A 72,089-nucleotide genomic window follows, 5' to 3' on the forward strand; every position below is an offset into this window, starting at 1 on the left:
GGATTCCCCTGCAGAAATACTGTGCCAGGCTGTCTCTATAGCCGTCCATCATTGGGAAAGTGTTGCCATTGTAGGATTTTGTCCACAAATTCAGCTCTAGATTATATCCCATAAATGTTCGATGGGATTCATGTCTGGCGATTTGGGTGGTCAAATCATTGACTCGAATTGTTCAGAACGTTCTTCAAACCAGTCGGGAACAATTGTGGTCCAGTGACGTGGCGCATTAACATCCATAAAAAAATCCATAGTTGTTTCCGAACTTGAAATCCCCGGATGGTTGCAAGTAGTCTCCAAGTAGCCAAACCCAATGGAGAACCCAACCTATTCCATGTAAACACAGCCCACAGCATTATAGAGCCAGCACCAGCTTGCACAGTGAGCTGTTGACAACCTGAGTCCATGGCTTAGTAGGATCTGCGCACAGTCGAACCATACCATCACCACTTACCAACTGAAATCGGGACTCATCTGACCAGGCCACAGTTTTCTAGTCACGAGCCCAGGAGAGGCGCTGCAGGCGATGTCGCGCTATTAGCGAAGGCACTCGCGTCGGTCGTCTGCTGCCGTCGACCATTAACACCACATTTCGTCTTACGTCCCACATTGATTTCTGCGGTTATTTCGCACAGTGTTGCTTGCATGTTAGCACTGACAACTCTACGTAAAGACCGCTGCCATTGGCCGTCGGCCACTGTCGTCTCCGTGATGAGGGATAATGCCTGAAATTCCGTATTATCGTCACAGTCTTGACACTGTGCAACTCGGAATATTGAATTTCGTAACAATCTCCGAAATGGAATGTCCGATGCATCTAGCTCCAACTACCATTCCGCTTTCAAAGTCTGTTCATTCACGTCGTGCGGTCATAACCAGGTCGGAAAGTCTTTCACGTGAGTCACTTGAGTAGAAACGACAGTTTCCGCTAATGCATTGCTCTTTTATACCTCGTGTGCGCGTTGCTACTGCCATTTGTATGTATGCATACCGCTATCTCGTGACTTATGTCACCTCAGTGTAATTATGCTACACATCGCTATATGACACGTTACAATTCGGAGTCCTCTAGAGGCAGGGGTTATAAATATGTATACATGAAGAGTAAATATGTAGAATGTTAATGGCGTTTGTTTTATTTAAAAAGATTTAAGATTTTTCATTAAAAAAAATTTGGAGGCATTACTTTTCAGCACCCCTATGTTTGATGCCAGTTTCTTCATTATCAAATTTCATCCAGTGCTGCACATCACTGATCTAAATTACATTGTCCTCATGCACGTTCTTCACGGATGAGAGTAACACAGCTTTAGAATCAAGTGTCAAGAAAGAAAACCATGAATTTTTCCAAACTGGATTTTATGCTTGGGTTCAACTATGAGGCAAATGCTGACTACGTTTAATAGTAGTGCTGTGCAGATGACAGTTCAGACTATGATCTGTACTAAATCCTCTGTTATACGTCCATTATTAAGTTTTAAATGCCGCAGTTGGCATTACTTTTCGATCCACCCTCTTATAATTGTGACCATGGCAGTGTGAATTCTGTACGCTATTCAGTCTGTCAATACGCCTGGCAGGGCAATTTCAACTCTGATCGCAGTCACATTTGAGGAGTATCAGCACAGGAAGATGTCCACCGAATTGAGGTACACCATAGCGAACAGTGGAACATTCAGCTCGTACCGTGACGCAAAAAACAAGGAAGACATGTGTCATAGTGGTTTCTCGCTGTCACCAACAGCTGGTGATGATTGCTATTTACAAATTATAGCTCTTAGGTAGTCCGAGGAGAACGCAACACAACTGCTTACTGCCTTTTAGAGACACCTGGGGCTGTTTCGAGGCAAATAGTACGCAACCGTGTCCATACGATAAATATGTCCCCAAGATGCGGACTACAAACAACAGTACAATCCCTGCAGAATATTTTGGCAAGAGAACAATGGAACGTTACCTGCGCAAAGGCGTCGGATTATATTTATTGACGAGTGCAGGATTTGTCTGACGTCTGATGATCGTTGTAGAAAAGTATCAAGATGTGCACATCTTCGTGTTTTTTAAAGGAGATGAGTCAGTCATGTTTTAGGCCAGTATCATGCACGGTGGCTGGTTGTTTCTTATTTCTATCGGGGGTATTTTGAGGACTGCAGTATCAGGACAGAACATTCAAACTATCGTCTACATTACAGTCATTATTATGGCACTTGGTTCGTCTTTGATGGTACTAATATACAAGCACACTGCGGTCATCTTGTGGACGCCTTCCTCCAGGATTCGGGAAAGTGGATGTGCATACTTGGGAGCAGCTTAAACTCGTAGTGCATCGTCGCAGAAACGCTCTTTACACGCTGGATGACTTACGGAGGGCTACTGTCGAAGAAACTTCTCTACCACTTTGTGGACTGCATGACAAGGAGGATGCAAGCATATTACAATGCATGGGTTTGGGCAACACGTTACTGTATCAAACCCAGCAGTAATTTTGATTTTGAAGATGTGCAAACGTGAGCACTTTCGAACAGGAAGTCTTTAGTTTTGTTGTTCTTATTATTGTCTTCAGCATTAAGACTGAAGCCGCTCTCCACGGTAGTCCATCTGGTGCAGACTCTTCATTACTACAAATCGACTGCAACCTACATCCATTTGACACCGCTTACTGTACACTAGCCATGATATTCTTCTACAACTTTTTATCCCACCGTTCACACTTCCTTCCATTGTCAAATAGACTATTCCACGACACTTCTTAGCCTGTCCTATCAACTGAACTCTACTTCTAGTCAAGTTGTGCCACAATATTTTTCCCCAAAGCGATTCAGTACTCCTTCAGTAGTTATCCGATCTACAAAAGTCATCTTCAGCGGTCTTCTGCAACACTGCATTATACAATCTTCTACTTTTTCCTTGTCTGTACCGTTTATTGTCCACATTTCACTCCGTACAAGGCTACAATATGGTCAAAAACTTTCATAAAAAGTATCTTAACGCATAAAAAGGCATTAAATGTTAAAAATTTTCTCTTTTTCAGGAAAGTTTTTCTTGGTACCGTTTGTCGGCATTTTAAACCCCTATTTAGTCATCGTTAGTTATTTTGCTGGGAAAATAGCAAAACATATCTTCCGCTATTAGTGTCTCATTTCCTAGTCTCATTCCGCCAGCATCGTCTGATTGGAATTAGCTACAGTCCATTACTTTGTTTTACTTTTGTGAAGTTCATCTTAAAACCTCGTTTCAAGACACTGCAATTCCGTTCAGCTGATCGTCAAGAACCTTTACCATCACTGACAAAATGGCAGTCCCATCGGCAAAGTTCATAGATTGTATTAATCCTCCGTAAACTTTAATTCTTTTTCCAAATTTCTTCGCGGTTTCCTACACTACTTTTTCGATTCGATATACAGACTGAACATCAGCGATAGGCTACAACCCTGTTTTACTCACTTCTCAACAATTACGTACCTTTCATGTCCTTCGACTGTTATAACTGAACTCTGATTTCGGTACAATTACAGGTTGAACATTAGTAAAACCGACAAACTGCAGGGATGTATTCCTGACAGGAAGTGAAGGAAAAAAGGTACTACGAGCACGTGTTTGGAATTGGACGGTGTGCGTGCAACGACAACAAATCGCCCGGGAACATTGTACAGAGCCGCATCGCATCCACGTCACAACAGATGTTCAAAGTGGACTCCATGGGGTTGCAGATGTTAGGGACAGTAGCGGTTGTCATGCAGGATACACATAATCGTGCTTTTGTTTACACCATGTTGGCGGGCCACTTGCCTGGAGATTTTTCTAAGGTTTGTCTCAATGTCCTGTAGAAACTTTACCTCCAAGTGTACCCACAATCAGCCGCCTCCCTGCACGTTCGTCTATCTAAAAGGACCCATGCTCACACTGACGCTCAAAACGGACTTGAAATGGTGTGTGATGTGTTTGGTGTCTGTGAGAGTGCAAATACCGTCTCGGCTTGTTCCCGACATGACTACCACACCAGTCTGCTATTTATAGTACATTACGTTACACAGCCTGCAACACATAAGAAACACACGGAACGTGGTCAGAGGAACTGTCATTGGTCAGCGCCATGTACCGTGGCAACGATGCACTTCCATACACATGTTCATAGTACCTTTCTTCCTTCATTTCCAGTCAGTAATCTGTCCCAGTAGGTTGTCGGTTTTATTAATGTTCACCTTGTATTTGTTCTCTGCTACTTTCAGAATTTCAAAAATTGTGTTCGTGTCAACATTGCCAAAAGCTATCTCTAAAACTACGAATGCTGAATAGGTAAGTGTGCCTTTCTCCAGTCGACCTTATTAAGTAAGTCTAGCATCAATACTGAGACTGTTTATCTCGGTAATGGTGACGAGAAACAAATAAGACTATCTCTAGTAAAGCCAAAACCCAACTCGTGACAGAGGAGCGAGCAACATAGTTTGAAAGACCAAATTAAGACAAGCACATGGGTGAGATTATTCCTTTTTAAATACTTTCTTTATGTAATGAACGTTAAAAGTTAATGTCTCGACAACGCCTGAAACCATTTTTGTAAACAAAGTTTCTACAGATAGGTATCAATGAGACTGTTTCCTACTTAGCTGAGAAACAAAAGCTGAACGAAGCGAAAATGAGCATAAGGAGAGCAATGAGAGAAGCGTCCAATGACTTTGAAAGTAAAACTTTGTCAACTGATCTGAGTAAAAATCCTAAGAGACTTTGGTCGTATGTAAAATCAGTAAGTCGGTTAAAATCATCTACTGATTCACACAGTGACCATACTGCCACCGAAACGGAAGATAACAGAGAGAACGCCGAAATATTAAATTCCGTCTTCCGAAATTGTTTCACCGCGGAAGATCGTAGCATTGTTCCTCTTTTCAATTGTCGTACGAACGTCGAAATATTGAAATAACCGAACGCGGAACTCATAATTAAAGTTAAACTTCCAAACCGCTGTAGAAATAACACCACTGGTCAGAATGACGTCAAATTGCAACGTAATATTATCGGAGAAGTGGGAAAACGTATGGCAGAAGAAAAATAAATAGTTACAAAATGTAACAATAGACGGCGCTGTAAGCATAATAATTTAATAGTAGTCGATTGCAAATGACAAATTAATCATACAATAATGCCTAAGGTGTACGTTTGACGTTAAACAAACTGTACTACTAAGTGTGCATGGGTGTACAAGTGTGATACTGTTAGTTACCACGGCCAGCTCATATCATATCGGATGGCAAAAATCGGTTCTTAATTGCCCTGAGACCAGAAACCGGATAATAAGCTTCAATCAAAATCAAATCGGATTATTAATTTCCGTGTGACTGGCGCAAAACATGTTCAATATGCTGTCCGCCGTTTTCTGCAACAAGTTTAAATCGAGAAACAGCATGTTCCACAGTTGATCTAAGTGTTGCCTGGGTCACGTTCAGAACGTGTTGCGCAATGCATGCCTTATATGCAGCTAAGTTTGCAATCGGAACACTGAACACAACACCTTTCAGATAGCCCCACAGCCAGAAGTCACACGGATTAAGATCAGGACCGGAAGCACCTGTCTCTTCGAAAAAATATGCCCCTATGATAAACGATGCTGTAAACCCGCACCACACAGTGACCTTTCTAGAATGAAGTGGTACTGGCTGATTTGCGTGTGGATTTTCCGTTGCCCATATTCGACAAATCTGTGTATTGACATATCCAATCAGATGGAGTTGGGCTTCGTCTGTCCACAAAATCTTCCACTGTCAATCATTGTCCACTTCCATGCGAGCAAGAAATTATAAAGCAAAAGTCTTTCTTGCTAGCATGTCAACAGGAAGCAACACGTGCACATGGGTAATTTTGAATGGATAGCAAAGAAGAATGTTTCGTAGGATGTTACGCACCGTGCTCACGGGTATGTCCAATGTTCGGGCAATTCTCCGTGCACTACACGTTTGCACACCACCACACGTCTCCTCCTGCATTGAATCAATTCGTTTCCTCCCTCTACCAGGTTACACACCAAAAGAACCCGTCTTTTCGAATTTCCGAATCATTTTCTCCAGATCCGCGGCAACTATCGGACCAACGCCTTTTTTCAAACCCTTCAGTATCCGGAACTTCAGCAGAGCGACGTGTGCACAGTCATCATTGTTGTAATACAATTTTACAAGCAGAGCGCTATCCTGCATTGAGACAGTCATGGTGAATGTCGCAGACGTGAAAGGAGGAAAATCCGTGTACCCGGCGTGTTCATACCAACTTCAATGGGTCGTTCGCATGACAGGTGCTTTCATTTGCACACACAGTGCCTTCTATTGATCAATTTTTACACTATTTTTTTTTCTTCTGCCATACGTTTTCCCCCTTCTCCGATAATATTCCGTTGCAATTTGACGTCATTCTGACGAGTGGTGTTATTTCTACAGCGTTTTGAAAGTTAAATTTAATTATAATCACCCCGTATATGAAAGATCTAGTAGAAAGCGTCGGATGCCCTTTAAGGCTGTTCACAGATGATAGCGTTGTCTGTAACAAATTAGCAACGTCAGAAGATAGCAACGATTTGCTGACTGATGAATGGTGCAGGCTCTGGGAGTTGGTCCTGAGCGTCGATGAATGTAACATATCGCGCATACATAGGAAAAGAAAACTACTACTGTAAAACCACACAACTGATAATGAATTTCTGGTAAAAGTATCTACCGTAAAATATCTAGGAGTAACAATCCAAGGCGATCTTAAGTGGAATGATCACATAAAGCAAACACAGGAATAAGCAGATGCCGGACTCGGATTCATAGGAAGACGTTAAAGGCAATGTAACTCAGTCACGATGGAAGTGGCTTATAAGGCGCTTGTTCGACCGATTCTTGAATATTGTTCATCTATCTGGGACCATTACCAGGTAGGACTGATAGAAGAGACAGAGAAGATGCAATGACGAGCGGCGCGTTTCGTCACGGGATCGTTTAGCGGGCGCGAGAGTTACGGAGATGCTCAAAACACTCAATTGGCAGACGTTACAAGACACGTTGTGCGTCACGGAGATTTACTATCGGAATTTCGAGAGAGCCCTTTCCGGGAATAGTCGGTCAACATATTACTTCCCCCCACATACGTCTCTTGTAATGACCACAAGAGAAAATTCGAGAAATTAGAGCCAGTACAGAGATGGCTCTGAGCACTATGGGACTTAACATCTGTGGTCATCAGTCCCCTAGAACTTAAAACTAGTTAAACCTAACTAACCTAAGGACATCACACACATCCATGCCCGAGGCAGGATTCGAACCTGCGACCGTAGCGGTCACGCGGTTCCAGACTGAAGCGCCTAGAACCGCACGGCCGCCAATACAGAGACTTGCCGACAATCATTCTTCCCACGCGCTATTAGTACTTGGTGTGCTAAGGTAGTAGTATAAAAGAAACCTCAGCCAACACCATTAGGTGACTTTCGGAGTATGATGTAGATGTAGATGCATTTGGTACTGGAGGTGGTAATCTACATTTCGCGCATAAACACCGGAATTTTCATATAAATGTGAAATATTGAAAGTAGCGGCAACATTACTAAGTAGACATAGTTAAGGGTGGATGAGTGTACTTAGCTTTAATTGTTTATATTTGTTAGTGGCAGAACAACGCAAAGTAGTGTTTACCTGGACAAAAACATTACTTGCGAACGAACTATTTAAGTTAGAGAAAAACTAACTACTACACTAGAAAGCCGATAAAATTTGTGTGGAAACTCATATATAAAACACGTATTTAACATTAAATTTATAGTTTTTAGGTACATTTCGGAAGTCGATAATTAATGTGCTTGACTCATGTCAATGCAAGGGTTTAGCGGTGATCATCTTTGTGCAAGGCTTTTTGGCTCTAGGACTCTTTACGTTTGGTTCGTGTGGCAGTCAGGTTTGAGATCTGAGGCAGACAGTTCGTATGAGCGGCAGTAGGTCGCATTCCGAATGAACTGAAATATATCTAAGTATTGCGTCGTGAACTTGTGACAGTCATGTGTGTCAATAGGGAACACTCAACATGTGGACTTTAAATATTTCGTGTTAGGTGATCTAGTTTGAACTTTGAAATTTTACTGCGGTTATTTTTTAGAGCGGAATTTAGTTAGTTCGCAGTTGTGGAACATCAACTTTAGAACTGCACTTTTTTTTTTTTTTTTGGTCATCAGTCTACTGACTGGTTTGATGCGGCCCGCCACGAATTCCTTTCCTGTGCTAACCTCTTCATCTCAGAGTAGCACTTGCAACCTACGTCCTCAATTATTTGCTTGACGTATTCCAATCTCTGTCTTCCTCTACAGTTTTTGCCCTCTACAGCTCCCTCTAGTACCATGGAAGTCATTCCCTCATGTCTTAGCAGATGTCCTATCATCCTGTCCCTCCTTCTTATCAGTGTTTTCCACATATTCCTTTCCTCTCCGATTCTGCGTAGAACCTCCTCATTCCTTACCTTATCAGTCCACCTAATTTTCAACATTCGTCTATAGCACCACATCTCAAATGCTCCGATTCTCTTCTGTTCCGGTTTTCCCACAGTCCATGTTTCAGTACCATACAATGCTGTACTCCAGACGTACATCCTCAGAAATTTCTTCCTCAAATTAAGGCCGGTATTTGATATTAGCATACTTCTCTTGGCCAGAATGCCTTTTTTGCCATAGCGAGTATGCTTTTGATGTCCTACTTGCTCCGTCCGTCATTGGTTATTTTACTGCCTAGGTAGCAGAATTCCTTAACTTCATTGACTTCGTGACCATCAATCCTGATTTTAAGTTTCTCGCTGTTCTCATTTCTACTACTTCTCATTACCTTCGTCTTTCTCCGATTTACTCTCAAACCATACTGTGTACTCATTAGACTGTTCATTCCGTTCAGCAGATCATTTAATTCTTCTTCACTTTCACTCAGGATAGCAATGTCATCAGCGAATCGTATCATTGATATCCTTTCACCTTGTATTTTAATTCCACTCCTGAACCTTTCTTTTATTTCCATCATTGCTTCCTCGATGTACAGATTGAAGAGAAGGGGCGAAAGGCTACAGCCTTGTCTTACACCCTTCTTAATACGAGCACTTCGTTCTTGATCGTCCACTCTTATTATTCCCTCTTGGTTGTTGTACATATTGTATAAGACCCGTCCCTCCCTATAGCTTACCCCTACTTTTTTCAGAATCTCGATCAGCTTGCACCATTTTATTTTGTCGAACGCCTTTTCCAGGTCGACAAATCCTATGAAAGTGTCTTGATTTTTCTTTAGCCTTGCTTCCATTATTAGCCGTAACGTCAGAATTGCCTCTCTCGTCCCTTTACTTTTCCTAAAGCCAAACTGATCGTCACCTAGCGCATTCTCAATTTTCTTTTCCATTCTTCTGTATATTATTCTTGTAAGCAGCTTCGATGCATGAGCTGTTAAGCTGACTGTGCGATAATTCTCGCACTTGTCAGCTCTTGCCGTCTTCGGAATTGTGTGGATGATGCTTTTCCGAAAGTCAGATGGTATATCGCCAGATTCATATATTCTACACACCAACGTGAATAGTCATTTTGTTGCCACTTCCCCCAATGATTTTAGAAATTCTGATGGAATGTTGTCTATCCCTTCTGCCTTATTTGACCGTAAGTCCTCCAAAGCTCTTTCAAATTCTGATTCTAATACTGGATCCCCTATCTCTTCTAAATCGACTCCTGTTTCTTCTTCTATCACATCAGACAAATCTTCACCCTCATAGAGGCTCCTGCATTTAACAGTGGAATTCCCGTTGCACTCTTAATGTTACCACCGTTGCTTTTAATGTCACCAAAGGTTGTTTTGACTTTCCTGTATGCTGAGTCTGTCCTTCCGACAATCATATCTTTTTCGATGTCTTCACATTTTTCCTGCAGCCATTTCGTCTTAGCTTCCCTACACTTCCTATTTATTTCATTCCTCAGCGACTTGTATTTCTGTATTCCTGATTTTCCCGGAACATGTTTGTACTTCCTCCTTTCATCAATCAACTGAAGTATTTCTTCTGTTACCCATGGTTTCTTCGCAGCTACCTTCTTTGTACCTATGTTTTCCATCCCAACTTCTGTGATGGCCCTTTTTAGAGATGTCCATTCCTCTTCAACTGTACTGCCTACTGCGCTATTCCTTATTGCTGTATCTATAGCGTTAGAGAACTTCAAACGTATCTCGTCATTCCTTAGTACTTCCGTATCCCACTTCTTTGCGTATTGATTCTTCCTGACTAATGTCTTGAACTTCAGCCTACTCTTCATCACTACTATATTGTGATCTGAGTCTATATCTGCTCCTGGGTACGCCTTACAATCCAGTATGTGATTTCGGAATCTCTGTCTGACCATGATGTAATCTAATTGAAATCTTCCCGTATCTCCCGGCCTTTTCCAAGTATACCTCCTCCTCTTGTGATTCTTGAACAGGGTATTCGCTATTACTAGCTGAAACTTGTTACAGAACTCAATTAGTCTTTCTCCTCTTTCATTCGTTGTTCCAAGTCCATATTCTCCTGTAACCTTTTCTTCTACTCTTTCCCCTACAACTGCATTCCAGTCGCCCATGACTATTAGATTTTCGTCCCCCTTTACGTACTGCATTACCCTTTCAACATCCTCATACACTTTCTCTATCTGTTCATCTTCAGCTTGCGACGTCGGCATGTATACCTGAACAATCGTTGTCGGTGTTGGTCTGCTGTCGATTCTGATTAGAACAACCCGGTCACTGAACTGTTCACAGTAACACACCCTCTGCCCTACCTTCCTATTCATAACGAATCCTACACCTGTTATACCATTTTCTGCTGCTGTTGATATCACACGATACTGATCTGACCAGAAATCCTTGTCTTCTTTCCACTTCACTGACCCCTACTATATCTAGATTGAGCCTTTGCATTTCCCTTTTCAGATTTTCTAGTTTCCCTACCACGTTCAAGCTTCTGACATTCCACGCCCCGACTCGTAGAACGTTATCCTTTCGTAGATTATTCAATCTTTTTCTCATGGTAACCTCCCCCTTGGCAGTACCCTCCCGGAGATCCGAATGGGGGACTATTCCGAATTCTTTTGCCAGTGGAGAAATCATCATGACACTTCTTCAATTACAGGCCACATGTCCTGTGGATACACGTTACGCAGTGGTTTCCATTGCCTTCTGCATCCTCATGTCGTTGATCATTGCTGATTCTTCCGCCTTTAGGGGCAATTTCCCACCCCTAGGACAAGAGAGTGCCCTGAACCTCTATCCGCTCCTCCGCCCTCTTTGACAAGGCCGTTGGCAGAATGAGGCTGACATCTTATGCCGGAAGTCTTCGGCCGCCAGTGCCGATTATTTATCAAAATTTAGGCAGTGGCGGGGATCGAACCTGGGACCGAAGACATTTTTGATTATGAATCAAAGACGCTACCCCTAGACCACGGGTATTTTAACAATTTTTCGTGATTTTTTCCGGAAATTTACATGAACTTGAGGAACTGCTCTGTTTCATTTAAGTCCTCACTCAGACGATCATCACTCCAGTGACGAACGATTATTAACTCTGATAAGTGTTAATTTGTTTGAAATAAACTCAATTTTGTTAAAATTTTAAATGCAGTGAGTTGTGAACATTATTTTCTCTATAAATTCCTGTCCGCATTTATCTGAACTTGTGACTGAATCTTTAACGTGAAAGATGGATTGGCTGGCCCATAGACTATAGTGTAGCCTACATTTAAAATCACAACCTCACAACCACGCATTTCGGAGGCCCTATAAACAGTGACTTTCGGATTTACAATCTGTTATCCATGCAGTTCCACGTGAGGGCTAGCGAGCTATTGATTGTACAATTATTTTTTGTAAGCACCAAGTTTTGACTTCTCCATTCACCATTTACTATCTGTATCGTCGCAGATGGTTGGTCTCGTTCGGGAATATTTATCATTCTCATTCATAACTTTTCATCAAGTCACAGTACAGCCTTGTGTATTCCGACGTTTATCCGGGACCCAAAGCTATGCTACCCAGGCCAACTTTCATATGCCTTAAGATTCTGCTGTAAATAATTCGTATTGGTACTTAGCAATCTTTGCTTGTTGAACTGTTGGTTTGGTAATATTTACATCTGTTAGCGACTACCGTCTTTGTTATGACATTACTATACTCCTCTCTAAGTTCGTAGACATCTTGTCTGTCTCACATATCTTACATACCAGGTGGAGTAGTGTTGTCAAGGCTGACTCTCACAAGGATCTCAATAATTCTGAGGGAATGTCGTTTACGCCGGGTGCCTTGTTTCGACTTATGATATTTAGTGTGCTGTCAAATTCATCTCGCAGTATCATATTCCCCATTTCATCTTCACCTACTTCTTCTTTCCTTTCAGTTCTCACTTTTAAGCTTTGTCCTCTTCGTTTCGAACTGGCTTGCGATCTGAGATCTTAACTTTCATAGAACTGCTTCTATTTTATCCAAAAGTTCTCCGTTTTCCTACACATGGCATCTATCTTTCCCATAGTTACATGTGATTCTACAGCATTGCATTTCTCCTCTAGCAATTTCTGCTGTACCTTTTGTTCCCCTAACTTTTATGTTTTCTCTTTTCGTCAGTTCTGTTTAATATTTCGTGTGCTATCCAAGGATTTCTACTGAGCGTTGTCCTTTAGTCTGTTTGATCCTCTTCCGTCAGCTACCCATTCGTTCGCTATTGCACAGCTTACCTCTGTTTACGTCAGTTGTTAGTTGTTGCTTCATCTGAAACTCTCAACAACCTCTGATGCTTACAGTTTGTCGACATCCATATCCTCAGTTTCCTTCCTTTATCCGTTTCTTCAGTTTTGGTCTGTTTTTATAACCGGTAAATAACGATCACAGTCCTCATCTGCTCCTGGAAATGATTTGCAGTTGAAAATCTGGTGTCTGTGCCTCTGTGCTACCATTATGCAATGTATGTGAAACCTTTCGGTGTTTCCAGGTCTCTTCCACGAATACAACGTTTTCTGAATGACTCTTAAAGCAAGTATTAGGAATGATTAAATCGAGCTCTCTTCAAAATTGTAACTAGCTTCCTGCCCCTCCATTCCTTCACCTGGTCCATATTGTTCTACAAATTTTCCTTCTCTTCCAGCTATCGAATTCCAACCCCAATCACTATTAAATTTTCGTCTTTGGTAACGAACTGATTTCTTTCATTTATGTCATCATATTAGTTTGGTTATTGGTTTGATGTTATTTCACAGTACAGTTATATCTTTTTAATTTTTATAAGGGTCATTTTTTCATTCCCCGCTCCCCACAATTCCAATCCTACACCTGTTTGCAGATTCTCATGTGCATCGTCTGTGAACAGCGTTACAAAGATTTTGACGTTATCCCTAGATCATACGGGGTGTACCATAACTAATGGCGGCAAAGGCATACAGCTGAATGTACATTATTCTAGAAGCAAAAGACCCTCAGTAAACATAGGTCTGCAAACGAAACGTTTGCGACATACACTACTGGCCACTAAAATTGCTACACCAAGAAGAAATGCAGATGATAAACGGGTATTCATTGGACAAATCTGTTATACTAGAACTGACATGTGATTACATTTTCATGCAATTTGGGTGCATAGATCCTGAGAAATCAGTACCCAGAACAACCACCAACCACATCTGGCCGTAATAACGGCCTTGATGCGCCTGGGCATTGACTCAAACAGAGCTTGGATGGCGTGTACAGGTACAGCTGCCTATGCAGCTTCAACACAATACCACAGTTCATCAAGAGTAGTGACTGGCGTATTGTGACGAGCCAGTTGCTCGGCCACCATTGACCAGGAGTTTTCAGTTGGTGAGAGATCTGGAGAATGTGCTGGCCAGGGCAGCATTCGAACATTTTCTGTATCCAGAAAGGCCCGTACAGGACCTGCAACATGCAGTCGTGTATTATCCTGCTGAAATGTAGGGTTTTGCAGGGATCGAATGAAGAGTAGAGCCATGGGTCGTAACACATCTGAAACGTAACGTCCACTATTCAAAGTGCCGTCAATGCGAACAAGAGGTGACCGAGATGTGTAACCAATGGCACCCCATACCATCGCGCTGGGTGATACGCCAGTATGGCGATGACGAATACACGCTTCCAAAGTGCGTTCACCGCGATGTCGCCAAACACGGATGCGACCATCATGATGCTGTAAACAGAACCTGGATTCATCCGAAAAAATGACGTTTTGCCATTCGTGCACCCAAGTTCGTCGTTGAGTACAACATCGCAGGCGCTCCTGTCTGTGTTGCAGCGCCAAGGGTAACCGAGCTGATAGACCATGCTGCTGCAAACGTCGTCTAACTGTTCGTGCTGATGGCTGTTGTCTTGAAAACGTCCTCATCTGTTGACTCAGGGATCGAGACGTGGCTGCACGATCCGTTACAGCCATGCGGAAAAGATGCCTGTCATCTCGACTACTAGTGATACGAGGCCGTTGGGATCCAGCACGGGGTTCCGTATTACCCTCCTGAACCCACTGATTCCATATTCTGCTAACAGTCATTGGATCTCGACCAACGCGAGCAGCAATGTCGTGATACGATAAACGGCAATCGCGATAGGCTACAATCCGACCTTTATCAAAGTCGGAAACGTGATGGTACGCATTCCTCCTCCTTACACGAGGCATCACAACAACGTTTCACCAGGCAACGCCCGTCAACTGCTGTTTGTGTATGAGAAATCGGTTGGAAACTTTCCTCATGTCAGCACGTTGTAGGTGTCGCCACCGGCGCCAACCTTGTGTGAATGCTCTGAAAAGCTTAATCATTTGCAAAATGGTTCAAATGGCTCTGAGCACTATGCGACTTAACTTCTGAGGTCATCAGTCGCCTAGAACTTAGAACTAATTAAACCTAACTAACCTAAGGACATCACACACATCCACGCCCGAGGCAGGATTCGAACCTGCGACCGTAGCGGTCGCTCGGTTCCAGACTGTAGCGCCTAGAACCGCACGGCCACTGCGGCCGGCATCATTTGCATATCGCAGCATCTTCTTCCTGTCGGTTAAGTTTCGCATCTGTAGCAAGTCATCTTCGTGGTGTAGCAGTTTTATTGGCCAGTAGTGTAATTGCAATTTCCGGTTACCAGTAACTACTGACGTGATTCTGTGTAAACACTACATGCCGTTCCCTGGTGTATGCCTTGCTTACACTTTGGAGACGTGGAGTTGTAAACAATGAATACGACACTACAGTACAAAGTCAGAATGCCACTCGTGTTAGTTGTTTGCGCAGTGTCAGCAGTGTTGTACGATTGTTTGTGCTAACATGGAACACTGGCGTAACGAGGAGTATGCAGATATGCATTTCATGTACGGTAGGGCTACCGGCAGTGCACGGGGGGCATCATACTTGTACCAAGAAGTATAAACTACTGGAAGTCACCCCTAGAGTCGAACGTTTATAGGGGTGTATCAACGCCTGCGTGAAACTGTAAGCTTTGCGTATACTGCGGGAACCGATAGGCATGCAAGAATTACACCCGAGCTTGAAGATGTGATGCTGGAAACAGTCGAACACCCTCCAGGAATGTCGACTAGAATACTTGCCACACAAATCCCTGGAATGTGCCGCAGTAGTGTTTGTAGAATAATGCATCGTAATGCAACGTACTCGTATCCCTTCCGACGAGTTCTATGTGTCAGTGAGGTGGATTTTTGTCCTAGACTAATGCTCTGTCAGTGGATGCAACAGCGAGCTGTAGGCAACCCTAAGTTTCACAATAACATTTTAGTCCTATTTACAGATGAAGTATCGTTCACTGGTAATGGTGCGTTTAATTATCCCAATTCTCACGCTTGCAGTCATCTAGGTTCCAACCCATATGCTGTGCATTAGTCTCCACATCAGTGACGTTACTCATTCAACGTGCGGTGATCGTCTTACTGGACCGTAGATGTTACCAAACAAATGCAGTGGACGGAACTACCTTCGGTTTCTGCGGCACCATCTTGAGGATGTTCCCTTAGAGCACATGCATGATGCACCGTGACATGTTGCTGCTATCGTAGGAGGACACCTAACGTGGCGATACGTCCAGAGATGGATTGGGGGAGGAGGACCTGTACCATGGCAACCAAGATCATCTGACCTGAACCGCTGGATTTCTGTGTTTTGAGCCACCTTAAAGGTGTAGTGTACCCCACTAAGGTTAAAATTACTGACGAATTGGGGCAGAGATTTGTCAATGCTTGTTTCGAAATCATCAAGGCATGTTTCCAAGGATTTGAAACTCATTACAGTGACGGGTAGGGCTTGCATCCGGGTGCGAGGACGACACTTGAACACCTGCTTTAAACACGAGTATAGTCATACAACTGTTGTGTTCATTCAGAATACCTGCACTTCTACCATAGTATCTCTAACAACTTCTCTTAATGCTGTGCAGCGTCGCTATCTTTTCCTAACTGGGATGTCGTTTACACAGAATCATGTCAATGATGGCTGGTAACCAAGTCGCAGTTATCTAACAAACGGTTCGTTTGCGTACCTATGTTTATTGATAGTTTCTTACTTCTAGTATCGTGTATATCCAACTGTATATGTTTACGCCATTAATTATAAAACAGGAGATCAAAATGTTTCCGTTCGAACGTCGCACAGAACGAATCGGTATGTCAATCAGGCGAAATGGCCTGGACATTTAGGCAATCATTCCACCGACGCACCAGGCTGAAGATACCCGTTTTGTTAAACACTGTGACCTGATGCATGAAGATGTCATTAACTGCCAGCTGCACGTTTTCGTCCTGTTGGAATCGTCGAGCCTTAAAGGAATTTCTTAAGGGACCGAAGGCGTGATAATCGCATGGGGAGAGATCCCGACTATAGGGCGAGTGCTCAAGGGTCTCCTTCTTGAGTTGGCATAATTTGTACTTTACGTCATTTTCGATATGGGGCGTCTTGTGTCAAATTGCGATCAGCACAGAAGTTGGCGTGGCATTCCACAGTGATGGTTTCTGGCAGACGTGCTGACCCATATATATTATTCAGTCTCCGATCGATGTCTACCGGTTTTGTCCTTCGGCAGCCAAGCAAATAATAACAATACGTTGGTCCTATTTGGCCGCATTTGGTAGTAACACCGCCATAGTTCACGTCCGCATTTACCGCATCCACATCAGAAAGACACGAATGCCACACTAATCGGTTCAAATGGCTCTGAGCACTACGGGACTTAACTTCTGAGGTCATCAGTCTCCGAGAACTTAGAACTGCTTAAACCTAACTAACCTAAGGACATCACACACATCCATGCCCGAGGCAGGATTCGAACCTGCGATCGTAGCGGTCTCGCGGTTCCAGACTGTGGCGCCTAGAACCGCCTGGCCACCCCGTCTGGAGCCACAGTAATCTCTTACCTACATGTCGGTGCTTATATACCCGCATCGAAGTCGCGCTACATTGCATATACACAGCAGCAGCGCCCTCAAACCTAAACTTATTGATCGTCCCTTATATGATACACGCTGTATATAAAATGAAGATTTACAAAGTGTTACACCCATAATAAATTTTAAGTAACGTAGTGTTTCATTTACATCTGTGTGAATGCTCGAAAGAATAGATGCGGTAAACCTAACACGTTGGTAACTGCCACTGGCTGGTCACGTTCGCAGTGATACTTCATTAGTTGCGAATGAACTGAAGGTACCAGTTAAGCTCCCAGCTGTGATAAAAATTGTTAGCTCAACGATTTTGTTGGGTGTGTACTATATTTGATCACTAGGTCACATTCAGGATTCACCTAGAACCTTCATAATAATATGTAATGTAATGTAAGAATATGTCACAAAATCTGCTTTTATTGCTTCTCCAGTCGGATAGGAACACTATCTTCGGCGAACATACTGGAGATATTCGAGAGGAATAGGCTATTCTTTCTTTCTTTTGCTTATGCCATAGTCCCGCAGCGATCGCAAGGTTGGCGCGGTTAGAACGGATTTGGCAAGATTAGTTTTTGGGGTGGCCAGATGCCTTTCCTGGCGCCACTCTGTACCCCCAGGGATGGAAACAGTGTACCCCAGCTCTCTGCATCTAGTGAAATACTGCGAAAGTGTTTCAAATGTCTGCGACGCGTGTAACTGAGGCGAAACGTGGGGACCAGCCCGGTATTCACCTAGCGGGATGTGGGAAACCGCCTAAAAACCACATCCAGGCTGGCCGGCACACTGGGCCTCTTCGTTGATCCGCCAGGCGGAGTCGATCCAGGGCCGCCACGCTACCCGAGTCCAGGAAGCAGCGCGTTAGCGCTCTTGGCTACCCTGGTGGGTCTCGAGAGGAATAGGCTATCTGATGCTGTAAAGATTAAAACTGTCAACTCGTCATCGACAATACTACACTCTTTCAGCACAATTATACACTCTACACCAATAGTTTTCATACTTAAGAATTACACTTCAGGGAAAAACTTACTAAAATCAAAAGACATGAGGAAAGTCTTGCAGTCAAGTGGAACACCTCTCAGTATCTCTCAGCAATCAGAGCTATGCGACTATGTCATTCTTGCCATTGGCTCACATTTACCTGCCTCGTGGAAAGTGGCCTTGCCATTAGAAAAGCGGTGGCATGTACGCTACTTCCTAGCATTGCAGGAGGTATCGCTGAGAGCCACCGGATCAAAGGTGAGCTGAGTCTCCAGTAATACGATCTAACCCTCTTTACAGATGCCTGAACCGTGGTTTTATTTGCACAGTGATTTACAACTAAGTGAATTCTTAATGGGTGCTCGTAGGAACATTAGTACAGCGAGATGCTGGCTTATTGTTATGAAGTCTTTATGAGATGATAATAGCCTGAGCCTTCTAAGAGCGTCTAATTTACCAGTTTCTGATGTATTTGGTTGGACTGGCTGGAGGACGTGCTGCCCATAAACAATGACCGCCTGAGGAAGGGACCTGGTCGCACCCTATGAAAGACATGCGCCTGACTCGAAGAGCCGTGCCAGGGCGTTTCCTCCAAACCCAATAACACATTGAGCTGGAGCTGTCAAATGTCTTAGGATACCTCATAATATCGTGTCGGACCTCCTTCTTATACTGCAGCAAATCGAAGTGCCATAGACTCAACAAATCGTTGGAAATCCCCTGCAGAAATATTGAGTCATGCTGTCTCTATAGTCGTCCATAATTACCAAAGTGTTGACGGTGCAGGATTTTGTACACGAACTGACCACAATATTATGGCCCATAAATGTTCGATGGTATTCGTATCGAGCAATCTGGGTGGTCAAATCATTCGCTCGACATGTCCAGAATGTTCTTCAAATCAATCGCGAACAATGGCCCTGTGACATGGCGCAGTGTCATTGACAAAAATTCCATCGTTGTCTGGGAACATTAAGTCCATGAATGGCTGCAAATGGTCTCCAAATAGCCGAAGCATAACCGAGGACCCAGTCTATTCTACACCACAAGGGTGCCACCACCAGCTTCCGCAGTGTCTTGTGGACAACCTGGGTAAATGGCTTCGTGGGCTCTTGAACCATCAGCTCTTACCCAGTGAAATCGGGAATCATCTGAGCAGGCCACAGTGTTCCAGTCGTCTAGGGTTCATCATCGCGCTGTTAGGAAAGGCACTCATGTCGGTCGCCTGCTGCCATCGCCCATTAACGCCAAATTTCGCTGCACTGCCCTACCGGATATGTTCGTCCTACGTCCCACATTTATTTCTGCTGCTATTTAACCCACTGTTCCTTGTCTGTTAGCACTGACAACTCTACGCAAACGCCGCTGCTCTCGACCGTTAAGTGAAACCCGGCGGCCACTGTGTTGTCCGTGGAGAGACGTAATGCCCGAAATTTTGTATTCTCGGCACACTCTTGACATTGTGGATCTCGGAATATTAAGTTCCCTAACAATTTACGAAATGGAATGTCCCATCCATCTAGCTCCAACAACCATTCCGCGATTAAAAAAAAAAAAAAAAAAAAGTTCAAATGGCTCTAAGCACTATGGGACATTTTTAACATCTGACGTCATCAGTCCCCTAGACTTAGAACTACTTAAACCTAACCAACCTAAGGGCATTATACACATCCATGCCCGAGGGAGGATTCGAACCTGCGACCGTAGCAGCAGCGCGGTTCCGGACTGAAGTGCCTAGAACTGCTCGGCCACAGCGGCCGGCCGGGTTCAAAATCTGTTGATTCCCGTCGTGTGGCCATAATAACGTCGAAACTTTTTAATGTAAATCACCTGCGGGCAAACGACAGCTCCGCCAACGCACTGCCCTTTTATACCTTGTGTACCCAATACTACCGCAATATGTATACGTGCATATCGCTATCCCATGACTTCTGTCATCTCAGTATATATGCGCATCGGCGTCGCGTTACGCAGCACATTCGCTGCAGCAGTGCCTTCAAACTGAAACTTTTTGATCGCCTCTTATCTGATACACCCTGTATATAAAATGACGACTCACAAAATATTATACATATAATAACTTTTAGGTACCATAGGCTCTCATTACATCTGTGTGAATGCTCGAATGAATAGATGTGGCACACCAACGTATTCTATCCAGACGTTGTAACTGCCACTGGCTATTTACGTTCGCAGTGATTCTTCCTTGTTTGTGAATGATCTGAAGGTAACAGTTTTAAAGTCCAACTGTGAAAGGAACTACAGGCACAACGATTTTATCGAGTGTGTACAATACTTGATTACTAAGCTGTACACCCTTGTTCTGTATTCCCATGGGATTTTCAGATTGATATGTCATGTAATGTAAGAATATGTAATGTAAAGCTCTGTTTGTTGATCCTTCTGTCGGATGGAGACCCTATACTCAGCGGACACAGTGAAGACATTCCAGAGGAATAGGCTGTTTGTCTCTGTAAAGATTAACTCTATCACCCTGTTCTCGACAACACTACACACTTTCATCACAGTTATACTCTCTACACAAATAGTTTTCGTACGTAAGAATTACACTTCACGGAAAAACTTACTAAAATGTTGCATACTAGTAAGAAATTCTGTGCAGTCAGGTGAAACGCCCCTCAGTGTTTCTCACCTATCAAAACCATACGGCTGTGCGGTTCTTACTGTTGTCTAACATTTATGTGCCATCCGATGGCATCGACATTATGAAATCGGTGGTTTGTATCCTAATTTCTAACATAGCAGGAGGTATCTCTGGCAGACACTGGAATAAAAGTTAGCTAAGTCCCCAGAAGTATATCCAACCCTCTTCATAGATGTTTAAACCTTTGTTTTATAAGCATAGCGATTTACAATTAAATTAATTCTTGATGTGTGCTCGTAGACACATTAGTACTGCTAGATGCAGGCGTTTTTTTATCAAGTCTTCATGAAATGATTCTAGCAATATAAGTGGCGCAAAACATTCCGAAAGAGCACATATCCTGACAGTTCTACGCTCGTCTAATTTACCAGTTTGTAATGTATTTGGCCAGACTAGCTGAAGAACGTGTCGCCCATAGATAATGACCACCTGAGGGAGTGGGACCTGACTGTCTCCTATGAAAGATATGTGGCGGACACCAAGAGCTGCCCAGGCGTTTCCCGCAGTGACAGTTGTATATCAGGATAGTACAAAGTGTTGACGGCCTGCGAGACATCCTTCTGGCCTGGTTAAACTATACTGTGCATGGAAAAATAACGCTATCCAAAACCGGCGATGAGGAAAGTGTGGTGCTCAAATGGTTCAAATGGCTCCAAGTACTAAGGGACTTAACATTTGAGGTCATCAGTCCCCTAGACTGAGAACTATTTAAACCTAACTAACCTAAGGACATCACACACATCCATGCCCGAGGCAGGATTCGAGCCTGCGACCGTAGCAACAGCGAGGTTCCATGCTGAAGCGCCTAGAACCGCTCGGCCACAGCGGCCGGCGAAATTGTGGTGCATCACGGGCCATAAATAACGGGGGTGAACGACTGCTGCGGAGATGTGTACGAGAGAATAGTCGTGCAGCTATTGAGAAACTGACCGTCCAGGTGAACCAAGGGACTACTAACAATGTCTCTTCGACGACTGAAAACGAACGTTGCGGCTTATGCGCGTCCACAGCAAATGCCTGTTTCATGCATCCATACTGATCGCGGTTCATCGGGGAAGAATGCCGGAATTTGCACGCCGTTCTCTCTACTGGACGTTTTCTGCTCCATCGGACTAAAAGCAAACATCCCGCAACAATAGTCGGAAAGGTCCAGGTCGTAGGAGAGAGCGTTATGGTCTGAGGAATGTTTTCGTGGCATTCCCTGGATGATCTCGTCATTCTGGATGGCACAACGGATCAACACAAGTATACATCCATTCTTCTAGACCATGTCCATCCCTATATGCAGTATGTTTTTCCTCAGCACGATGGCATCTACCAGCAGGACAATGCAATGTGAGCCGCGCGCGATTCGCCGAGCGGTCGGAGGCGCTGCAGTCATGGACTGTGCGGCTGGTGCCGGCGGAGGTTCGAGTCCTCCCTCGGGCATGGGTGTGTGTGTTTTTCCTTAGGATAATTTAGGTTAAGTAGTGTGTAAGCTTAGGGACTGATGACCTTAGCAGTTAAGTCCCATAAGATTTCACACACAATACAATGTGTCGTGCAGCTTGCAGTGTACGTGTGTGGTTCGAAGAGCACCAGGATGATTTTACCGTACTTCGCTGGTGACCAAACTCCCCGAATTTAAACCCAATCGCGAACCTGTAGGACTACCTCGATCGTGATGATCGCGTCATGGATGCTCAGCCGAGAAACCTAGAAAAGGTGTCCACGGCACTGGAGTCGGCATCGCTCCACATCCTTCCACAAGCTCAGTGACTCTCTTCTTGCACGTCTCACAGCGGCCCGCGATACAAAAAGTTTTCATTCAGGCTCCTGACAGACGTTCACATTAATGTGACTGGACAGTGTCTTATTTCATTTCACATATAATGGTAATTTGTAAACTATATATGTAGAGACATGGTGCAATAGTCTTTTGTTTATAATAATATTCCCGACTAATCTCCTTACGTTCTTGTGGCTGATGCTCATTGTGGTGTCACCGCTAGACACCACACTTGCTAGGTGGTAGCCTTTAAATCGGCCGCGGTCCGTTAGTATACGTCGGACCCGCGCGTCGCCACTATCAGTGATTGCAGACCGAGCGCCGCCACACGGCAGGTCTAGTCTAGAGAGACTCCCTAGCACTTGCCCCAGTTGTACAACCGACTTTGCTAGCGATGGGTCACGGTCTACATACGCTCTCTTTTGCAGAGAGGACAGTTTAGCATAGCCTTCAGCTACGTCATTTGCTACGACCTAGCAAGGCGCCATATTCAGTTACTATATGTCTTCTGAACAGATAATACTGTGAATCATGTACCGTCAAGAGCGACGTTCCTCATTAATGGATTAAAGTTAAGTATCAAACTAATTATGTCCGCTTTCTGAATTCTCATTCCTTGTCATGTTCCAGACCTCACGTCAGTATAGTTCTTCCCTCCTCACGCCAGCCTGCGTGAGCTAAAACGCGTGCATTTCGGCCTCCAGCTGTAACACGGTGTTGGCTCTTCTGCCAACACAACACTCCTTTTATTTGATACTCAAATGCGGAATTCAAGTGTAATTCAAGATATTGTAAGTAGTAAATGCCGCAAGTCGAGCACTACAAGTTCAATAGTACATTGTTAAAGAAATGAAGAGCTTAGTATTTTCTTGAACCGAAATTACATCAGCTATGTGCCTGAATGGACTTAAATTGCTCTCCTCTCCTATTTCACAATTTCTATGTCTCAGAATACATTGGACACAAGTACTTGTAGAACGGGTTTTAAAGTCCATAAATTTTGTCACTGTGTGATCTGCATTGCTGTTACTGCGTGTTTGTTCTCTGCCCAAGAATTATACAAGAATGATAAGGTCCTCCGGAAATATCGGATGCAGGTATCAGTCCAAGCGGTTCAAGTTCTAAGATTAAAACGTCGGCACCGTTAGGTTTGTATTGACGTACAAGTGTATTTCCTGTTACAACTCGGATTAGTCCTTTTGTTATGTTTTTAATTAATGTGAAAGTATTACGTAATTTAGTCACTATCAACAATTTAAGTTCGTTTTTTATGTTATGGGGAACAATATAAACAAACTTTACTATTACACACAGCACAGTTTAATTCCTGTCGCGTGAATTAAATTACTTATTTTTTCATGTTTCTGAAAATATGTGTTAATAAAAATTACTTTCATCTCCTTTACAAACTGAATAGACCTTATTTATCATCAAATTTGTGTCCCTTCATAGTATTCTGTATTTGTATGCCAACGAAACTGTTCGGAGAACGGAGTACGGTAATTCATCAACCACTGGATTAGAATATGAATCTCACAGAGATACAGTCGGCTACTCTAATTAATAACAGATGGTTCGCCAGAGGTTTAGAACAGGAAAATGTTTCTGCAAGAATTATATTTAATTTAGGCGAATACTGGGCTTTTTTCCCGAATAGCATCGTCGGAAACGGGTCACACTACCACTCCACTGCCAACTAAACCATGATAAATTCGTCAAGAACAACGATCTCATGTGATAAATTCGAAAAACCTGCAAGTAGGAAGCGGTTTTGAAACCTTCAGAATTTTAAGCTATTTATGTATTTCACTAAAATTTAATTTGCCTGTTTTTGGCGTAACAGCGTTGTGTGTACTTTTTTATGATTTTCTCCTAGTGCATCCTCGCTGTATTGTTTTAGAACAACAATCCGCTTAACGTTTGTTACGCTGTCTGTCAGTCATCGTTTAATTCAAAGGTGATTACTGATACAGCTATTACAGGAACGCATTTCCTTATAATAAGTGCAAATAAAACTGAACTTTTCGAAGAAAATAACTTTATACCTGGAAAAATGACAAAAAAGGAAAAGAGCAGAAGAATACATAATTAAGACTAACATAGAACAGAAATACAAGAGGAAATCTTGAGGAAATTAAACGATTTTCGTTAAATGGTTCAAATGGCTCTGAGAACTATGGGACTCAACTTCTGAGGTCATCAGTCCCCTAGAACTTAACAACTACTTGAACCTAACTAACCTAAGGACATCACACACATCCATGCCCGAGGCAGGATTCGAACCTGCGACCGTAGCGGTCTCGCGGTTCCAGATGTAGCGCCTAGAACCGCACGGCCACTCCGGCCGGCCGATTTTCGTTAACGTTATCGCATACAGGTAAGTGACAACAGAAATACATGAGTGGAAAACCACTAAATACATTTGCAAATTTGAAGCATTGACGATTGTGCATCACGTGTTTATACTTTCTAGAAATGGTGGGCTACACAGTAGTTATTTTTAAACAAAAATGCAATATTTTTACCCACTGTTCGGAGGTAATGACGCCAGATTTATGTTTACTGGCGGTTTGTTTGAGGTTAAGTATGCATTGGAATATGAAGCATGTATAGACAGAAAAATTCGCCGGTTAATGTAAGGAACTGATAACAAAATTAATGAGTGGCATATATGACTATCAGTTTGTACTGCTCATAAAGTCATGTTGCTATAATGGTGATTCGCAATGCTGAACTATCCAGAATGACAGATATTATCGTAAGAAGATAAGAAGATTAGGGTTTAACGTGCTGTATGATGCGAGGCCACTAGAGACGAAGTTCAAGCTCGAATCGTGGAAGGATGAGGAATAAAATCGGCATAGTCTTTATCAAATGAGCCATACCGACTTTCACCTTAAGTAATTTAGTGAATTCACGGAAAACTTCATCTGGATGGCTGGTCGGGGTTTGAACCCTCTTCCTCCTGAATGCGACTGTAATGTGTAACCACTGCACCATATCGCCTCGCTCGGTATTATCGTATGAAGATTACTGTTGTTATGCCTCTTTCTCTAAAGTGACATTTAGAGTCAAAAGCAAAATTTAAGTAAGTTGTTCCATCGCCCATCAAAACACATGCGCATTAACGGATTGTTCCAATGGTCGGAAAAAGAAATGTGTGGGAAGATCTGCAATCAGAAGATCTGTTATACTGCGTGTTAGTCTTATCTAGTTTTTCACATTCATCTATAGTTTCAATTTAAAAAATGTTTTACAAACTGATTTTATTCAATATACCAGATTCGCTAACAAAGCACATTATAGCCACAGTGTTATGATAAATCTAAAAATGTGGTAGAATAACCGATGGAATCCAAGTATGGCAAGCCTCCGAGAGGCTTGAGACGCAACCTGGATAATATGACACTTTTTATTACTTGTTAAGCGTTTCGCAAGGAGTTAACAGAAACGCTTTACTCCAACCTCAGTAAGCACAGTGCACAGTTTCATGCCAGAAATTCAAGTTACTACGAATAAGATTTAAGGAGAAGAGGTAGAACCATTCATAAACACAAATGCGTTATGACCGCCTAAATCAGTGAAATTCCATCAGCATTTTTCCTCATGATTTAAAAAAATAATCAATCATGTGGCGTCACAGAAATACTAAGTAAAAGACATGGTATGTAAAATGGAAATTTTTCACACTGCATCAAAAGAGAGACTTCTTAATGTTTTAGAATAACTGGCAATTTTCAATAGCAAAAGGCAACGCTCAGATCGCCTTCTAAGTAAAAATAGGTGAGTTTAGCAAAACTACTATTTTTAACATATCTCAAAGGTTGGTATATTGGAGACATTTAGAGGTCAGTGCGCAGTGCAAACGAACACTTGACACCACAAAAAGTAACAGCGAAAAATCGCAGCTTGAGTCGAAGTCTGGTGCAGCACAGATACGAATCAAATGGAACATACCATTCTTTCAGATTATGTTGAGAACACGCGGAAGAGGAATTAATACTTGAAATATCATGCAAAAATGCTCCTGACTGTGTCCAGACCTATTTCAAGAAGACGCAAAACCTTTTCTGTAAATAGAATATTCTCTTCTGAACCATAGATACACTACGTGGATCCTTAACAAGAAAATTTTTGCTGGTCATTACTCGAGTTGAATAACGAGTTTTCCTTGTGCAGCCGTGGAATGATGTGCGGTCGTAGTAGCAGCTCACCAGTTAAGGCATAACACAGGAAGTAACACAGCACGCACAAGTTAAGGAAATCTGCTTTGAAGTTTGCATGTGTGTATCGTTGAACGAGGTCAAAGGTTTCGGACATCGACGAAAGGTTGTTATAAAGGTGTGGGAGAATTCTGCAAAGGGTTCCAGTTAGATTTCCCCACAAATGCAGTATATACGAAATCAACAAACAATCAAATGTGTGTCGATGTGATTCTTAAAACAGAAGGCATTGTGAATTTCACCCACACAAATGGAGGAACAAGTAAAATTGAGGGTGAACATATGAAGTAGACCTTAGCTCAACACGGTGCAGTTCTGCAAGTTTGTGGTGAGAAGTGGACGGGTAATAGACATTTGAACGTCGAAAATGGAGAGATGAACGTTAAAATAGACTTACAGAAATATGTTCCGTAGTATATGGAGTGATTCTGTGACGATGTTACAAACTTTCAGGGTGACAGAGAAGGATAAATGTATTAAAGTGATGTAAGAGACCGTCATCCGGGAACGACAAACCGAGCGAGGTGGCGCAGTGGTTAGCGCGCTGGACTCGTATTCGGGAGGACGACGTTTAAAATCCCCATCCGGCCATCCAGATTTAGGTTTTCCGTGATTTCGCTAAATCGTCCCATGCAAACCCCGGGATGGTTCCTTTGAAAGGGCACGGCCCATTTCCTTCCTCATCCTCTACACCATCTGAGCTTGTATTCCGTTTCTAACGATCTCGATGTCGACGGGACGTTAAACCTAATGTTCCTTCCTTGCTTCGGAAACGACAGACCCGCAAGTTATAAGAGATGATAGTACTGACCAACACAAGAAAAATACCTAGTAAACATGGGCTTTAAGATGCGTACTTTAAGATGTCTGAGCACTTGTTCATCTTAGCTACTAGTATGCATTTTAGTGCCGATGTTTACTAGATGCCTTTTTTGTTTTCGTCCATATTACCACATCTGAAAGTTGTCTATCCTACAATCTTAGTAGCAACGTTATAGTCACATGCATTCCACTGTCAGAGGTATCATAACGATTTTCGCTTATAACTTTCGATTCGGTCGTTTCGGACCAAGGTCACTTACCTTAAACGGAATCATCCTGTATAATTACACAAGGATTCAGAGTCCTAGTTATCTGCGACCGGCAACAGCGAACGTGAGCGATTTGCATTGTTAATAAACACTTCGAAGCTACATGTCTGCAATTCAGGCCCCCTCGTCAGAGCCTAGATGCAGCTGCTGCCACAGAAACTCGTTCACCACACGGATCACCAAATTACACGAAGGTTACTGGAAACGTGTCAGCTCATACATAACCTGATGCTGGCTCTAGTACCAGTAAACAAGCGGGCGAAACAGGGGAACCAGGAAATCAGCGCATCACGCTCGCCGAATGGTAAACACCAGAGCAGATGTTATTCTAATAGATCATATAACGATCAAACCGAAACAGCATTCAAGCTCATTCCAAAAGAAGATCCGATCAAGCCACACCACAAAGTTCCTTTACAATCGTCAAAAATTAGTTCAATGATCAAATGAAGTCACGGATCTTATGAAAACTGGAAGAGGCAAACAGTACCCATCTGTGTGGATACGTGCCGAAACAAGTACAACCAAGCAGAAGAATTCAGACCCCAAAAAACTATATCACAAGAAAACAGACTCTCTGTCACAGGAGCTCGAAACAAAAACGCAACTCTAGAATTATCCATTAGTAGTTATAATAATTTAGAAGGAAACACATCAACGAAACCGCAATATCAGAAAACTTGGAAGAAGAGGATGTAGAAATTTCCTTGGTGAAAGACACACCAAAACCTATGGAAACCTCGGACCCATAGCTCACGGAGCATTACCCGTTATGGTTAAAATACACTGGAAGTTAAATTGGATTAGTTATGCACGTAAACAAAATATCCAATATTAATATCATCAACTTATAATGAGACGTAAAGTTCAGTGTTTGAAAGATTGCCTTTCAGCTCCTGACCTCATAGTTTATCTATGAGAAGTAGTTTAGAGCATAATAGTCCACATAATCGACGTGACATAATTCTTAATATTGGTAGTGAACGTGGGAGGACAATAATATATAAAGGACGATTACCGTGCTGAAATAAAGCGATATCTGAGAACTGGATGGGAGTACCTGTAAAAATATTCAACACAAACTTATTTCACATTTACGATACAACGGGGAATACCGGACGACGGGAAAGACGCTTATTGTTTTCTTTTTTTGTAGAAAAAAAAGACAGTTTCATAATTGACGGAGATCTTAATTCAGTGTTACGTAAGGAAGACCAAACGCCTAGCTTCATTTACGGCTACCAACTTTTTGCCTTAACTTTGAACTTGCAAGACACATGGCTATACGAGCGGTTCTAGGCACTACATTCTGGAACCGCGCGACCGCTACGGTCGCAGGTTTGAATCCTGCCTCGGGCATGGATGTGTGTGACGTCCTTAGGTTAGTTAGGTTAGTTCTAAGTTCTAGGGGACTGATGACCTCAGAAGTTAATTCCCATAGTGTTCAGAGCCATTTGAACACATGGCTACAGATTCATCCAAATGTTCTAGGATTCATGTATGTTTCAAGAATATCGGTTAACTAGACCTTACTACAACTCACTGACTTCGAAACAATGCCCGTAAGCTTCTTTGACCACAGTGCCTAACACGTCACAATCAAAGTCTCCAGGCAAGTAAACGTTTTATGTCGCATTGTTTGACAGATAAACATCTCTGTCCGCAGTTCGTGGTCGTGCGGTAGCGTTCTCGCTTCCCACGCCCGGGTTCCCGGGTTCGATTCCCGGCTGGGTCAGGGATTTTCTCTACCTCGTGATGACTTGGTGTTGTGTGATGTCCTTAGGTTAGTTAGGTTTAAGTAGTTCTACGTTCTAGGGGACTGATGACCATAGATGTTAAGTCCCATAGTGCTCAGAGCCATTTGAACCATTTAAACATCTCTCACCTGAATGACAATGAACTCAGGCTCAAAACAGAAAATACCTGGAATACATATCTCCAGAGAAAAGCCCGGTTCCCAAGCCGGATCCTATGGACATGACCGAAAAAACAGACACGACTCTTATAAATATGTACGTATATGCGCCGTGGCGGCGGAATGGTATCTTCTGTGCAGATGAACCCACATTTCCGAACCCTTGCGGGACTCAGCTGAGTAGCTGCGAGCAAATAGGGGATAAAGGACGGAGGATACTACACCTGTAGTGTGCGGCATGTGGGAATTTGGGCTACACGGGAGGCGTACTCTGATGGCCGAGGCAGAGTGAGCGTACGCTGCGGTTAATGTTCTGTGCAGCATCACACTTACGGCTAAACGTCCTGCCTTGTCAGCAATGCGAGAAGAACGAGACGGGCTAATTCATGGATTGCTGTTTTCCTTGAGGCACTAGCGAAGCAAAATGCCTCCGTTGCAGCTACCCTTCGATGCGCTGTTGAAAATATCAGATACGTATGGCGATGTACCAAATGGAACCGGTTACGTTTATTGAAGAACTTTTTTTTGCTGGAATTGCATTAGTGATTTACATTTTTTTCTGTTTATTCTTTGAATACCACCTTTGTTGTTGTAACATTCAGGTTCTAGAATTATAATTTGTACAAAAAAAATAAAAAGGCGGTTAAGGCAACCGTTGTAGAGAAGTGGAGCATCTAGGTTCGGGCCAGCACAAATTTTCGCGTCACCGTTGCATTTAATACAGTGCTCATATTTTATTTATTTATTTATTTCTCAAATAACGACATGCTGCCTGTTATTATATAGCAGGTCGTACATTGTTGATTTTACATGTTGTATCGTACAAATTCAGTTTTATTACTGGTACATATTTTGTTGACAATTTTACAAAAGGATAAAATAAAAATTATTTAAGTACAAATGCATAGACACAGATTTGTTTGAATTTGTTGCTAACTTAGATAATTATAATAAATAAGATAATAGGTTGTGGGTGTATTTTAAATTAAAATAGAAATGCATTTAACGGAAGAAACAAGAGATGGCAATTTGAGGTAGACATGAGGTGACAGTTCTTCTATTTACATCTTCTGCGTGTATGGTTACATCTGTTACACATGTTCTATTGACAGTGGTAACACTTAATTTAAAAATTTTATTTAATATATTGATTAGTGCAGCTGATATCTGTCCGCTACTTAACGGTGCCTGGTCACAACGTACTGATCGAATGCGCATCTGTTGTTACCAGCTGTTAGTGCAAACTGCCACCGTACATACTGCGTTGACGTTGCTTATACGACAATATCAATCTTGGAACTTTTTCAAAAGACGGCGTAATGAATATGAAACACTTCAGAGTATGCCCATTGCATTTGCTTAATAGACGCGGGAAAATAAACTTGGGTGTATCGATGGAAATGCCTCTGTGTGCAGTTAGTTAATGGTAAGAGATTTCCTGAATAATTATACGAAAGTATATTACTTCTGATTATCTATAACCGTGTTTTGCATTAGTCTAATCTATATTATTGTACTATTCGACAATGGAAAATCCAGGTTGGAATATCACAATATTAGGAAAAGGGTAGCTTCCTACTCACCATAAAGGTGACTCGTTGAATTGCAGACAGGAGCAACGAATAGACTGTTACACATTATAGATTGCGGCCAAAGCCTTCTTCAACAAAGGAAACACACACACACACACACACACACATTTACTCAAGCGATCACATCTAAGCACATATAACCGCTCCGGTCGGAGCTGCTGGTGGTAGCGGTCATAGGTGCATGAGTTGTGGCTGCTTGTATGAATGTGTGTGTGTTTTCTTTACCGATGAAGGCTTTGAACGAAAGCTACAATGTGCAACTGTCTTCTCGTTGTGCATGTGTGCAACTCAACTGGTGAGTAGCATTCTATCCTTTTCTAATATTGTTATTATATTATCCTGTAATTATTGTACAAAGTAAAGTTAATCTTCAATTTTATCAAATATTTCCCTTTAAACCAATATCGCCCTAGTCGATAAGTAATCGCTCTAATCGCGGCACCAAATCTCCAGTTGAAAGTTGTAAGGCTCTTCCACGTGATGACTGTTGACCTTTTTTATCTTATGGGACTTAACTGCTAACGTCATCAGTCCCTAAGCTTACACACTACTTAACCTAAATTATCCGAAGGACAAACACACACACCCACGCCCGAGGAAGGACTCGAACCTGGGACCAGCCGCACAGTCCATGACTGCAGCGCCAGAGACCGCTCAGCTAATCCCGCGCGGCTGACCTATTTTTTGTTCCAAAAACTAATGTCTAGTGACCTAAACCCTGTGTGGATACATTCCCAGAGACTTCTTTGTAGAGTCACCTTACCAGTAGAGGAACGTCATTCTAGAGTAATTTATCACGTTAGACGTTATACCAGCATGTAGCATCAGTATTCTGACGCAATAACTGACAGCTTAACGCGACGAGTCATTTCTGTCATCACACAATGCATTCTACAATAGCCCACGAAATTAAACTGTTCTAGGTCAGACTGCTGAATCTCGTTGAATTCAGCCGCTATATTCATGACCCATGCTTCAACGTCAGCTAGCTATTTGTGATCCCTTTATTTCTCGCGTGGGGGAAGGGAATTTGACGGCGTTGCAGCCTGGGACATGGTAGATATTCCTGAGAGCACTGCATAATGATAAATAGGCACGACGATATTGGAGAATCCAGCAAACGTGCGCCAAGTTAACGCCCAAGATAATGAACCTGTAAACACATCACGACTGTATACTTTTATAAACACGGTGCATTTGAAACATTCTATGGAGTATCCTGGGACAATTGAAACTCTTTTTTTTTATTTATTGGCGTTCGAGCCGTGCCCACACACCATCTCAATAGTAATGTCAATTATGACCCGAACGGAGAAATTCTCCGACCCGGCCTGGAATCGAACCCGGGCTCCTTCATTTCTCAATCTGATTAAGACGGTTCGTCGTCGTCTTAGGGAGGCTAAACGAAAAACAGACATTTGGCTGCTAAGGGGAAACTCCGTGATAAGCACCGACTCTATAGATTAGCATTTGATAGAAAGATATCTGTCGTGACTGTCGGAATGTAATATTTTCCGTCGAATCAGTATTTTCCGCTACGAATTATAGCCCAATAGAAGTATTTACGTTGCGCGATGTCCATTTCGGTGTCAAATACACTCCTGGAAATGGAAAAAAGAACACATTGACACCGGTGTGTCAGACCCACCATACTTGCTCCGGACACTGCGAGAGGGCTGTACAAGCAATGATCACACGCACGGCACAGCGGACACACCAGGAACCGCGGTGTTGGCCGTCGAATGGCACTAGCTGCGCAGCATTTGTGCACATCCGCCGTCAGTGTCAGCCAGTTTGCCGTGGCATACGGAGCTCCATCGCAGTCTTTAACACTGGTAGCATGCCGCGACAGCGTGGACGTGAACCGTATGTGCAGTTGACGGACTTTGAGCGAGGGCGTATAGTGGGCATGCGGGAGGCCGGGTGGACGTACCGCCGAATTGCTCAACACGTGGGGCGTGAGGTCTCCACAGTACATCGATGTTGTCGCCAGTGGTCGGCGGAAAGCGCACGTGCCCGTCGACCTGGGACCGGACCGCAGCGACGCACGGATGCACGCCAAGACCGTAGGATCCTACGCAATGCCGTAGGGGACCGCACCGCCACTTCCCAGCAAATTAGGGACACTGTTGCTTCTGGGGTATCGGCGAGGACCATTCGCAACCGTCTCCATGAAGCTGGGCTACGGTCCCGCACACCGTTAGGCCGTCTTCCGCTCACGCCCCAACATCGTGCAGCCCGCCTCCAGTGGTGTCGCGACAGGCGTGAATGGAGGGACGAATGGAGACGTGTCGTCTTCAGCGATGCGAGTCGCTTCTGCCTTGGTGCCAATGATGGTCGTATGCGTGTTTGGCGCCGTGCAGGTGAGCGCCACAATCAGGACTGCATACGACCGAGGCACACAGGGCCAACACCCGGCATCACGGTGTGGGGAGCGATCTCCTACACTGGCCGTACACCACTGGTGATCGTCGAGGGGACACTGAATAGTGCACGGTACATCCAAACCGTCATCGAACCCATCGTTCTACCATTCCTAGACCGGCGAGGCAACTTGCTGTTCCAACAGGACAATGCACGTCCGCATGTATCCCGTGCCACCCAACGTGCTCTAGAAGGTGTAAGTCAACTACCCTGGCCAGCAAGATCTCCGGATCTGTCCCCCATTGGGCATGTTTGGGACTGGATGAAGCGTCGTCTCACGCGGTCTGCACGTCCAGCACGAACGCTGGTCCAACTGAGGCGCCAGGTGGAAATGGCATGGCAAGCCGTTCCACAGGACTACATCCAGCATCTCTACGATCGTCTCCATGGGAGAATAGCAGCCTGCATTGCTGCGAAAGGTGGATATACACTGTACTAGTGCCGACATTGTGCATGCTCTGTTGCCTGTGCCTATGTGCCTGTGGGTCTGTCAGTGTGATCATGTGATGTATCTGACCCCAGGAATGTGTCAATAAAGTTTCCCCTTCCTGGGACAACGAATTCACGGTGTTCTTATTTCAATTTCCAGGAGTGTATATCGGCGAGTCGTCTCGCATTGGCTGGATGTCTGAGGCTTTGAGACTGGATGTTTTCTTGTGGACTTGGGGTGCTTCATAGGATAGATGGCCGACTTAATACTACCCAGTATACTCACATTATGCATAATGTTATGATGCCACCAGTGCGACAACTGGCCGGCCGAAGTGGCCAAGCGGTTCTAGGCGCTACAGTCTGGAAACGCGCGACCGCTACGGCCGCAGGTTCGAATCCTGCCTCGGGCATGGATGTGTGTGATGTCCTTAGGTTAGTTAGGTTTAAGTAGTTGTTAAGTTCTCGGGGACAGATGACCTGAGAAGTTAAGTTCAAAATGGTTCAAATGGCTCGGAGCACTATGGGACTTAACATCTGAGGTCATCAGTCCCCAAGAACTTAGAACTACTTAAACCTAACTAACCTAAGGACATCACACCCATCCATGCCCGAGGCAGGATTCGAACCTGCGACCGTAGCAGTCGCGCGGTTCCGGACTGCGCGCCTAGAACCGCTAGACCACCGCGGCCGGCCGAGAAGTTAAGTCCCATAGTGCTCAGAGACATTAGTGCGTAACTGGATCTTTGGGGATTAATCTGTTCCCAGCAGCTAAGTCTCCAACATACATGTCAGCTATGACGCAAATGTGGTTCGCAAAAATTTCTTTTCTCGACAGCACTCCTTCTGCATTAGACCTCAGCCCCACTGGCAAGGTGTGGGCGGAAATGAATAGGGGCATGCGGAACAGACCCCACGCCAAGAACTAGCGATACCCTTTGCAACGTCGCCCTGGCTGCCTCTGGGGGAGGTGGCAGAAAATGATTTATGCTCGTCCTATAGACTCTCTTCCTCGCAGGAAGCGGAAACTCATTTAAGTGGAACGCCGTCGGGTTTGGTGGTCTAGTGGCGCCTCGTGCGAGTTTAGAGACCACAAGAAGGTCGCGGGATCTAATACCGAACAGACACCTGACTTTTTAAGTCTGCCTTTACGCTAACCTTAACATTTCAGCGATGTAAAGATATGCCAAGAATGACACGTGGTTCGGATTACATGCTACACTGTGCGTCCCTTCACCATGTAGGATTACTGGGATTAGTTAAGTGCGCACAACTAGCCAAAGTTGCGTCCAGCTGAAAGAACTTGCAAAAAGTCGGCTCAACATCTCTCTTGAGACTCCCAGACAATCGTGTGTACCGAATTTACATTTTAGTGGATGACCTTTGACAGGATGTCAAATTGTAAAGAATATACATGCTGTGGCGATTTGAGAGCCAAGTATTAAGAATGGCGAACTGTTCGTCGAGTTAATCTCGTGTTTTCTATTGATTTAATAAATTAACGAAGTAAAAACAGTTATTGCTGTAAAGAGAACTCGATCTTATCCTACCAATGGTCATCAGCCTGTTGACTACACTACCGGACTACTAAGTCACTGTACTTTGTATTGCGAAATTCAGGTATTTCCTACATTTGCTCCGCCCTTGACTCTACCTCACGATTCCAAGTGTCTTTTCCCCAAGTGAAATCCTAGGAATCACAAGGAGCAGATTTGCTTGTGTGTTTTTAGAAGGTGCATGCTTCGTGCTGACCGTTGATGATGAACAGTACAGTACAGTACAGTCTGTCATGAAACTTCTCTTACGTAACAAACCGGGCAATTCAAGTTTCAGTCCTCGCCATTCTTTATGGTGTCAAGTTTTCGTTCTGTGACAGGCGTAGAAGAGGCCTATCTTCACGATATACAGGGCTGGTAACACTGACCAAGATCTCACTCAATACTTTAAGTGGTTTACCGGAAACAGTGCACAATTTCAAAGGCACCTCTGCGGCCGTTTTACGCTTTGGTTTTAATACATCTTTCTTTGAGCTACGTCACAAACATGATGTCTCATTTAAGTATATAGCTACAAGACAGAAATTTAATTTGTAAACAAACGGCAATCAGTCATTGTTTACCGGTTTTGTTTTACGTTTTAGAATAAGTTTGCCATAACTGTTTGTTCACAAGTAAATTCAGTTTACTACAGTGTTCCAAATTTTTGGAATGAAATATATTTAGCATCACATGATTTCTCCGGTATCTGGTAAGCTACATTATCACCGTTTCGTGCCATATGCAGCATGTAAGTATATCCTGATACCTGACTGTGTGATCTTCTCACCAACATCTGAACTGTTTAACAGCACCACAAAATGAAACGTTTTTAGCTTCATGTCCACCAGTACTGTCAAAAATATCATCTACTGTTTAAAAAATAAGGTAAATTCAGTGACGTATCCGTTCTGAAAATGTAAGTGAACTAACCGTTAGTCCGTAATATAAAATATCCGAACATATCCACGTACCTGTGAAAGGTAATATTGATTCCTTTCTCTACACCTCTTCATCACTTTTCTTCGCATACACTGGTATGTGAAGGCTGTGAACTTACGACTATCAAATACTGTATGTATGCGCCAATAAATATATAATATTCGATCTGTGTCCCTACAGACTTAGTTCGACTTAGCAGACAATTACCGTCACAATGGAGGCCAGCCGAAGGTTAAAAATATTGCGCGCCTGCAGCGGCCTCGGGAAGTCTAGTTGTATTTACAAGGTTTTTGACTTTGACTGGAAGCAATACTCAACAACTTATCATCATGTCTTGTGTTTATCATTGTGCCTTTAACGATGTTTTCTGCATACTTTGCATATTTCAACTATTGCATTTTCACTTATTTATTTACTCTTTGTAATTTTACATTTTATTTCCGTTCTCAAATTGTAATTACGAATAAGCATGTTTGTATCCCATTTTCTGTTAAAAGATCTCTGTGTGCCAGTAATTCTCAATTTTTATCAAATTTCAGGCATAATGACTTTTACGCCAGTATTTGTTGGTATCTAGTTGGTATGTATCCGTTTTTATTCAGCTGTGCAATTCTAGGTTACTTTTGCGCCGTTTTTTGATAGATATAGTCCGACTCCCATTAGCGTGACGTAGAGGGAGGCAGTGTAGTTCGTATTATGTCATCGAGATTCATGTAACTTGAACGTGAGACGTTATCTTGTTATAATACGGATGGGTTTATTACTTTTCCATTTTATTCCGGTTTCAATTTCACATTTAACAACGGTTACTGCATTTTTGTCTTATCTGTTTTTGAAAGTCCTGCTTACCCGGCGAATCCGGTGAAATTTCTCATTACATTTAACTCAATCATCAACACTTCAAGTAAAACATTTTATTCATATTAATGACTAAAGAAGTGGGACTACATACGCAAATGACCCTGAGTAACAACAAGCAAGTACCACACAAATAGATCAGGCATAACAATGACCTTTTCGGAGCTGGATGGAAGCCAGACCGTTTGAGCTTTATTTTTAGTCAATGTTCATCTGCAGTGGAAGCCATTGCTACTACATCGCTTGCACACTACAGAAAGTTGGTTACAATCTTCCTGTATAAATCGAACTGTGGTGTTGGTGTGATTATGTTCGGATTTATTGCAAAGCACTAAAATCCCCTACACTGACATTGACTCAGATTACTTATAATGCTAGTAGTTACAATTCGCATTTCTACCAGTTAATATTAAAACTAGTGTAATTTCCTCACATTTCAGAAGACTTTATGCCTGGTCTACGGTGTGTGTCAATTAGAGAGCGTCGAAATTACCCCTAGAAAAAGAAGCATCAAGATTTACTAGTGAAAAGGAATTATGAAGTACGATTCGTTTATTCTACCTCTGTTGTAATATGCAAATATTTACACACTTAATAATACATTATTTTAATACGCTGAACGGAATGCGTCCTGACTGAGAACATTTTGATGTGAAATGTCATAAAGATCATGTTTCTCAGCGGTAAAATAACAACAAAAATTCACGACGATTTGAAATCAATATAGTTAGTTAACATTTCAAAACAGTAAATTGTAAAACAGTAGGAAGGATTGGCTATGATCATTAGGGGAGCCTCGAAGCCTCGCGCCAGCTAAACGCGTCTGTCGCGCTCTCGAGCGTGGTTGTTTCGCAGACAGAACGAACAGTAGCTCGCTGCAGTTAAGCGTATCGATGTACGGCTTTAAACAGCTGCATTTTCGGGTGATCTGCCGCAACATATATCTTAATTTAATACGTAAATACGTTTCTTCATAAGAAGCAGCAACAATCTGCAACTGTTTGCTGATGACGCTGTGGCGTACAGGAAGGTGTGTCGTTGAGCGACTGTAGGAGGATACAAAATGACTTACACAAAATTTCTAATTGGGGTGGTGAATGGCAGCTAGCTCTAAATGTATAGAGATGTAAGTTAATGCATATGAGTAGGAAAAACAATCCCGTAATGTTCGAATACAGCATTAGTAATGTGCTACTTGACATAGTCAGGTCCATTAAATATTTAGGCGTAACGCTGCAAAGCGATATGAAATGGATCGAGCATGTGAGGATTCTGGGGGAGAAGGCGAATGGTCGACTTCGGTTTATTGTGAGAGTTTTGGGGAATTGTGGTTCATCTGTAGAGGAGACCGCATATAGAAAACAAGTGCGACCCATTCTAGAATACTGGTAACAAGTACTTGAGATCCCCATCAGAGCGGATTAAATAGAGACATCAAAGCAGTTCAGAGGTGGGCTTCTAGGTTTGCCACCGGTAGGTTCGATCAACACGCCGATATTACGGAGATGCTTCGGGTACTTGAATGGGAATCCCTAGAGGGAAGGAGACGTTCTTTTCGAGGAACGCTAATTCCAAGAACCGTCATTTGAAGCTGACTTTATAACGATCCTACTGTCACCAACATACATTCCGCGTAAGGGCGACGAACATAAGATAAGAGAAATCAAGGCTCGAATGTGGCATACAGACAGTCGTTTTCCCCCACTCCGTTTGTGACTGCAATACAAAGAGGAGTGACTAGTGGTGGTACACCACGCGCCGTACGCTGCCTTGCGGCCTATCTATGTAGAAGTAGATAGATTTTAATGTAGGCATAGAACTAAACCCAGTTTAGTAGGTACTCATAAATTAATTAATTTTATCGTTGTCCAATGAATAAAGTTGTATTTGTTCTCCACTGAATTATTCTACGACTTGCGTTTGTTATAAACTTCTCATTCAGAATCATAACTCGGAAAAATGCAAAGATGAGCAGAATAGTTCTTTTTCATACGATTAGTAAGGAATCATGTAAGAATGTAGTTTATTCAGAACTTAATTAAAGAATTTGCTGATACACACTATACATTTAATTTTGCAACGAGCACATGCAGAGCTACAGCCCAAATACGCGCAATAATTCCAACCATAAGGTACGGAGGTGAGTTAGTGTTTTGGGGTGCATAATAAACTGGACTGAAATCAGGAAGTTGCACTTCGTTGAAATAATAACGGACAGCATGATATATTGATGTATTGTAAGAAACACGTGTGAATGCGGAAAAACTAAATCTGGAATGGAAACACTTATTCGTGAAGTACCCTCCACCACACACTTCGTGGTGACTTTCTGAGTATAGATGTAGATGAATACAGTTTTATATTATAACGGGGCAGTGATAATAAGAATTATGAAACGTTGCTGTAATGTTGTTCCTCTAGAACAGTTCGAAATAATTGAAAACATTCCAGTCTTCTGATTTACATACGTTGAAAACTTGTGGAAAATCTTAGAATCCTGCACTAAAAGCAATGAAACGACAACAATAGCGATATTATGAAACCATTTTCAGATACCTGTGGGAAGTAGAGACGTCTAAACTATTAGAATAAATTAATAAATACTGCCGAAGAGCACGTGCGCTGAATAAACAAGAAATCTGCTTAGGATGATGCTTAGTATGCCACGATGTACGCGATGACATTTTTTAAGTTTTCTGGGGCTAGCTTTTATCAGTAAGTCACAATTTCGGATTTCAGCCTTTTCTGTATGTTGATGATGGCTCTGAGCACTATGCGACTTAACTTCTGAGGTCATCAGTCGCCTAGAACTTAGAACTAATTAAACCTAAGGACATCACACACATCCATGCCCGAGGCAGGATTCGAACCTGCGACCGTAGCGGTCACGCGGTTCCAGACTGAAGCGCCTTTAACCGCACGGCCACACCGGCCGGCACTGTATGTTGATGATGTTGCAGTAATTCATCCCCTCACAATAATCATCGCTTTCGTGCCAGAATTCCTTTTCCTGAAATTTGCCGATACATCCATTCGACGTCAGCACGACAATTTGTCCACAGGAAGTAGCAAAAGGAGAAATATACGATAATTCAAAGCGCCCGAAAGTTTGATGCGGTTCCAAAACGGATGTCGCCTTAAAATTTTTCTTGAGCTGATGCAATGTTTCATTTACATACATAAAATAACTACTACAACATCAACAAACAATGGCGCACGTTCTTGTTAACACAGTGATTGGTCTCCTAAAACAAGTTCCAAACCCGCAATATATACGTGCGGGTGGTACCGTAAATACACTAACCGATCGAAAGTATCCGTGTGCAATACGAAACTGATCACTAGATGACACGAGAGACTGGCCCCGACAGCATGGATCGGTCAGAAGAGCTCACTGACTTCGAACGTGGACTAGGCATTGGATGTCACCTGAGTAACAAATCCATCAGGGACATTTCGACTCTTATAGAGCTGACTGTAGTTGTTGTAACCGTGAAGTGAGGACGTGAAGGAACTGCTATAGCTGAATCAACACCAGGCACACCTCATGTACTGACGGCTAGGGACTCTCGAGTATTTTCGAGGGTGTTTGTAAAAAAATCGCACGAAATCAGCGGAATGAATCTAGTGAGTTCAAAAGTGCTACCAGCAGTCTTGCAGCACAATAATTGTGTGTAGGGAGTTCAAAAGAATGGGGTGCAATGTCGAGAATCTCCTTACGAGCCACGTATTTCTATAGCCAATTTTAAGGGACGCTTGAGGTGGTTCAGAATGGTTCAAATGGCTCTGAGCACTATGGGACTTAACATCTGAGTTCATCAGTCCCCTAGACTTAGAACTACTTAAACCTAACTAACCTAAGGACATCGCACACATCCATGCCCGAGGCAGGATTCGAATCTGCAACCGTAGCGGTCGCGCGGTTCCAGATTGAAGCGCCTAGCACCGCTCGGCCGCACCAGCCGGCCGCTTGGGGTGGTTTACGTAACGAGCAACGCCGGTGGACATTGGATGACTGGAAACAATTTTTTTGGAATAATGAATCGGCCTGTGGTCAGGCTGTCGTCCCCTTATTGCGCTTCAGGATATGAACACGTCTTACAGCATTGCGTACTGCGCACAGTAGAGGAGACGATGCTTGTTTGTATCAGCGTGAGAATGCACTCTGTCATAAAGCAGCAGCTGTGAGCCAACGGTTTGTGGACAATAGTATTTGCGGAGAGTCCAGACCTGAACCTAATGCAACAAGAGTGAGATGAGTTGGAACGTAGACGTCGCTCCAGACCCTAGCGTCTAACGTTGCTCTCCACAGACCTTCAGATACCTCACTGAAACTGTCCACAGCAGAGTTCCAGCGGTCATGGAGGCGAAGGGTGGGCACACCTCATATTAATATCCGCTAATAGGCGACCCGACTCTTTTGATCAGATAGAGTATGACGTCACAGTCGAAAAGTTTTACCCGTAAAGCACATACAAAATGAAATCAACGCAGAAGGCGTTCAGATCTATAAAGAAGACAAACCAGTTCACGTCTGACGCCCCCAAAATAGTTTATGGTTCTTCAAACAGCGAATCATGCCCGTCATACTTTGGCTTTAGAAACTAATATACGAAGAACAAATATGACATCGCTCTTTATTTTCTGGAGCATCCGTGAAGTATTCTAAAGCCCATGATTTCCCCTCCAGTGCCACCAATACACACCACAAATACGGTCTATATCTACATCTGCGTGACTGCTCTCAAATTCGCGGTTAAGTACTTGACGAAGGATTCATTTAATCATTTTCAGACTATTTTTCTACGGTTCCACTCCAGAATAGCAGTGGAAAAAACGAACACTTGAATCTTTCCGTGCCTGCTATTTTTTCTCTTATGTTATTACGATGGTCACTGCTCCCTACGTAGGTAGTAGTCAACAAAATACACTCATGTAAAAAAAAAAAAAAAAACACACAGAGCCTCTTGAACGACTAAAGATAGAACATTCATATTTACATTTCTCCAGAAATGATTAACATTTAAACCAGGAAACCAGGTCGGCCCGCGGGTTCAAGGTCAACATCAATATAGCGGCGCAACATCACCTACTGGTAAAATACGCCTGCGGCTCTCGTGGTCGCTATAAACCGAACGTAATGGATCAGTGCGACGTGAGCAGACATGCAGGATGCCTCGTAGTCGTATGCGCGAACGATACTTTCAGATCAATGAGTCTGAAAGAGGGCGCATTATTGGCATGAGAGTATGTAATGCATCCATCCGGAAATTGCAGCTCGTGTGGGACGAAGTGTCTCGGCAGTGCAATGGGTGTGCATAGAATGGTTCACGGAAGGCCGTAGAACACGACGAGATGGGCCAGGTCGCAACACCCAGAACCCCCCCCCCCCCTCCCCCGCCCCCCATTTCCTCGCCGAAAAGATCGACACCTCACAACCGAATGGCATTGCAGGACAGATATGCGTCCTCCTCAGGTGCAACAGTGGAACAGTGGAACACATCGTGCACTATCAGCGGTGACAGTCCATCGCCGTTTATTACGACACGGGTTACGTACACATCATCCACATCTCCGCCTCCCTTTGACGAGTGTGCAGAAACATGTGTAAGTAGGCTGTTTAGGTTTTTTTATTGGTAACGCCACCTCTGTATGAAAATCACTGGCTGTGCTGTGTGCAGTCTGTGGCTAGTTTGCATTGTTGTCTGCCATTGTAGAGGGGCAGCTGGATGTTAACAGCGCGTAGCGTTGCGCAGTTGGAGGTGAGCCGCCAGCAGTGGTCGATGTGGGGAGAGAGATGGCTGAGATTTGTAATTTGTCATGAACTGCTATATTTATATATGATGATATCAAGGTAAATACATTGTTTGTTCTCTACTAATATCTTTCATTTGCTAACTATCCCTATCAGTAGTTAGTGCCTTCCATAGTTTGAATCTTTTATTTAGCTGGCAGTAGTGGCGCTCGCTGTATTGCAGTAGCTTGAGCAGCGAAGATTTTTGTGAGGTAAGTGATTTGTGAAAGGTATAGTTTAATGTTAGTCAGGGCCATTCTTTTGCAGGGATCTTTGATAGTCAGATTGCGTTGCGCTAACAAAATATTGTGTGTCAGGTTAAGCACAGTCTCGTGTAGAATTGTTAAAAAGGGGACGTTGCATATGGCGACCCTGCCAGGATCCGAACCTGGAATAGACATGGCCATTTTAGTGTAATATTTTTTCTGCTTGCGCTATGTCATGTTTAGGTATAAGTTACTGCTGTTTGCCAGGCATAGTGTTATTGAATTTGACTTTTGCTCATTTATGCTGCTGCTTGCTTTGCAAATTGGCATTTTTTTGTCATTGCTGTTTGTGTTACTTATTTTGTGCTGCTGCATTGCCTCGTCCCTTAGTTTAGCATCTGAGCTCAGTAGATTTAAGTTAGCTTAAGAGGGGGTAGCCTCTAAGAGAATGAGTTACGATGAATTGGAAGAAATGCATTGAGAAAACAGGTTTAGGTAGGATTTTCTTGGAAATAAATGTTGAGGTAAGAAATGTGTGAACATATAAATACAGAAAGCATGCTTAGATAGAATTTTTTTGGTGGAAACAAAGGATGAAATAAGAGGAAAGATATATGAAGTTTTGGGTTGGACTGCAGTACCAAATGTTACACTGAAAACGAACCCTGTCCTTTCCTATTGGTGTTATCCCACTATGTGTTTGTGTACCCTTGAGTATTTGTTTTCTTCCTGTCTCTGTGTAGTTTCATAGAATTTTTTCTTCTTTTAATATTAAGCTACATTCACTATGATGAGGAATACTGTTATCCTCGAATATAATTGGCATTAATAATATGTTATTTACTTTGTAAAGATGTTAGACATTATTAATTCTGTTCTGTTCAATGCTCATGCGTGAAGTTGATGTTTCAAAAGTTATTGTGACCCTTTATGTATGTACTCATGTCATAATTCCTGTAACACTGACGTATATGTCTATTTCTATTCTTTTGTAAAGCCTGTACTACAAATGTTATCTGTATTATTATGTTCTTTAATGATGTATTTTGTACCTTTGTAATTGTATTTTCATGTTGTAAATTTATAAAATTGTAATTGTCACCAGTTCATGATATTATTAACTTGTTAGTTACATTTCACTGCACACGTTTCTGTTGGTCATAGTATATGGATAATATGTGAGAAGTTGGGACTGTGAGTGTTTGCACGTGTGTTAATAACTCAGCAAGGGACTGGATAACAGCATTGCTGGATCTAAGGACAATTCCAGAAACTTTGTGAGTGCACAAGTGGTGGTTTATGGACTTGCTATATTCTCCGCAAGACTCTTTGATGGTGAATGTGCACCTGCACAATCGCAACAGATGGCTGCTGGCCATCTCTACAAGGACTGCAGTGGGTCTGCACCTCTGGTGGCCCACCAATACCGTAATCTCTACCAGGACTACAGTGGGTCTGCTCTGTGATGACCTACCTACCAATATTCGTCAGAACTTCGAATGACTCTGCTGTGGGTTTGCTCTGTTGTGGAGCATTACCTGTCTGCATGTCAAGAGTCAGCACTGTCTTTCAGTTGGAAGGACAACAGTACTTCTTCAAGACTGCATGGAAATCCACTACTTCCGTGTGCATTGTCTTTTACTGCTCAGACTTTGAGAAAAGAAACGGCAGTTTCACCGTGATGAATGATGTGGACTGTCTTTATGGACTGTGAGAAATTTTTAGCTTTTGACCAACATTGTATCAATAAGTGTGTGCATTTGATATCTTTGTTATTGTAATTATGAAAAATTTTTTTCAAATCATTATTGGCCACTGCCCAAAAAAAATTTGTAAAATTTTTGTGGGGAGCATGGGGGCTATGTAAGTAGGCTGTTTAGGTTTTTTTATTGGTAACGCCACCTCTGTATGAAAATCACTGGCTGTGCTGTGTGCAGTCTGTGGCTAGTTTGCATTGTTGTCTGCCATTGTAGAGGGGCAGCTGGATGTTAACAGCGCGTAGCGTTGCGCAGTTGGAGGTGAGCCGCCAGCAGTGGTCGATGTGGGGAGAGAGATGGCTGAGATTTGTAATTTGTCATGAACTGCTATATTTATATATGATGATATCAAGGTAAATACATTGTTTGTTCTCTACTAATATCTTTCATTTGCTAACTATCCCTATCAGTAGTTAGTGCCTTCCATAGTTTGAATCTTTTATTTAGCTGGCAGTAGTGGCGCTCGCTGTATTGCAGTAGCTTGAGCAGCGAAGATTTTTGTGAGGTAAGTGATTTGTGAAAGGTATAGTTTAATGTTAGTCAGGGCCATTCTTTTGCAGGGATCTTTGATAGTCAGATTGCGTTGCGCTAACAAAATATTGTGTGTCAGGTTAAGCACAGTCTCGTGTAGAATTGTTAAAAAGGGGACGTTGCACATGCTAGACAAAAATAAATGACTCTAAGCACTATGGGACTTAACATCTGAGGTTATCAGATCCTTAGACTTAGAACTACGTATACCTAACTAACCTAAGGAAATCCATGCCCGAGGCTGGATTCGAACCTGCGACCGTAGCTGCCGCGTGGTTCCAGACTGATGCGCCTAGAACCGCTTGGCCACAGCGGCCGGCCAAGCATGCTAGACAGCAATGGTGTATGGAACAACTTCACTGGTGACAGGAATAGCAACAGACAGTGTTTTCGGACGAATCCAGGTTCCGTTTGTTCGAAAATAATGGCCTCAGACAGGGGGAACGGCATCTCAGTGACAGCATTCACACAAGACATACCGTGCCAGCTCAAGGCCTTATGATCTGGGGTGCTATTGGATACAACCACAAACCGCAGTTGGTGCATGTCCATGGCACTGTAACCAGTGTGACCTATGTGAATGACATCCTGTGACCTGTAACCATATATTTCTGCACAACACCCCACACATCGTTTCTCAGCATGACAATGCTCGACCACTTATTGCTGCACGAACACGTCCTTCTTGGTGTCATAGGATGTCAGCCTTTTGCCCTGGCCCGCCAGATCACCAGACTTGCCACCAATAGACGGGTGTTGTGCTGTGTCCCAATGTCCACCGCCAACTTTGGAATCAGGTGAATGCAGCATGAATGGCTATACCACAGGACAACATTCGTGCCCTATACTCATCGATGCCATCACGCACGGGACAAATTATCAGGGCCTATGGTGGACCCTGTGCCTACTAGGCAAAAGGACACATTCTGAACCGAGGTGACAGAAACGCCAATCATTTCCGCAGAACATATTAATGTACATGTTCTGTGCATATGAACGTCCTATCTCTAATCGCTGAAGGTGTTCTGTTTCTTCTGAACATGAGCGTTTTTTCGCATTCGGAGGAGAATGTTTATCATTGAAATTTCATGAAAAAATCTCTCCGCAACGAAAAATGCCTTTGTTAAAATGATTGCCATCCTATCTTGCGTATCACATCCTTGACATAGTTTTCCCTTTTTCGCGATAATGTAAGACAAGCTGTCCTTCGAAATTTTGCGATGTCCTCTGTCAATCCTATCTAGTAAGGATCCGATATCGTGCAGCAGTATTCCAGTAGAAGCTGGACAAGTGTAATGTCTCTTTAGTAGATTTGTTCCGCCTTTTAAGTATTCTGGCAATAAAACGCAGTCTTTGGTATATCTTCCTACAACATTTTCTATTTGATCTTTCCCATTAACTTGTTCGTAATTGTAACCCATACGTATTTAGTTCATTGACAGCCTTTAAATTTATGTGACTTATTGTTCTTACGGTTTCGAGTCAATTGCCACTTTATGGACCATACACATATCTTTTGTAAATAATTTTGCAATTGGTTTTGATCTTCTGATGACTTTACTAGACGGTAAACGACAGCATCGTCTGCTAACAATCTAAAGGACCTGTCCAGACTCCTAGATCGTTCACATTGATTAGGAACATCAGAGGGCTTATTGCACTATGTTGGGGAATGCGGATATCACTCCTGTGTTATTCGATAACTTTCCGTCAGTTTATATTAACTGTGACCTTTCTGACAGGAAATCACGAATCCAAGCGCAACAACTCCGACGATACTCCGTGGTTACGCAATTTGATTCGAAGTCACTTGTGAGGAACGGTGTCAAAAACATTCAATAAATCTAGAAATATGGAATTCAAATTCCCTGTCGATAGCACTCATTAACTTTGTGAATAAAAACCACTTGCCTTTCACAAAAACGATAGTTTTTTAATTCGTTCTGGCTATGTGTCAATAGATTGATGTCTTGGAGGTATTTCATAATGTTCAAACACAGTATATCTTCCAAAATCCTACTCTAAATCGACGTCAGTGATACGGGTCTGTAATTCATCAGATTACGTCTGTTGACTTTATTGTATGTTGGTGTGATCAGTGCAGCTTTCCAATCCTTAGGTACGGATCTTTCATCAAGCGAGTGGTTGTATATAACTGCTCAATGCGAAGCTATTACATTAGCATTGTCAGCCTGCTTAGGTGGGTGGTAAGGTGCTTGCCTCCCATCCAAGTGGGCCGAGGTTCGATTCCCGGCCAGGTTGGATATTTTCTCCATTCGTGGACTGGGTGTTGTGTTGTTCTCATCATCATTTCATCCTCATCACCGGCGCACAAGACACCCAGTGTGGCGTCGACTGCAATAAGACTTGCACTTGGCGGCCGAACTTCCCCAGATGGGGCCTCCCGGCCAACAATGCCATACGCTCATTTCATTTTTTCCACATTAGCACTTACAATTTAGTGCATCTCTCTTCGTCTCACGCGAGGCGAATGATACAGTTCCAATGAAATGACTGAATTTTTCTCGTGTGTTATTTAGCGTTGCAGGCATAATAGAAAGCATATATGCTATTCGCTGTTTATAGAAGGCCACACCTCCGACAGTCTGCTGGCCGAATCCGCAGGATTCAGTGCCTGTTGTTGTGCACCAACTCTCAGAGAACCATGGAATCGTAATATCAGGCGCGTGTTTACATTCCCGAGAACCCCACAAGGCCTACTTTATGAGAAATACGTCGAGATCTCCTCTAGTATCTCGAGGCAAGCGCTCTCATTCTCATTCATATTGACCAGCGAGCTATAAAATACTACACTGCTTCACTTCCATGAAGTAGTTTTTGAGCCGTTTTAGGCTCATTCTTAGAAGGGGCATACTAGTACCTAGGGCAAGATGCTGGGCACCGAAGGTTGCTTCATGCAGCAGTATGGGCGGTTTGTGGTGTTAAAATCCCATTGACGGTTTCCATTTCCATCGCCTTCTGGTATGTATCATGACTAAATGTTTGTTTATTTCTCTGTCACGAGAAAACAGTCAAATCCAGCATGAACTGTACGACACTTCACCTCCAGTGTCTGCTTCATTGATATGTGACATGTAATGAAGCAGAGCTCTGTGTTATGATACATAAAGTAAAAATTTTCCTCAAGTAAAATAATAGACCTAGGAAATAATATGAAAGCTTTTGTAAGCCACATAATTACGAATATTCTCTAATATTGTAGGGTGAAAATGTGAAATATCTATGACAAATCCTCGCTGATGTCTGGCTATGGAGTTAGGCCCTATGCCCAACATAAGGACTTCGTAGGAAACTACACAGGGACTTCAAAAAGTAGCTTACACACGTCAGCATACGCTAAGACCATTGAGCAACAAGCGTGGCGCTTTGTCAAAAGAGTACATGCTCTGGATCTCCTACAGACACAGTTCTTCTCCGGTACGGATAACAGGTGCATCACGGAGTGGGAGTGAAATGACGCGGCAACTGGAAACGTACTCCAAAAGCTGAATTTTGTGGGACAGTACGACTCCTGTAGGCAAAACGTCTAAATTACACCCAGATTCACCGTGAAATTATGTTGATATATGGACCAACTGTAATGCCGCATCCACCCGTAGTGAAATTATGCCACCAATATGACCTACATCGTACATAAGGGGTGATCCTGATCAGGAAGTACAGATATTGCACCATGTGATTTCCATCTTTTCGGTACGCTGAAAGAACATCTGAGCAGAAGATTTTTTAACGAAGAAGACGTCCACACAGCGGTTCTGGAATAGCTCTGTGGCCAAGGAGCTGATATCTACCGCAGAGCAATTGAACGATGGTAAAACATTCCGACCTTTGTTTACAGAAATACAGTGACATTGTTGACAAATAATGTCATGCATCTGTTTCACTTTGAAGTGTAGTGCACCAGTCAACAAAAGTTACTTCGCCTGCCATTATAGTGTGTAACTTACTTTTTGAAGTCCTTTCGTGGTTAGAGTGAATTCAAAAGGTGTGGCCCGTTGCAGATTTATTTTTCCGTGATATTTCTGGAAAGAGCTGCAGTATTCTCAAGCCGTTATGGGTAAAATAATGTCTTCGCACTAAGCATACTAGCGATGGATGGGCGGAATGGGAGAGCAACGGATTTAGAGGATTCCGTGACAGGCGGGGTTCAGTAATACACTTTCTACCAGCATTTGACCTATTGCCACAGATCACATGATCGTTTAGAGGATGTCGCAGGAGTCCTGCCTAGAAGCGTAGCCCTTTCAGAATATGTAGGTACTAGAATTACTCGATGTTGGAGTGACTTCTTCATGCGTGCCGGTATAATAACGGTCGAGAAAATCACATCTCAACTAAGAAGTCCCTCATTCGAGGCCCAATCTGTACGCGAAATACATACCTACCACAGGTCCGTGGAAGAACATTTGTAATTCATGTCACAACGAATTTCAGCTGCTCTGAATGAGAATTTTGAATCAATTTGCTATTACTAAGTGTGTGATGAGAATAGTCTGGCATGCGACTATGTTTAGAAACACGAGGAACAGAAGTCACACTTCAGCAACGTGAAGACGATCCAGTAACAAAATCTTTCCTTTACTTGTATTAGGAAAAAGGTAGGATAAATAGTACTTAATAACAACAACTAGCGCTGCACCACAACATCTTTCAATTTTAGTCAAAAACATAAAGTATTTGTGTGAAAATATAATTGGTATACGTCACCATAACACTGAAACTTATACAGGGAGAGCTAGACAACATCGACACGTCTAGTATTTTATACGAGGGTGTGCTGGAAAGTAATGCCTTCGAATTTTTAATGTGAAAACTCTTAAGGGTTTTTAAATAAAACAGACGGTATTGACATTCAACATATTTATTCTTCCTGTCTACATATTTATTTCTCATCATAGTCACCCTGGCGACAAACATATTTCTCCCAACGAGAGACCAGTTTGATGACACTGTCAGTGTAGATTAATTGCCTTTATTGACGAAGTCACAACCGCACCTCTGCTTGCACTCCTTCATCACTATGAAAGTAAAGTCCTCGAGTGTGTTCTTTAAGTTTTGGAAGCAGATGAAAATCGGATTGGGCCAAGTCGGGACTTTATGGAGGATTATCGATGGCAATGACAATGAACCCAATGCGTCGGACTGTTGCAGATTGTGTGTGGTCTGGCATTATCCTGCTGAGGGATATATGGACGAACTCTTATAATCGAAACTCGATTACAGCGCACTGTTTCTCATGCGGCTCAAAAACTACTTCACGGAAATGAAGCAGTATAGTATTTTATAGCTCGCTGGTCAATATGGATGAGAATGAGAGCACTTGCCTAGAGATACTAGAGGAGATCTCGACGTATTTCTCATAAAGTAGTCCTTGTGGGGTTCTCGGGAATGTAAACACGCTCCTGATATTACGATTTCATGGTTCTCTGAGAGTTGGTGCAGAACAACAGGCACTGAGTCCTGCGGATTAGGCCAGCAGACTGTCTGAGGTGTGGCCTTCTATGAACAGCGAATAGCATATGTGCTTTCTATTATGCCTGCAACGCTAAATAACACACGAGAAAAATTCAGTCATTTCATTGGAACTGTATCATTCGCCTCGCGTGAGACGAAAATTGTGACTAAATTGTAAATGCTAATGTGGAAAAAATGAAATGAGCGTATGGCATTGTTGGCCGGGAGGCCCCATCTGGGGAAGTTCGGCCGCCAAGTGCAAGTCTTATTGCAGTCGACGCCAAATTGGGTGTCTTGTGCGCCGGTGGTGAGGATGAAATGATGGTGAGGACAACACGGTCATTGTTACGTTACATGAATCGTATTTCGCGTTTCAGTTCTGAGTCCTCTAGCAGCAGGCGGTAGCAAATACAGGGTGTTTCAAAAATGACCGGTATATTTGAAACGGCAATAAAAACTAAACGAGCAGCGATAGAAATACACCGTTTGTTGCAATATGCTTGGGACAACAGTAAATTTTCAGGCAGACAAACTTTCGAAATTACAGTAGTTACAATTTTCAACAACAGATGGCGCTGCGGTCTGGGAAACTCTATAGTACGATATTTTCCACATATCCACCATGCGTAGCAATAATATGGCGTAGTCTCTGAATGAAATTACCCGAAACCTTTGACAACGTGTCTGGCGGAATGGCTTCACATGCAGATGAGATGTACTGCTTCAGCTGTTCAATTGTTTCTGGATTCTGGCGGTACACCTGGTCTTTCAAGTGTCCCCACAGAAAGAAGTCACAGGGGTTCATGTCTGGCGAATAGGCAAGCCAATCCACGCCGCCTCCTGTATGTTTCGGATAGCCCAAAGCAATCACACGATCATCGAAATATTCATTCAGGAAATTAAAGACGTCGGCCGTGCGATGTGGCCGGGCACCATCTTGCATAAACCACGAGGTGTTCGCAGTGTCGTCTAAGGCAGTTTGTACCGCCACAAATTCACGAAGAATGTCCAGATAGCGTGATGCAGTAATCGTTTCGGATCTGAAAAATGGGCCAATGATTCCTTTGGAAGAGATGGCGGCCCAGACCAGTACTTTTTGAGGATGCAGGGACGATGGGACTGCAACATGGGGCTTTTCGGTTCCCCATATGCGCCAGTTCTGTTTATTGACGAAGCCGTCCAGGTAAAAATAAGCTTCGTCAGTAAACCAAATGCTGCCCACACGCATATCGCCGTCATCAATCCTGTGCACTATATCGTTAGCGAATGTCTCTCGTGCAGCAATGGTAGCGACGCTGAGGGGTTGCCGCGTTTGAATTTTGTATGGATAGAGGTGTAAACTCTGGCGCATGAGACGATACGTGGACGTTGGCGTCATTTGGACCGCAGCTGCAACACGTCGAACGGAAACCCGAGGCCGCTGTTGGATCACCTGCTGCACCAGCTGCGCGTTGCCCTCTGTGGTTGCCGTACGCGGTCGCCCTACCTTTCCAGCACGTTCATCCGTCACGTTCCCAGTCCGTTGAAATTTTTCAAACAGATCCTTTATTGTATAGCTTTTCGGTCCTTTGGTTACATTAAACCTCCGTTGAAAACTTCGTCTTGTTGCAACAACACTGTGTTCTAGGCGGTGGAATTCCAACACCAGAAAAATCCTCTGTTCTAAGGAATAAACCATGTTGTCTACAGCACACTTGCACGTTGTGAACAGCACACGCTTACAGCAGAAAGACGACGTACAGAATGGCGCACCCACAGACTGCGTTGTCTTCTATATCTTTCACATCACTTGCAGCGCCATCTGTTGTTGAAAATTGTAACTACTGTAATTTCGAAAGTTTGTCCGCCTGAAAATGTACTGTTGTCCCAAGCATATTGCAACAAACGGTGTATTTCTATCGCTGCTCGTTTAGTTTTTATTGCCGTTTCAAATATACCGGTCATTTTTGAAACACCCTGTATGTAGACTTGACGACTAAAGATGTAGAATGTTAATAATGTTCGTTTTACTTAAAAAGCTTTAAGATTTTTCGAACAAAAATGCGGAGGCATTAGTTTTCAGCACGCCCTGGTATTTTGTAAACGAATCTATATTGCGCAATAAAGTTTCCCGCAAATTGTACCACGGAAAGTGGAAAATAATATCCAGTGTTTGGAACGCTCGTATCGTCTTTTGTACGGAGTTACCGAAGCAACTATAATATTTTTGAAGGAAGATAAGCTTTTTACTGCCACTGCAAAAGTTTTGGAAAGGAGAGTTCAAGGCTCTACGTTTATTAAAGTTTGTAGAGATTTTTTTTGCAGGTAGTTTTGTAAATACAAGTTCGAAGACATGCGACAGAGTGCTGTCTCTCCTCTTATGAAGATCTAAACATCACTGAATACGGCTCGGCCCGAAGCCGGCCGGCTATGATGGGTTGCCTTCTTGTTTGTGGCAGCGAAGAGTGGATGAAATTCAAAACTAACAGAAACTTCGTCCTCACGGCAGCTATTGATAAAATCCTGCAATATGTTTTTGTCAAAATATCAATGACACTGAAAAATTTGACATCAAAAGTTGCTTGTGACTTGTTTTTACCATGTCAGTGAATCCATGTAGGACATCTTGATGTTCTTTACTTTAAACGCATAAAGTCATTTTATAATACCTACAAACACATGAAACCTGTGGCGTATAATACACAATGACGTGAAAGGTTGTAGCGAATTCTTGCTTCTCTGAAATCAACGCCTTACTTTGTCTATTTAAGGATTAGTTCACACCTTACGGAGTGAAGAACTTCTAAATTTTTTCTGCTTACAGATTATGGACCTAATGGAGTGTTTCATGCACACACTGAGCAAATGGAGGGTTCCAAGTCATAGTTGCGCAAGTCACTGCTCTCTCATTTGGAGAAAATGCAGTTTAGAGAGCAGTTAGAATAATCAATGAGATTTTATTTATTAATGAATTATTATCGAATGTCACGTATTATTTGAGCAAATAAATGTTATGGTTTGTTTAAACAAATGCACTAGACACTTCAGTTTCTCTAACACAACTATGGATTTTATTCCCTTATAACAGCTTTGAACAGTGTGTTATTTTCGAGCTAATTTCAAGCCCCATGTACTATACGTTACAAGTAACAGGAAAAATTACAGTATGAATGAAAAATAATTGAAACAGTGCAAATGACTTATTGTCAGATTAATCCTCAATATGATTTCCAACGACACAAATGCACGCCAGCAACCGAGTATGCAGAGTACGAAGAACAGATCTTCTTCTGCACAAGTGTGGCTGCAGGCTTCAAGATTAGCTACACATTACAGTTACTTTTCTACATAGTCACCGCCCCGACTTAGACATCTGTCATAGCGTGGTGTCAACTTTCCAATGCCCTCGACATAGGTGGCAACCACCTGTGACAATATCTCTTAATGTTAATGTAATAAATATTGCCCTCATGGCCAGCGGTTCTTGTGAGTGAGGAGATGAAAATCGGAGAGAGCCAAGTCTGTGTTGTATGATGGGTGATCAAACACTTCCCATTGTAAACGCTGCAGGGATGTCTTCGTTGTACCTGTAGTGTGCGACGGAGAATTGCCGTGGAAAAGGAAACGCTTGACAGTTACGTTATGTTGGCTCAGCAGGCATTTACACTTGGCAGGATACGCTATTGATAAAGGCATCTCACGTGCTCTCACATGCGATCAGAACAGAAAAATGCGACGTGACGAGACAAAAACTTCACAGTATTTTCACTGCAGTTTTAATTTCGCAACCGATCGGAAGAAAATAGCCTTTGTATTACGACTCCTAGTATATTTGCTTTGAGTAAATTGGCGTAAGTATGGCTAGTTATATGCTTTCAATAAAACTGGTCCAATGATGAAGTCATCGGGAATTCCATGCCCCATTTACGCTCTCCTATCAATAAAATTCAGCTTGACGGAGCCAGCGTCTATCATTTACCACCCTGTAATGCATATTGTATAAATATACGTGTCCACGGTGATGTAATGGCCACCTTATTCTGTGATGCCTATTTTAGCAGGGCAGTAATTAATCCCTCCTCATAAATCCTTCGACATGGTGATCACCAAACCTTTGTCCACTAACTTTCCTTCCTTGATACGCACTGGGTGCTAATAACCTTGAAACTGAACATCCTAAACTTAAATCAAACAACTTTTTAGAGACAACTGCTTTTAGTGAGTGTTTATCAGGACAGCAGATGCTCTGGTTTGTAATTGAGCTGTCTTGGACTTGTACCACGCTTTTGGCACAAGAAGACATGTGCTGCTTAGCAACCGATAGAAACCACTTGCAGTGTTTTTTCCAGTCACTCAGGTGAAATGAAATGAATTGTTGGGGGGAAGGGAATCACCAACAAACTGGAATGAAGGAAGTAGTCTGAATGAGCAGTTACACTTCCTAACATTGGCGTAACTACTTATTACTTCTGACAAATGGCACTAAACGGAGGAAAACTGATATCCCAGAATGTACAGAAGATAGGAGTCTGGAGAAATAAAAAGTCTGCATATTCAAATGGTGATTGTTATGATGTATTGGAGGTCGTCTGTAGCGGCTGTGCAGTTGTATTAAATGCTTGAGAAGGTCTAGGCTTGTGAAAGCTTAGAAGAAACTGTCACTCCTCATGACGAGATTAATTAAGAGAAAATATGGAGTACGGTCGATCCAAAGTGCACTCGTAGCATGACCTCTCAAACGAAAACAAGTGTTTCAGTTGCGGCGTGATTAAGGTTATTTAGGGGAAGGAGAAGGGCTTCAGAAATGAATGACATACTGCAAATTGAATTAAAATCATCATATTACTCCAATAACAATTTTAAAAAATGAGACAGCTGTCAAAATATGGGAATAACCAAAAATTCGCAGTTCGGGACTAGATATGGCCCCAACAATCCATTCACGGAAAACTGGTACATGAATTACAGAAGTCTTGTACGTTTGGTGCTCTGCAGCTTGTAGAAATAGTAAATATGTCATTTTATAAATTGACTGTTCGACAAAAAGGCTGCTTTATGTTGTACTAGTAGATTTTTAGGTATCTGTGATTTTTCAGTTCATTGTAATTCGTTTTGCCTTATATGTAACGTTCTCTAGCGTATCCCAACGACAATATCTCTTAATGTTCATGTAATAAAACTATTACACGATTTATCTATACATATACGTGATCAACATAAGGAATTTTTTAAGAAATATATTCTGTTCTCATTGACAACTGTTGTATATGCTGATCACGATATGCATATATAAATCGCGTAAACGTATTATTATACGAACATTACGAAATATTGTCATTGGGGAACGCTAGAGAACATTACAAATAAGGTAAGTCGAATTACAATGAAATGAAAAATCCCAGAGACATAAAACTCTACAGCCGGCCGCGGTGGCCTAGCGGTTCTGGCGCTGCAGTCCGGAACCGCGGGACTGCTACGGTCGCAGGTTCGAATCCTGGCATGGGTGTGTGTGATGTCCTTAGGTTAGTTAGGTTTAAGTAGTTCTAAGTTCTAGGGGACGTATGACCTAAGATGTTGAGTCCCATAGTGCTCAGAGCCATTTTTTTTTTAAACTCTACAATATTCACTGTACGTAACTTATTATAAGAAATTTATGTCTTTTATGTAATACAAATACCGATGATGACGGATAAGACCGAAAACAGTCCGGTGAAATAAAATACAATCACAAATCAGGTTTCGACGAACAATTAATTAATAAAATGACATACTTACAATTACAGAAGTAAATAAGAGGGTAAGTTAGTCCAGCCTTTAGAGACAAATGCACGCAGTATTTAGAAGGATGATATACAAGTAATCATCTTACATGAGATACAAACTAGGGAACACGGGTGCATCAGCGCGTCGCTTACCATAAGTGCATAGTACGGCAGTCGGCCGACCGACCGCAGGTCCGGAAACGAGAGGGTTTTGTCGCCCTTACCGCCATCCCGGAGTGCAACTGTATTCTTCTAGCCCGCATCTCGTGGTCGTGCGGTAGCGTTCTCGCTTCCCACGCCCGGGTTCCCGGGTTCGATTCCCGGCGGGGTCAGGGATTTTCTCTGCCTCGTGATGGCTGGGTGTTGTGTGCTGTCCTTAGGTTAGTTAGGTTTAAGTAGTTCTAAGTTCTAGGGGACTGATGACCATAGATGTTAAGTCCCATAGTGCTCAGAGCCATTTTGTATTCTTCTAACGTGCTTACTGAACTCGTCTGGCTTCAAGGTAATTATTTCCAGAATGTGTTGTGTCTAAAACGGCTTCCGACCGGCATGCCCATCTTCCGATAAATTGTAACCGACCGATCAGGACCAGGAGCTTCTTCAGAACAGCCCCCAGGAGGAACGTCTCCTGGATTTACCGCCTCGGGGTAGCACACTAGTGTTGCTACACTGGAGAAAAATAGTCCTATATTGTCAACCTGACTGGAGAGGCAGCGCTGTCCGTCCAGCGGCCGTCAGATGAATAGCGTGGGCGGCTCCTGTAGTTTTCAAGTTGGTCGTTCTGAAGAGGCGCCAAACTGACCCTTCTGCGGAAAACAGCGCCTCCCTCTGCCGAAAGGTTAATTCGAACCGAGTTTGAATGTAACGGCTATAATCCATCTTTTCAACCGAGCCGCCATCTTGGATAGTGATACAAATTGGGCTTTCAGAAAGCTGAAAATTATGTGGACCTTCTCCTCTGGTAGATCTCTATCTTCGGAAGATATTGGTCACTTCAGAACTGCCGAGAAAACTGTTTCTCAGAGTGAAAACTGCCTATCAAATGTTTTGGCTAATTATGCCTGCTATTCCCCCGTGATTAACGTCGTATGATCGTACTCTGTATTATAGTCAGAATCTATATTTTGTTTTTAGATTACTCAAATATTTCACATCTCTTTCTTCGTCAGGTTGAACATAACTATCGTCAGGACTTCTAATGAGTGTTGAAAGTCTCTCATTTATACGCTCATCTCTGATCTGCCGATAGGATCACTCGCCAGCAGACGTATTAATCAGCGAGCACGTAGCGCATTGAGAAGCCGTGTGTCGAAAATCTACTGCTCAGTGAGTCAGCGATATCCGGCCCGCAGAGGCATCGAACAATGGAGGCTACCTGCCGGCATCACGAGTGGCAAGTTAGCCTCGTTTTCAACAACAGCAACACTTCATTCGACTGGACAACGAACATTTCTGAAGTATCATGCAACTTCATTCAGGGGGCTACACGGAATAATTAATTCATAAGAATTTATCCTGTACCCAGACAAACTCTGTGAGAGATACTGCTCTATGGCTTAAGCAAAACAACAAAAGCTCCGCTTTCTGGCATTGGTGGGTCAATAGGGTCCGACCGACCACCTTGTCACGCTCCGCCAATGGCGTCATTGGATGCGGTATGGACGGAATATGGAGGGGAGTGGGGTCTTCACACCACTCTCTCGGCCGTTGTTGGCTTTCGCGAAATTGAAGCTGCTACTTCTCACTCAAGTGGCTCCTCAGCTGGCATCAATAGCCTGACTGAACCTTCTTCCAGTCCTGCCACCGTGGAAAAATCCCTGGCAGTGCCAGCAATCAAATCTGGGTCCTCCGCATAGTAAGTAGTCAGAGACCCTGATCACTGAGCTACGGAGGTGGCCGGCATGTTGTTTACATATTGTCATTTCACTTAAAAAAAGATTCGTAATACCTTTGCTTGTTTTAATACAGCCGATTCCGTACAGTCGATTTTCCTTCAAAAATTTGTTATCGTACCTGTTCTATTGGAGTTCAGGGCGACAGGAATAATGGTACAGCTGTTGTACTTACTGATAAGCGTGGCCTACAGAGGAAAGTAATACGCTACAGTAGAGCAGCTCAGGCCATATAGCAGAAAAGAAATATTGCAAGACATTGTGACCCAAGAGATAGCTGTAGTTCTGCAGAAGAAGTAAACAAGCATCTAGTTAATATCCTTTCCTGTGGATACTTGAATTCGATCTCCCCAGATATCAATGGGAGATCATGAACCAGATTCGAACCTGGCAAAGCCGATGTTGTCATCTACTGCACAAGTGGGGACTGGCTGCTTCTGCAGACTGTGACTGTGGTCCTTACAGTCAGTCCACGATATCGTTGCTGACTTGCTAGCAGTCCTCTTCGAACGCTCAAAAGAACGATAATGGGCATTCACCACACATTGGATGAAGCAGTCGATAGCCATGGAGATGTAAGATTATACAAGCTTGTGATTGTGCACATTTGTTATCAAAATTGGATAAAAAAATAACAGTAATAACACGCCTCTCAAATTGGCTAAAGTTTTTAAAAACTTTTCTTCGAACACCTTCCTCCTCCTTACGAGATCACTGGCATTCGTCAGGGAATCGCACAGACAATCACTCATCGTGATGAAGAAATCGAAAGGGCTGATTCATTGACGCCATTCGCGTAATACAATAGTTGTTCCAAAAGACGGTATTCGATGGGGCTAGCAAAATCGCTTTAGGTGTGACAAGTAAATCCAACAGTGAAAATTAAATTTCCGCGGTACGATTTTATTTTGGGCAAGCTGTGCGGCACATGAAGCGGCAGACGCTGGCGAGCGGCCACGTGCTTACCTGAGAGCCGGCGGGCGCGGGCGGCGCGGGGCTGCGTTGCACACTGAGGGCTTATCAACGGGCAGCCGGCAGCCGAGCGCTTATCCTTGCCGCCGGAGAAAGTGAACCGGGGCGCCTCGAGTCGCGCAAGGCTGGCCGGTGCACGCGTGGCCTCTGCCAGAACCACCAATGCCCCCATCGCCGGCCGGACGACCTTGCACTTGAATCACGCTTCCTTCTCCGTCTTCTCCTGCTACACGATCCCACCTGTGCTTCACGTATCGAGCAGACCAGCTTAAAGGAATGTCGCTCAGCGCCTCGAGTCTGTGATCTGTCCAGTTCATACGGAGCAATGTCTGAAAGGTAACATTATTCCATAGGTGGCTGCTGTTACTGACCGTTTCGGCAAGTAATCCATTATCAAACACATACAACAGATACCACGACTAAAAGCAGATTTGCATCCCCCACCCCCTTTCTCTAATACCCTCACCTCGTCCCAAAAATTTTATTTCTTCTTTATATTATGTTGCTTTATAATTTATGCATATCATCAGCATGGCCGGCCACTGTGGCCGAGCGGCTCTAGGCGCTTCAGTCCGGAACAGCGTTGCTGCCACGGTTGCAGGTGCCAATCCTGACTCGGGCATGGATGTGTGTGCTGTCCTTATGTTAGTTAGATTGAAGTACACTACTGGCCATTAAAATTGCTACGACACGAAGATGACGTACTGCAGACGCGAAATTTAACGGACGGGAAGAAGATGCTGTGATATGCTTTTCAGAGCATTCACACACGGTTGGCGCCGGTGGCGACACCTGCAACCTACTGACATGAGGCAAATTTCCAACTGATTTCTCATACACAAACAGCAATAGACCGGCGTTGCCTGGTGAAACGTTGTTGTGATGCTTCGTGTAAGGAGGAGGAATGCGTACCATCACGTTTCCGACTTTGATAAAGGTCGGATTGTAGCCTATCGCGATTGCCGTTTATCGTATCACGACATTGCTGCTCTCGTTGGTCGAGATCCAATGACTTAGCAGTATATAGAATCGGTGGGTTCAGGAGGGTAATACGGATCGCCGTGCTGGATCCCAACGGCCTCGTATCACTAGCAGTCGAGATGACAGGCATCTTATCCGCATGGCTTTAACGGATCGTGCAGCCACGTCTCGATCCCTGAATCAACAGATGGGGACGTTTGCAAGACAACAACCATCTGCACGAACAGTTCGACGACATTTGCAGCAGAATGGACTATCAGCTCGGAGACCACGGCTGCGGTTACCCTTGACGCTGCATCACAGACAGGAGCGCCTGCGATGGCGTACTCGACGACGAACCTGGGTGCACGAATGGCAAAACGTCATTTTTTCGGATGAATCCAGGTTCTGTTTACAGCATCATGATGGTCGCATCCGTGTTTGGCGACATCGCGGTGAACGCACGTTGGAAACGTGTATTCGTCATTGCCATACTGGCGTATCACGCGGCGTGATGGTATGGGGTGCCATTGGTTACACGTCTCGGTCACCTCTCGTTCGCATTGACGGCACTTTGAACAATGGACGTTACATTTCAGATGTCTTACGACCCGTGGTTCTACCCTTCATTAGTTCCCTGTGAAACCCTACATTTCAGCAGGATAATGCATGACCGCATGTTGCAGGTCCTGTACGGGCCTTTCTGGATACAGAAAATGTTCGACAGCTGCCCTGGCCAGCACATTCTCCAGATCTCTCACCAATTGAAAACGTCTGGTCAATGGTGGCCGAGCAACTGGCTCGTCACAATACGCCAGCCACTACTCTTGATGAACTGTGGTATCGTGTTGATGCTGCATAGGCAGCTGTACCTGTACACGCCATCCAAGCTCTGTTTGACTCAATGCCCAGGTGCATCAAGGCCGTTATTACGGCCAGAGGTGGTTGTTCTGGGTACTGACTTCTCAGGATCTATGCACCCAAATTGCGTGAAAATGTAGTCACATGTCATTTCTAGTATAATATATTTGTCCAATGAATACCCGTTTATCATCTGCATTTCTTCTTGGTGTAGCAATTTTAATGGCCTGTAGTGTAATTATAAGTCTAGGGGACTTATGACCTCAGATGTTAAGTCCCATAGTGCTTAGAACTATTTGAACCATTTTTCGTCAGCATATGATACCTCCAGTTACTGAATGATAATGTAACAAAAACATTAGTCATCCCCTTAAAAGAGCGAACTGATAGCTTTCGAGCGCTCTATATGCTATGATGGTTACATGAACTACAGCTGTGTCATCCATCAGATACAGTGCGCAGGGTGTCCCAGAAATGTTGCGACACACTTAGATTGGCTGTAGAGCGTGTCTTGAGGAACAAATCGAGGACAGGAGCCCGTGTCCAAAAAATTCATGCAACGACGCTACAGAACATCGTAGTTACAGGCGCTAACGCCTCAGACTAGGCCACTCCTTCGGCAGCAAACGTGACTTCGCGCGCTGACAGACCATAGGTGGAACGTCTCGCAGCTCTGTTTGTTATTCAGTGATGGCGACTGTTTGTCACGATGGCCAGTGCAGAAGATGAATCTAGCTGCTGCGTAGACAGACCGTGTCTGCTGTGAATACGACACTCCTTTGCCTCGATGAATGACCGTTTTCGACACAGGTTTCCATCTGCACTTTATTTTTCTCCCTGGAAAATCTACAATGCTTTTCTACAGCTACATCTACATTTTACTCCGCAAGCCACCCAACGGTGTGTGGCGGAGGGCACTTTACGTGCCACTGTCATTACCTCCCTTTCCTGTTCCAGTCGCGTATGGTTCGCGGGAAGAACGACTGTCTGAAAGCCTCCATGCGCGCTCTAATCTCTCTAATTTTACATTCGTGATCTGCTCAGGAGGTATAAGTAGGGGGAAGCAATATATTCGATACCTCATCCAGAAACGCACCCTCTCGAAACCTGGCGAGCAAGCTACATCGCGATGCAGAGAGCCTCTCATGCAGAGTCTGGCACTTGAGTTTGTTAAACATCTCCGTAACGCTATCACGGTTACCAAATAACCCTGTGACGAAACGCGCCGCTCTTCTTTGGATCTTCTCTATCTCCTCCGTCAACCCGATCTGTTTACGGATCCCACACTGATGAGCAATACTCAAGTATAGGTCGAAAGAGTGTTTTGTAAGCCACCTCCTTTGTTGATGGACTACATTTTCTAAGGACTCTCCCAATGAATCTCAACCTGGTACCCGCCTTACCAACAATTAATTTTATATTGTCATTCAACTTCAAATCGTTCCGCATGCATACTCCCAGATATTTTACAGAAGTAACTGCTACCAGTGTTTGTTCCGCTATCATATATTCATACAATAAAGGATCCTTCTTTCTATGTATTCGCAATACATTACATTTGTCTATGTTAAGGGTCAGTTGCCACTCCCCGCACCAAGTGCCTATCCGCTGCAGATCTTCCTGCATTTCGCTAAAATTTTCTAATGCTGCAACTACTCTGTATACTACAGCATCATCCGCGAAAAGCCGCATGGAACTTCCGACACTATCTACTAGGTCATTTGTATATATTGTGAAAAGCAATGGTCCCATAACACTCCCCTGTGGCACGCCATAGGTTACTTTAACGTCTGTAGACGTCTCTCTTTTGATAACAACATGCTGTGTTCTGTTTGCTAAAAACTCTTCAATCCAGCCACACAGCTGGTCTGATATTCCGTAGGCTCTTACTTTGTTTATCAGGCGACAGTGCGGAACTGTATCGAACGCCTTCCGGAAGTCAAGAAAAATAGCATCTACCTGGGAGCCTGTATCTAATATTTTCTGGGTCTCATGAACAAATAAAGCGAGTTGGGTCTCACACGATCGCTGTTTCCGGAATCCATGTTGATTCCTACATAGTAGATTCTGGATTTCCAAAAACGACGTGATACTCGAGCAAAAAACATGTTCCAAAATTCTACAACAGATCGACGTCAGAGATATAGGTCTATAGTTTTGCGCATCTGCTTGACGACCCTTCTTGAAGACTGGGACTATCTGTGCTCTTTTCCAATCATTTGGAACCTTCCGTTCCTCTAGAGACTTGCGGTACACGGCTGTTAGAAGGGGGGCAAGTTCTTTCGCGTACTCTGTGTAGAATCGAATTGGTATCCCGTCAGGTCCAGTGGACTTTCCTCTATTGAGTGATTCCACTTGCTTTTCTATTCCTTGGACACTTATTTCGATGTCAGCCATTTTTTCGTTTGTGCGAGGATTTAGAGAAGGAACTGCAGTGCGGTCTTCCTCTGTGAAACAGCTTTGGAAAAAGGTGTTTAGTATTTCAGCTTTACGCGTGTCACCCTCTGTTTCAATGCCATCATCATCCCGGAGTGTCTGGATATGCTGTTTCGAGCCACTTACTGATTTAACGTAAGACCAGAACTTCCGAGGATTTTCTGTCAAGTCGGTACATAGAATTTTACTTTCGAATTCCCTGAACGACTCACGCATAGCCCTCCTTACGCTAACTTTGACATCGTTTAGCTTCTGTTTGTCTGAGAGGTTTTGGCTGCGTTTAAACTTGGAGTGAAGCTCTCTTTGCTTTCGCAGTAGTTTCCTAACTTTGTTGTTGTACCACGGTGGGTTTTTCCCGTCCCTCACAGTTTTACTCGGCACGTACCTGTCTAAAACGCATTTTACGATTGCCTTGAACTTCTTCCATATACACTCAACATTGTCAGTGTCGGAACAGAAATTTTCGTTTTGATCTGTTAGGTAGTCTGAAATCTGCCTCCTATTACTCTTGCTAAACAGATAAACCTTCCTCCCTTTTTTTATATTCCTGTTAACTTCCATATTCATGGATGCTGCAACGGCCTTATGATCACTGATTCCCTGTTCTGCACATACAGAGTCGAAAAGTTCGGGTCTGTTTGTTATCGGTAGGTCCAAGATGTTATCTCCACGAGTCGGTTCTCTGTTTAATTGCTCGAGGTAATTTTCGCATAGTGCACTCAGTATAATGTCACTCGATGCTCTGTCCCTACCACCCGTCCTAAACGTCTGAGTGTCCCAGTCTATATCTGGTAGATTGAAATCTCCACCTAAGACTATAACATGCTGAGAAAATTTTTGTGAAATGTATTCCAAATTTTCTCTCAGTTGTTCTGCCACTAATGCTGCTGAGTCGGGAGGTCGGTAAAAGGAGCCAATTATTAACCTAGCTCGGTTGTTGAGTGTAACCTCCACCCATAATAATTCACAGGAACTATCCACTTCTACTTGACTACAGGATAAACTACTACTAACAGCGACGAACACTCCACCACCGGTTGCATACAATCTATCCTTTCTAAACACCGTCTGTGGCTTTGTAAAAATTTCGGCAGAATTTATCTCTGGTTTCAGCCAGCTTTCTGTACCTATAACGATTTCAGCTTCGGTGCTTTCTATCAGCGCTTGAAGTTCCGGTACTTTACCAACGCAGCTTCGACAGTTTACAATTACAATACCGATTGCTGCTTGGTCCCCGCATGTCCTGACTTTGCCCCGCTCCCGTTGAGGCTGTTGCCCTTTCTATACTTGCCCAAGGCCATCTAACCTAAAAAACCGCCCAGCCCACGCCCCACAACCCCTGCTACCCGTGTAGCCGCTTGTTGCGTGTAGTGGACTCCTGACCTATCCAGCAGAACCCGAAACCCCACCACCCTACGGCGCAAGTCGAGGAATCTGCAGCCCACACGGTCGCAGAACCGTCTCAGCCTCTGATTCAGACCCTCCACTCGGCTCTGTACCAAAGGTCCGCAGTCAGTCCTGTCGACGATGCTGCAGATGGTGAGCTCTGCTTTCATCCCGCTAGCGAGACTGGCAGTCTTCACCAAACCAGATAGCCGCCGGAAGCCAGAGAGGATTTCCTCCGATCCATAGCGACACACATCATTGGTGCCGACATGAGCGACCACCTGCAGATGGGTACAGAGGAGAAAAATCAACTGCAAATTGAAACCTGTGTCTAAACCGTCATCCATCAAGGCAACAGACCATCGTATTCATAGGAGACAAGACCTTTGTACGCAGCAGACAGCTTCATCTTCTCCACTGGCGATCGTGGGAATCTGTCACGATCACTAAATAACAAGCAACATTTAGAGACCTTCTGCCTACGTTCCATTAGTGTACAAAGTCACGTTTTTAGCGAAAGGAGTGACCCGGTAGCAGGTGCCAGCGCCTATAAATTCGACGCTCTGCAGCATCGTTGGATGACGTTTTTGGGTACTGGTTCCTACAATCAATTTGTTCCTCAAGACACCTTCTACAACCCCTCTAAGTTCGTCGCAACATTTCTGGAGCACTCCGCAAACAGAGAGCGACACGTGTTGGGCCAATTTACAGTGTAGCGCCACATAGCTACAAGCAAGTGTCACGTAGATGGCGCTAATAACAGGGACCATATACTCTGACACCACAGAGTGTGCTGATAGTAGGGACTATATCCTGCTTCGACCTATCACCAGATAAATACTTCGCAAACCTTCATCGCCAACAGCGGAACGCACAGTTTCATCCGACCAGTTACCAGTTGTCGCTGTTCCCCTCAGTTGCTGCAGCCATCGCACCCTGTCGCAGTATAAGCCAAGAGTCGCCATGTGCGTTATTGATAGAGTCTGGACTTATACAGCGTGGTCAGAAACAGTATGAAAGGCTTATAAGGGGCTTTCAGGATAGGTTATCCTGAGAACTAGCTGTCCAAAAAAAATTCGATAGGTTGCGCCAGTTCAGATTTAATTAGCATTGATGTTAGCCAGTCAGGCCGTTGCGGGCGCAAACTCAAGCGGCCCGCCAGATACAATTAATGTCAGTTGTTCTTATAGTGTACATGATAGCGCACTAAACTACTCAGCCTTTGGCTCGGTTCCGATCAGTACTACTGTCCAATGTCCAATTTGTGTATCGCTCTTTTTTTTCAATTTGAAGAAACCAAATGAAGTCCACGTTTGTCGACACCGTCGCTGGCGTGCCGCTTGGATTTGCGTGTTCGACAGCCTGATTGGCCAAATTCAGTGCTGATCAACTCGGAAACGGCGCAACATATCGAATTTTCTCCTGAGCAACTATTTCTCAGCACAACCTGTCCTTAAGAGCTTTATGGAGTGTGTCTGACCACCGTGTATACTGTCACAGCCAACGGAGCCAGACTGGAACTATTGTTAGGTTAGTTATTCTTCGTTCACCGAGCTATATTTAGACCAGTGTTCAGAACTTTACCATCGGTCCCACACCATCTCATCAGCATCAAACTAAAGCTGAGTACTTGTTATACACTTTTTAATAAACGATTGTTAGTTGTAAATTTTTTTGCCAACATTATTTTTGCTGTAGTCCGATTTTGTCTCGTGCCAAGACAGTTGCTGCGTGCTAGCATGCCACCTCAATACAGCAACTACTTTCTATAGTTGTAGTTTCGCTTCCTGCCACCTTTAGGTGGGGGGCCAAACTTGTATGGTGAATACAACGCTCTCCACCATAAATCACTGCGGTGAAGTTCTGTGTATGAACCAGTCGGTTGTGCGGAGTCAGGGCCGTAGAATAGTTCGACGTCGGGACGTGACGGAATGGTAAAAACCAACTACAGCGTTTGGAAGTGTCCATAATCAAGCTGTGAATGAAGTTGGTTGAGTTGTTGGTGTATCAACGTGGATAGTTTAAAGCGTCTACAAGGAATGGTGTACCACTCGGAATCATCTAAGACAGCGTAAGAACCGTGGTCGTAAGACAGATCCCAATCGACAGTAATCGAAGACTACTGTCACACTATGTCAATGACAAATGGGAATTGCTGCTGTCGGTAGGGCAGTACGGGCAACATGCCATCTTGCGATATCTTGAGACATAACATCACGGAGACTTTTCTGACAGGGCGCAGCCAACGGCCTTAACACGTAAGAAATGTAACTCCTGCTGTCCAAATTACCAGCTACACGAACCAGAGTTGATCGTCTTATGTACCCAGTGGCGCGCTATACCATCAAGCCAGCTGCTGGACCCTTACAACAATGACGAATGCAATATGGCAACGTTCGCTATACTCGGAGCCTTCACACATGGATACGTCCATCGTAATGCTCTACGCAAAACCAAGGCTTGTCCGTATAGATACTTGTCATGCTGGAAACAAGCCAAAGCCCAAATTATATGACGTGGCTGTACAATCCTGCACGACCGAGCGGACAATATTTCTATCCTCTCGGGCGCTATTTGCGTGTGGCAGTGAAGGTATTGCATTACGTTGAGCATTGCCCTCCTGAACTCAAAGGTTCCATGTTCGCATGTTAATCGTGGAGTCCTGACCAACGCGAACAGCAGTAATGTGGAATGATAAACCGAAATCGCTATTTACCACGATCCTGCCTCTGCCGAATCCCGACACATGCACGGTAAACGTTTCTCCATCTTACACGATGCATACCACGATGTTCTCACAAACAACATTATAATGCGGTTTCTGAATGCTGAACACTGTATTCGAAGTTGACGTTTGTTGCATGCCGTCTTCATGATTTTATAATTTTAGTGGCCAGCAGTGCGTTTGTTATAACTTAGTACATTTATCCTGAGATTCTTTCTTTGCTGACATTTCCAAGAACTATGTAAGGAGCCATTTGCTGGTTAAACGCACGCATTTAGCGTTGTATGTCTCCAGTCCTGTAAGTAGATCTTCGAACTGCTCTGAGTTTTGTCGGATTACTACAAAGAGACGACCAGCAGTGTCAGAATTGTGGTCGTTAACTTGTTAAAGAGAACATCCTAGTGGATAGGCGTGGGAACAGATGCTTGAATGAACCCACGAGCCGTGGGTCGCGGATATTTCATACGGACTGCAGTGTCAACGAAAACTTGATTCAGTAGCGCTCTGAAATCCCACCATGAAAGAGAGTTCGGGTGTGATTAGTACAGCTGCAGCATGAAGGATGAAACTGTTACCAGAATCGAAATAAACACGCAAGAAAAAGACGATAGAAGGAATTAGGAAATACATAGGTTAGGTTAGGTTAGGTTAGAAAATTGTACTCGTAGACGACTTTACGGTATTTAGCCACGGAAGAGTCTTTCAAAAGTTTGGAATTACTATTTTATGCTCCAGAAATAAATCAATAAATGTAAACCTGAGACTCGTGGAACTATCCACAAAACACATCAAAAATTCACACACTTTGACAGAGTAATAGGCAATTTTTTGTTTGTGCAGCTTTACTCATAAAAAATTGAACTATTATTTTGTTTTCATTAGCAGTAATTAATTCCACTTATGAGTTTTTAAGGAAATACTTACCCAAGAAAACACTCCAAATGAGCTTTGTTCCACTGGTTGGTTTTGCTGACTGCTTTGAAAACGCTTCTTCCGGGCAACGCAAGGAATTTTGAGCGCATCAGACATTCTCTCAGCTGCTACCATTCTGACATTGATCCCTATATTCTCTGATTCCCGCATCATTGTCAGTAACAATACATTCCAGACGCTACATAGCTTCACTGTTTTGCAGATTGATTACACTAGTCTCCTTTGTACAACCTGTTGCCGTCTTGCGTCGGTAGAAGCAAACGCACGATCTAAAACGACACATTTTCTTTTGCAACGTGAGCTCCCTCGCTTTCCAGCGTCACCAGGCAGACCCACGACTCTTGGTCGTGTTTCACGAGAGCGTTCCTCTCGCTAGTGGGAGTGCGGCAGAATGGTTTAGCGATGACGCGGTCATTAGAGACAGGACGAGGAAAACTTTTGTCCGTTTCAAAGAAATAACCCCAGCACTTACCTAACTGCCAAGTCGGTTTATGGAAACAAGGATGGTGTAAATCTGGATGGTCTGATGACGGTTTAGGTCTCATTTTTTGGGAGTGCGAGTGGACGACTTAAACCACCAGACTATTACGCTAGATTGCATCCTAGGTTTACCATTGGTTGGCCAAGGTAAACCAAGGGACACCTACAACAGAGTGACTGAACCGTTATTATAGTATTGAACAGCGAAAAAGGATGATGACTGAAACGTTCTGTGTAGAAGGAAGAAGAGAATATTTTGCTGCACCGCATTTTATTCTCTGTCTCTGTTTACGACCACATGCTTCAACTTCTCTGGAAACATTGTGGTACGTTACACCAGCGGACTTCGGCTTGCTTCTCTCATTGTTCCACGTACTGACTTACGTTGAACTGTATAACTCTTGATTATTCGTGTATTATTATTAATATGTCCCTTATGTCAACTATAAACAACTACAGCAATGACAAGAAACAGCTGTCATCGTACGTGCAGTAATAAAGAAACACAACACGGGCCACGTGCGCACTCAAGCCTCACTGTCAGCAAAATGGTGCCGTTGGCTGGCGTGTGCTATAGTTCTGGGTAGTTATAATTAAAGCGCAGTTACTCGTAGAGGTCCAGTTTGAGCTGTAATTATAGTATGGTAGCGCAACATGGTAGATATTCTGATGCATTACAACGGAACCGGTATACGCGGAGAAAAATTAGTTCCAATTTGCGCCACCAGGTGCAAATCTGTCGCTGTGAAGGCAAGAAAGACTTATAGAATTGTTTCCATATGTAATGGGTTAGCAACGAGAATTTGACAGATATGGTCAAACAGGTGAGGCAGGCGTAATGTTGATTTTATTTCTAAACGCCGCTTACACCGTTTGTTCAGTATGAGCACCAGAGAAGGCGAGATGCTCTACAGCACCACATTTGCACCTAATGGCCAAATTTGGAACTAATTTTTTCCATCGCAGATCGGTTCCGCATCAACGCATTAGAATATCCATCAAGTTTCGCTGCCATACGATACTTACAGCCCACACTGGACCTCCTTGAGCAGCGAGACTTTAATTATAGCCATTCGATGTATTGTTACTTTGTACTGCATACCATACACACACACACACACACACACACACACACACACACACACACACACACACACACTAACAGAGCAAGACTCTTGGCGAGGCGGCTGATGGAAGTTGCAGAGTATCATAAATAAGTGACACCGATTTGAATTAATTGATTTCTTATCGCTGTCAACTTCAGGCAGCAGAAAAAATGTGTGTCTACGAAACGAGAAGTGACACACAGAGTTAATAATTGTGGAAGTGTTATGAATAACTGAAGTCATCTGATTCATAGATGTGTTAGATTAGTTAAATACATGTTTTCTGCCTAGATAATGCTGATAGAGAGCGGAGACTGGTCAGTGTAGGACAACGTTATCCGATTCCTTCCACCTCGCAGAGAGCCTTGCTGGATTGCGCGTATAATACTAAACATGGATATTTACAAATGTGCGTGAAATCTTATGGGACTTAACTGCTAAGGTCATCAGCCCCTAAGCTTATACACTACTTAACCTAAATTATCCTAAGGGCAAACACACACACCCATGCCCGAGGGAGGACTCGAACCTCCGCCGGGACCAGCCGCACAATCCATGACTGTAGCGCCTCACACCGCTCGGCTAATCCCGCGCGGCATGGATGATTAACAGAGACGAGTTGCTCCACTTGACAGCATAAAAATCCTGAACTGAATATCGTCTGCAGCTTGCTTTTGCGAGACAAACAAACCCTTAATCGTAATGAACTCCTACTGACTGTGAATGCTTCACACAGATAAGATGAACTGTCTGCCGTACGATTCTGAGTTGAATGCGTTTATTTAGGCATGAATGGACTCTCAACGTTTTCGTTAAGTTCTTGAAACAAGTCCTCAGACAGAAATAGCATGTGAAACTGCATTTAATGAGACAATTATGTGACCGGTACGTGTTTATTAGCCGAAATGATTGCTGTAATAATTGCCAGCGCCTACTGCTTGGCAGTAGGTGCGTACTTTACGTGTATCACACAACACGCCA

This window comes from Schistocerca serialis, chromosome 3 (assembly GCF_023864345.2).
Source record: "Schistocerca serialis cubense isolate TAMUIC-IGC-003099 chromosome 3, iqSchSeri2.2, whole genome shotgun sequence".
NCBI lineage: Eukaryota > Metazoa > Arthropoda > Insecta > Orthoptera > Acrididae > Schistocerca > Schistocerca serialis.